Below are 64,078 nucleotides of genomic sequence, written 5' to 3'. Positions count from 1 at the left end.
GTTTGCCCCCTCCACTGAGTCCTTCCCAGCCAGGGACCAAGTCCTTGAACAGTGCCTCTATGATTACTACCGCGGATACTGGGTGTGAGGCCATGGTACGCGTGAACTCGAACCCCTACCGGGCACACGGCTGGGTGGGGGTCCAGAGACTGCCGTTGCCCTACTCCGCCTTCCCCAAGAACGATCCCTCCACCCCCCACGCCAAGGGCTGGAGAACGCAGTTGGGAGTCACGACTGCGATTGCGCAGGGCGGCGGAGGCGGAGCGAACGGTGGCGCCGAGGAGACGCGCCGGCGGAGAGGACCTACGTGCGCTGACGCGACGGGGACGGAAGGAACGCGCGGAACCTCTTCCGGGGCGCGGCGGGTTGTTGGGGGCAGAAGTGCGGGGTTGGGAGTGAACTCTTTACCGTTTTCCTTCGCGAGGTCAGGGAGCTGTCAGCAGCTTCTGCTCTTTTCCTTTCAGGAGAGGCTTGTGGCAACGATTGCGTTTAGCTCGCCCACACCAGGCAGCGGGGGGCCCTGTCTGCTGGGCCTTCACCCAAATTAGTCCAACTACTTTCTCTTCACGATCCCCTTACCATCTGGTCCCCGCTCGTAAGGAGCACATTTTGGTTGTTGAGGCGGGGAGAATGAGGATTAGGAATATCTCAAATAAACCCGAGTGGGCTGTAAGACTTGGGGCAGGGACAGTAGGGAGCGACTTCAGAGAGGGAATGGGGTTCTACTTTGGGTCTCTAAAAGGGTAGATGGGCAAAGGGCATGGAAATTTAGACTGAGAAGCGACGGTTGTGCAGACGGGGGAAAGACACGAGGTAGGATGTGGAGGCAGAGATGGCAGTGGCAGATGTCTAGTTGAATGGAAGGACTCTGCTGCGTTTGTAGTCTGGTTGGCAAAGTCGGTAACTTGATTTGCTTTGTGGCACCTGTCCCAGACTGCCAGGTGTTAAAGGGTGGGACATGGGCTTTCTGATAAATAAAAACGATAATGGTCTGCTATACTCTTAAAAGTGGTTTCATTTTCATTGATTTTCCAGTTGAGTTAGTTCAGCTTCTAGAGTTTGCTTTACTTTCATTGCACAGTATAATCAGTCTTTACGGGCGCCTGGGTGGCTCAGTTGGTTAAGCGACTGCCTTCGGCTGGGCTCATAATCCTGGAGTCCCGGGACCGAGTCCCGCATCTGGCTCCCTGCTCAGTGGGAGTCTGCTTCTCCCTCTGACCCTACCCCCTCTCGTGCTCTCTCTCTCTCTCTCTCTCTTCTCTCTCTCAAATAAATAAATAAAATCTTTAAAAAAAAGAATCAGTCTTTAAGAGCTGAGGAGAGCTTGGGTTTTCTGGTTTCAAGAATACTGGTCTTAAATTCGCCCACCCTTTTACTAGATCAGACTGTACAGTGGCCCCTCTGAGCTTCAGATAAGGAGTCAATTAGTTTTTTCCCCTGAGTTTGGTTGTCCTCCAAACCTTGAATTCAGACATGCCTGGACTTAATTTGTTACCCAGTAGCAAGGGTTAGGAGATTCCCCACGGGTCTCTCTTCAGTCGTTTGTAACTGATAATGGAGTGGTTTGGCCCATTAGGTGATGCTGTATGCTTAAGTCTATTATGAAATCTGTCTTCATGATTATCAGTTAAAAATATAATTGTGTATGGTGCTTGTGTAAGTATGTTAAGTACTGTTCACTGTTTTGGAGTCAGTTTGTACTGTTGAGGGATTTTATGCCGAAGAGTGGAAATGAATTTGCCTTGCCAATGTTTTTTGCTTTTGAGTTTCCTTTTCTGTTGCTGACCATCAAAAAGGCATTTGTCCTGAAGTGGATGCTAAGTATTTGATGAATGAACAGACAGCAGCAGTCAGGCTGCCCTGAAAACCATAAGGGTTTTCTGGGGAAGGGGGATAATAGTCTAAGCTTGATCCCATCCTCCATTCTGCTCATATGATGTCCCACTGTCTGGCAGCTGATATGTTTAGTTGACCCACTGCTCCTGAAATACACCAAAGTGGCTGACCAGTGAATTCCAGGGTATCTAAAAAACACAAAATAAGATATAATGGACCTGGGAGAAAAGCTACAAGAGGCAAGAATTCTAAGACATTACCTAGCACTTAATTGGCAGTTGTAATTATGGTTGGTATGTACATTTTTGTCCTTTCAAGTTTATTTTTTGAAATATCTAAAGTAGGACTTTAAAAGTTACAACCATTTACATTTTTCAAGGCCTTATTATCAGACTTAAGGCTTTTGCAGGTTCCCTGTAATTATCTTTGCTTTCCTTTTTTGCTTTGGCACTTTGGCGGCAGCATTAGAAGGCAACTTAGGTGTGTTTGTAGATCTAGCCAAAAATCTTGGGTGGGGGGAAGGGGCTGGCTGGTGGCAAATAGGATACAGAGAGGTGCTTTGGCTCTCTACACTCAATTCCTCTTACCTCATGACCATGAATATTTTTGAAAGGTGGTCTGTGTCTGCACCTGGTTGAAATTTCATAGGGTGCTAGAACATTTTTCCACTTGGGTGGAAAAAAAAACACAAGTTCTTAAGAAAAGTTCATGTTTGCAGAATATAAAACTCTTATTTCTTAGTAGGTTGTCTCTTGTCATTAGAAAATTAACAATTGGGTGAAAGTCATTACTTCTTAAAATCTAAAAATGCAAAAATTTGACCCTTGGCCAAATTCTTCCTCTGATTTATACTTTAGTGGGAATAAATAACCCTTATTTGGGCAGAGTCAACCAAAAAACACGTACATCCATAATACAATTTAGTAATCTGCCACAAAGACTTAAGGTGTTTTGTCAACATAAGGTACAGCCTGTGTCAGGAAACACTGTCTAAAGACACTTGACTTGATAACCATAGTGCCCAGGATAGCCTAGACACTAATAAACTCATGTGTTAACTGAATAAAACCTCCACATGACTTCTTGGGGGAAACCCAATGTTTAAAGATAACTGGTTTTTTAAAGGATGGATCATGTTACATTGCTGATAATTTGACCAGAAAAAATTTTCCTACTTGGCTGTTTTTTGGGTGCCCCCTCTTTTAACTGCCAAGAAAGGAACACCTTCACTGTTTAAAAAGTTTGATGTGGTTGTGGAAGATTTTACTATGGTGGTTTGTCATGACTGGACTGCACTTAGGGTTGCAATGAGGAGGACACCATCTATGATGAGTTTCTTGCCTCTGAAATTGTTTTTTGTGTAAGGGAAAGGAGGGGTCTGGTGTTTTGCTGATCAAGCAGCATCTCAAGATAGTTGAGGGGAGAGGGGGTTCTTCTTCCAGTACCCGTGAGAAAGTTGTTTATCTTATTTACTACAGAATTAGAATTCCAGGTCACTGGGGCATGTGACTGGAGTGCTTTGCCTATTAATGAAGCCTGACCATTTTCTACTTCTCTTAGGCTTAGAGACAGACTTGGCTAAGACAAATCAATTCTACTTGCCTTCTAGCCCTGAGAATACAAATTTTTGCCTTCAAAATAACTTAGGATCAAGACAATCCCCAGGACACTGAAACAGCAAAGAAAAGGTAGCAGGATATCTAGATAAGGTGGGCAAGAGAGGCATCTAGGGGCCCCTCGGTAGCTCAGTCCGTTGAGCGCTGACTCCTGGTTTTGGCTCAGGTTGTGATCTCATGCGAGTTCAGCAGGGAGTCTGCTGGAAGTTTCTCTCCCTCTGCCCCTCCCCCCACTTGTGCACACTCTAGAATAAATCTTTTTTTTTTTTTTTTTTAGTAGCACTCTAGAGCCTGTGATTCACGGGATATGAATCTACATTAAGGCACAGACACAGAGACAATGTTCCCGGCAACTAAGTTCTCTCGTATCTATAGGTACTACAGGGCATGGGGCTGAGAAATAGTCCTCATTAGGGCTGGCCCATGAGGCCTGCAGAGTGGTACAGGGAGAGAACTTAACCTTGAGCTCGTCAGGGTCTCACGAGTGAAGCCCAGCCCTCGTAAGAGGGCAAAGGGGCGCTGGGTGGCTCAGTCATTTGAGCGTCCGACTCTTGATTTTGGCTCAGGTCATGATCTCACGGTCCTGGGATGGAGCCCCACGTCGCAATGCCTGCTCAGTGGGGAGTCTGCTTATCTCCCTCTCCTTCGGCCCCTCCCCCTGCTCACCTGTGTGCTCTCTCTTAAATAAATAAATCTTAAAAAAAAAAAGGAACATTAACAAAACTGGGCTTTCTGCAATTATTACTTCTCTGCTGGTTGCCATGTTATTACCTAGAAGAGGCAGCGTGGCTTCACCTTTCTATCTGTGGCCAGCAGCACTGTATATCTATCTGTATAGATGTGTCTCAACTAAAACAATCATATTTGTAAAAGAAATCGAGTCAGACTTAGTTGAATGAGAAGCTAATTTTACAAGGGTGAGAGGCACCTGTCATCCACTGGCTTTTATGAATGCGTGTTTCAAACATCTTTGTGTGTTTAGAGTGAGACATGTACCTGTAGACACACTAGACTTGATTGCAGAAGCCAGGTCAGTAGAAACCATTGAAGTTTATTGGCGGTCACAATGCTTACACTGTATGCAGCAAACACCCTTACAAGTCTATCCGCAACCTGATCACGCAAGAAAGGATTCACCACACAGTCGCCAGAGGAGAAGGAAAAAAAAAAATTAACAGGCTTGTTTTTGGGGGCAGAGGAGAGAAATAAAGGTAAAACCTAATTGATGATGAGTGTCCCATGGGCAAGAGCTGAACTAGAGATGCGTACAACTAGCGGCAGCAATTGTGGAAAAAGTACAAGGCAAATAGCTTTCTCCATTAATTTTCTTCTGTAGGTTAATTTTTTTAATATTCAAAACATTTATTATGGTTTTCATTTTATAAAAATGTATATTTTTAAAGGGGTGGGAGACTGTTAAATACTTCATGCTAGGCAGACCTTGTTATTAAGAACCCCTCCACTGTAGTAACTTCCTCCAGTTCATACATTCACGAGTGCAGGGTACATATATAAATATCCACGCGCATACATCCACACACACTGCCTCAAGGGCTGGGGAAGACTCAGAGTTATTGGCCACGCACCTGGGCCTCTGGTGGACTCATCCAAGTCGCTCACCAGGAGAGCAGCTGGCTCAATTCCTTCTCTCTGGTCTCTACCTTTACAGAGACCAAGAACCCTAAATCATAGAGTTACATCTGACTTGTAAAAGCAAGAGGCATCTGTCTGAGGATGAGGATAAGCAAAGTGGGCAAAAGGATGAAGCTAGAACACCAAACACTTTTAGCTGCAGTTGTCTGTCACTGCAAGAGGCCGAGGGACCTAGGGCAGCATCTATGGTTGAAGGGGAAGGATGGTGCTCCACATGGCTTAGAGTTCCTAATAACAAGGGTAATACAGTAACAGGAAGTGATAATTTTGGGGGCAAGGAAAGGGCAATAAGAAAAAATATACATTTGGAATTTTTACTTTTTTTTTTTTTTTGCCTCTCTACACTGTGTCACTAAATATATCTCTGCACGTTCACACATCCTCGTCCAGTAAAGCTTCAGGCCACCAGAATACACATTTTTTTCCTCACTCGCATACACAACCCCTCACATCAGCATTGGTGCACTAGACTCTGTAAAAATTTTTCAGTCACACTTTTTGTTTTTAAACTTGAGTCAATATAAACCTTGTTCAAAATGTTATGAAAAAATGTACATGTTTATACAAGGCAGGTTGTGGCAGGACACTGGGGGTTCCCCCCCCACCCCCTGGGGTGGCCCCAGGAGGAGGGGCTGGAGTCTCACACATTTGTGTCTCTATCTCCTCCCACCACCCTTCCCACCCAACCCCCCAGGAACCAGCAGCGCCCTGCCCCCTAGTGAGTGCACTCACACCCCTATTCCCTGGGGAAGTAGCCAGGTGACTTTGCCATTTTCCCCACACCCCTGGAGGAAGGAGCCAGGGTCAGCCAGGCCCTCTCCCTTGTAATTGTTTGCCCCTCTGGGCCAGACCAAAGGGCGCTGCTCTGTACAGGTAGAGTCCAAGGAGGTGTCAGCTCATCATATCATTGCTATTCACGCCGTAAGTGGAATTCTTCATCGAGTCGTTGACTTCTCGACGGAATGCCGACAAGTTCTGGGTGAACCTGCAGAGGAGATACATGTAAGTTGGGGGAGGAGGGTGGAGGGGAAAGGTCTTGGACTAAAACATTTCTGGCAGAGAAGCGGCTACTGAGAGGCAGAATGTATGCATCTGTTTCTAAGGTCAGTTAACATCAGTCTTCAGACCTTAAGGGAAAGCTGGGCTAGTTTTGCAACCCTTTCAATCTTGACAGCCTTGCGGCAGACCTTGAGATCTGGTCAAATCTGGGGCGTTGAGGGCCACCTTGGGCTCATGGCAGCACAAAAGGAATCTGACAGAGGTGGGAAGTAACCCTCCCAAAGTGAAGGCATGAAGAGAATGAGGCTGTCTCACTCAATGTTTAATGCTGGAGACCTGTGCTAAGGCACTGTGCTGTCCAGTATGGTAGCCACTCGCCACATAGGGCTACTGAGCACTTGAAGTGTGCCCAGTTCAAATGAAGAACTGAAGCAAATTAGATGAAAGTTAAAATTCAGTTCCCTGATTGTACCTTAATTAATTTTAAGTTAAAATACCATTTTTCAAATTAATTAAAAAAAATAAAACTTAAGCATTAATTCAGAAAAGCCTGATGTTCAATTGACAACCAGACAACTTCTAAGTATGTCTGGTATACCTGAATATGGGAATCTACTTTGTCAACTGTAAATTTTATGAAATCTTAATACAAATCAAGTAATTCAAATGAATATTTAGCATCTGACTTGAGATGCCTGCTAAGTGTACAATACACAGGATCTTGAAGACTTAGTACAATAAAAAGAATGTTAAATTTAACATTAAATTTAAAATTAAAATTCTCAGTTTTTAAATATGGATTACACATTGACATGATAATCTGCATATGTTAAATGTATTAAAAGGAATTTTGTCTGTTTCTTTTTACCTTTTTTTTAATGTGGCTACTAAAAAGTTCAAAGTTACGTATGTGGCCTGCTTTTCTACTGAACAGCACTGCTTTAAGATGGTCTCTAAAAGACTCTTTAAGGAGTCTCCCCTGTTTCGATGACTTGAGAAACTGCCTAGGACTTCTCTGTAGGGCCCCCTACACTCACCTGTCTCTGTTTTTCGTAAGAAGATTTCGCTCGATGCCTTCCATCAGGTTTTCGAAACACAGATGCATAGCCTGCTGCTTCTCTGGTGGCTGGCTGTTCACGATACTGTTCCTTAGGTCAGAAAAATACTGTGGGGCAAGGAGTGAGACAGGGTAAGGAGAGGAGATAGGGATTAGCCCTCCCTCATCTGCAAGGTTGAAGGGATGTTCTCCAAAACACAGAATTATCTACCAAAATGGGGTACCTTTTTTGATTCAAGTAAGTATTTGCTCCAAGATAATGCATCTTTATCTTACTTAAAAATCAAAGAGTTTTAAATGTGTAAACACTCTAAGGGTCATCTGATCCAGGTTCTATTTTTTTTTTTTAAAGATTTTATTTATTTATTCATGAGAGACAGAGAGAGAGAGAGAGAGAGAGAGAGAGGCAGAGGGAGAAGCAGGCTCCCAAGGAGCAGGGAGCCCGATGCGGGACTCGATCCCAGGACCCTGGGATCATGACCTGGGCCGAAGGCAGACGCTTAACCATCTGAGCCACCCAGGCGCCCCCAGGTTCTATTTTTTTTAAAGGATTTTAAGTAATCTCTATACCCAGTGTGGGGCTTGAACCCACAACCCCGAGATCAAGAGTCACTTGCTCTACCAGCTGAGCCAGCCAGGTGCCCCTGATCCAGGTTCTTTTATAGGACTCTCTAGACTTCCTTATGTTTGTTCATGGTGGAGCTGGACCTAGAATTTAGGTCATCGGTGGTCTGCTCTCCAGGTATATTCTCTCCCAGTAATACTTCCTCATCCTTTGTCTGAATTGCCACACATGCTGACTTCTAACAGTTCAGTGATAATGTGCTGTTCAAAGCATGAACAGTACATGCTCAGAAAATGAGCTGTTCTCCCTCGGCTTCACCATTGTGGGGTGTTCCTGTAACCTTTCTCACAGTGCCCCGGAAAATGACAGCCAAACGTGTGTCTACCCGTGTTTCTGGCTCTGGGCACCAGGGAGATGGCTCTTTTACCTTTTCATTAAGTAGTATCAAGCCAAGTAGGGGCCGGGACATTGACCACTGGTTCCTACAGTCTTCAAAGATGATGATGTTCAGCACCGTTGACAGCATCTGGAAATGGAGCATCTGAGGCAGTGATCTAGTGTGTAGCTACCCAAGGCAAATCTTACTTCTGGAAAGATGCCTCATACAAATAAAGCGATGGCAAACATGGTTTGATCTGTGTGGTCAGTTACTTCCTTTTATCCCGTACTCTTGTGGCCACTCTGCAGATGCGAGTACAAGCCTTACAGCTAGCTGGCAACTGCTGACTCAGGCTCCGTTTATGGCAACGGGTGGCCACAGTCGTCGGTGTAGAAGGAGCACAGGTCCGAGGCATAGGGGCTGGTGTGATGCTCGGAAAAACAATTCAGAACCTGTTTTTCTTCCCAGATTTTTTAAATATCTGATGATTACTCAGCAAACTCAAGATCCACTGCAATTTTAAGGCATAAACTTCACTTCGGCAGCATGAGGCTGGTGAGATGCTAGCCTCCCCATTTTGCGTGGCCTCTCCTCTCTGAGAGGTTCTTCCACTGCCGGACACCCCACACTGCCTCCTAACGCTCACGTTCCTTACCTGCTGGATCATCTCTGGATGCTGCTGCATGATATGCAGAAAGCGGTCGCTCTCCTGGTTCAGGGGTGTCGTCCTCTTCTTGGTGCTCCGTGACAGTTGCTTAAAGAGGTATGTCACGATGTGGTCCAGGCAAGAGCAGCAGCCTGTGCATACCATGGTGTCTGGAAGAAAGAGGGAGGGGTGGATTAGAGCAGGGATATGGAGCTGCTGATGGAGATGTGGGCAGCCAAGGGGTTGCCCTTAGCTGAGATCCTGTAGAGGTAGAGGTACCCCAGCAGACTGGGACCTGTCCCCAGCTCAGTCAAGGCCTGTGTTTGGGTGCTTTCTGTTGACCTCTCACCCTCATCATATAGCAAGGCCCAATTTTAAGGTTGAAAGTGAGTGTATGGTAATAATGCTTATTATTATTATTACATATATTAATATATATAATATATTAATTAATAATATCAACATTACCGCTCAATGTGCTGCAGATGCATGTCTTCTGCTTCATAAAGAATAACGAATACTTTACATACAGCAAGTACTTCTACTGTGCCAGATATTATGCTGAGGATTTTATAGGTATTATTTCTAATTTATCCTCTTGAAAACTCTGGGAAGTAGTTGTTCCATTTTAACAAATAAACCAAAGTTTGAAGAGGTTATGTGACTTGCCTCTAGATCACACTGCTAGTAACTGGACAAGCTGTGATGAGAATCCAAGAAGTCTGAGTTACTGGGGGGAGGTCATTAAACCCAGCTTCATACAGTCTATTGACATTTAGAGTCTGTTAGAGGTACCGTATTCTTTATCTATGAAGCATTTGCGGGGAGCGTGGCGGGCAAGGGTGGAGGGGGGAGCTGCAGACTCATCTACGCATTTTACAAAGGGGATGCTGCGGCACGGCCTGCGGACAGAGCTCTGACGAGGTGAGGCACAGGCCAGAGGACTAAGGGATGAACCCTTAAAAGAGTCAACCCTTCTGTTTCTGTTTATGCAGAGGTCCCTCGATTTTCAAGAAGCTATAAAATAGCCTTCCAGAGCAGGGTCGGAGTCCTAGGTATGGCTCTGCACCCTGCTGGAAGTAAATGCCTATCGAAGAAGGGGCATGGAGGTGTAACTCACCACAGCAGGCAATCCAAAAGTCATTCTATGTGCACTTGCAATATATCGTGATTATCTTACAGCTGACTTAATCTTCCTATTTGTTTTGCTCAGCCTAATATAAAAAAAATGTATTTTATTCTCTGAATACATGCGTACTTACTGAGACTGCTCAATGGTAGCCTAGGAACAAAAGGGCTGACAGGAGCCAGGTGGAGGAGGATGAAAACCCGTGGAGCTGTCTGCGTGAGTGCCTTCCACAGCCTCCGCCATCCTCAGGTTAGAATCCGACACCCTGATGTGCATGAGGGCCCCTGCGTGGCCTCCGGCTTTGTCCCACCCACCTCTCTCAGGCTTCTCTGCACCAGTGTGCCAGGCATCTGGATTTCCTGACTCTCTCTTGCCTGCAGCTGCTGGTACTTGCTGTTCCTGCTGCTAGGAAGCCTCCCCACTAATCCGCTAACGCCTGTGCAGCTTTTTGGCCCATGGTTTTTTATCAGTGCTTTTGGCCAGCCTTGTCTGACCCCACTTCTCAACACCAGGAGTTCAGGTATTCTTCCCGCCAGCTCTCACAGCACTCCCTCCTCACCCCCACTGTGGTGCGGAAGTAGGTAAGTGCAGTAAATAGGCACTGGTCTACATGTCTGTTTCATCTACCGGACAAAAAGCTCCTAAAGGACAGGGACTGTGGTTATTAATAAGTACTGTACCCTTAGTCCCCAGCACAGTGCTTAGTCCTCAGGATAGGGTCGATAAGTATTTCTGGATGAGAATGTATCCATGAGTCATACATATACCCCAAAGCAGTAACCCTTTCAGATACCGGGGCAAAGTTCTCCCTTTCTGTTAAGTGGTAAAAACCAAACAATCCATGTGCTCACCAAGTGCAGTAAGTCCTTCAGAAATGGAAGAGAGAATATACATGATGACATGAGGTTCCAGGCTTGCAATAAAGTTCATGTGGTCCTGGGTCAGGACTTCCAGTAGTGAATAGTAAGACTGGCTGAGCTTGGGGTAGTCCTGTGGGAGAAGAGGACAGAAATCAACTTAGGCGTGGTGTACTTCAATAGGCAGGAAGCAAGACCTTTTTTTTTTTTTTTTTTCAAGATTTATTTATTTATTTGAGAGAGAGAGCATAAGCGGGAGGGACAGAGGGGGAGGGAGAGAGAATCTCAAGCAGACTCCCCGCTGAGCACAGAGCCCAACGTGGGGCTCAATCTCATGACCCTGAGATCAGGGCCTGAGCTGAAACCAACGGCGGGACGCTCAACCGACTGCACCACCCAGGCGCCCCAACAGGGAGTAAGATCTTAAATGAAACAGCTCATTTCCCTTCAGATGGGAAGACAAAAGAGCTAGTTGGAGTTAGCTTATAGTTCTCCAGAAAAAACATTCAATCACAGTGTCAGGCAAAATAACAAAAAACCCCAAACCCCAAAACCACCCAAAACACCTGAATATGATGAGGGGCTCGGATCCTGTCAACGAAGCTTAACACTTACCAGGAGGTCACTGTGGGGAATAGAGAGGAGCAGCTTGATGAAGGTCTGTAGAGCATTGTCCAGGGCATCATCTCCATAGAGACGGAAGACTCCAAAATTGACGTAGCTCCCACTGAGGGCTGCCTTCAGCATGGAGAAGCAGATGGAGATGCCCTTGAGCTTCAGTGCATAGACCTGATCCTTTGGGACCTCTCCTAGTGTCAGGATGCGATTGCCTGAGTAGACAGACATGTGATATATACATTTATTCAACCACATTATTACTGATAGTTTAGGTCACCAACTCAACCCTCCTATTCGAAAGGCCCTTGGTGCCAGGGGCCCTGTCATACTGTCCTGGCTGTTGCCAGGGCTAGTCTACACTGCATACAGTGTGGTGACTGAGCTGGAATTCACCCCTAAGGTTCTGCTCCTCTAAAACACATACCATACATTGTTATCATCTTGCTGGTTTCTCTGAAGAGTAAGATGCCATTGGGGGAAGAGACATCGAATTGCAGTCGCTGAGATCTGAGCAGAGAACACAGAGGCAGAGAAAGTCAGAGGTATGCTGCTGGAAGACTGGGGAACTTCAGGCTCTCATCTGAGTACCCTGGGTGATTCTTTTTGCACTAAGATGTGCAGATTACCTATCCTAATGTAGAGTAACCAAGTTAAAGATATTTAACCAGTGACAGAGCTTCTATCTTGAAGACTAACACGCTAGACTCAAGTTCTGCTTCTCAAATTGAAAACACTGAAAAGAAACAAAAGTGAGGCAGCAGATGAAACTATTTTCTTAAAATTCTCCATTTTGATTGAAGTATGGCTTCTATGAGTCATTTCTTAGAAGGACTAAATCATGACCCTTCAGACATTAACCTATGTTTACCTTTATAGCTTTGGCGGCAACTAAGGGAGGGTACAAACGTTGTTACCACTTGATAAGAAGAAAAGAGGTGAAGGGACTGGGACCGCTACTAGAGAAAAGTAGGGGAGGCAAGCATTTGAAACAACTTAAGTTCTGAGTTCCTGACTGTTCCCTGGACCAGAGCACCTCTTTGGTTTGCGCCACCTTTTGATGAGCTGCTAGTTGGTCTTTTTATTGACCCTGGTAGGTTAAAGCCTCAAACCCCCAAGGGTCCTTCTTGATTCTTCTTTCCTTCCCCCCACATTGGATCCATCAAGGTCTAGCTCTACAACATGCCCTGAATCTATCCACTTCCTGTCTGTTCTTCTGCTTCCACTCTTGCCCCTCTACAGTCCCCTTCTTCACATGGTAATAATGCCAACAAGGTCATTTTAATCCTGTGCTTCAAATAGTTCAGCAGCTTCCCACTGGCATGAGAGTGTGCGTACCTTCCTCACTCCTGCTGGACTAAGTCACTACAGGGCTGGGCCTTGGCCTGCCTGCCTGAGCCCTCCCCTCCCACGGCCTCCCTCATTCACCAAACTCCAGCCAGTGGTGTTTTTCTGTCTGCAGTCCCAGTGAGCTCATCCCATCTTAGGACTTTTGCAGTTTTCACAGTTTAGAACACTCTTTCCCCTTATTTCTGCAGGGCTACCAGAATCTCTCTTGTCATTCAGATCCCAGCTTAAACATCACCTTCTCTGAGAGGTCAGTTCTCCCTCCTCTCCTTTAATTCCGTTTTAGTAACTTTTTTCTTCACAGCACTTACTACTATTTGAAATGATTTTCCATGCTTGTTTTACTGTTTGTTCTCCCAGAATGTAACATCTAAGAGGGGAGAGGTTTTGTCTGGCACAATGGCTAGGAAAGTGGCTGGCAAAGAGTAGATGCTCTCAAATATCTATTCTGGAAATGATTAACTCTTGACCGTGAGGCTCTTGGGAGGCTATCGGCTCTTTGAGTATTACCTACCCCTCACTGAAGTAGTTTTTAAAAATTAATTCTCTTAGGAGAGCCATGAGAGGCAGATACATGGACCCAAAATTCTAGTGAAGTCAAGGGGGTGGATTTTTCTTTTCCTCCATCCCTAAATTCTTGGGCAAATTTAAAATTTGGTATTTTGGAAGTCTGTCTTACTTTCTTCTTAAGTAAATCTTTACCCATCCAGCTGCAATTTGCTGAACAGACACCTTTCTTAAAACAGGGTATTCTAAGGCGTCTGGCATTACTCTCAATTGTCTCTCTGAAATGTGGTGGACATGACACCATTACTAAATGTTAACTTTTATATGTGGGTGGGAAAGTCAGAATACTGGTTGCCAGATTCACCTCTCGTAAGAATTGGTTATCTTTTTTTTTAAAGATTTTATTTATTTCTAACAGAGAGAGAGGGGGAGAGAGAGAGAGAGCACAAGCAGGGGGAGCTACAGGCAGACGGGCAAGCAGGCTCCTCGCTGAGCAAGGAGCCTGATGCAGGACTCGATCCCAGGACCCTGGGACCATGACCTGAGGAGTGAAAGGCAGATGCCTAACCGACTGAGCCACCCAGACGTCCCAAGAATGGGTTATCTTGAGACTCTTTCCAAAGTGACTTATTTCCTGCAAGCAGCTATGACTTTGTGTGGCTGGGACACCCTTCTTCCAAACAAACCAAAACATATATATACACATTAAGTTTTAGAGACGTTTTTCAAATTCTGAAAGCAGTGAAATCTTATTATCTTCCACAATCTGACCAAACACGAGGTAAAATCTCTTGTCCCAGAATTCTGTCATAGAAAAGGGCAGTTATATCCTCTGAAAAATCTTCGTCTGGCTTACCTGTTATGAACTAACTCAGCCATCAGCTTGAGCACAGGAGTGGTACAAGCTGGATCATGGTACCAGAGCTCAACTGCCCGCTGGAGAATTGGCATGTAGGATGGATATCTGTACATGAAAAGCTAAGGAAGAATTCTAAATCCAGAAAGGTACAGAACTGACAGTAATCTCTCCGCACTGGCCAAGCACAAACTGTCAAATGAAAGTTCTCCAACTGCCTGTCTTCTGCTTGCTAATCTTGCAGTCTATTAACCCGAAGGTGCTAAGGTGACTGTGTGCTCCTGGAATTGTAATAAGCATACAATAATGCACTGTCATTTACATAATGACTTTGTTCTGAAGAGAATAATGTATCTCGTTGTTAATTTATCTTCTTTTCCCTTCTGTGACATGATAGGAAATAAGCTATTTCTGTTATATATAACTATTGGAGAAACAGAGGCACTCAGCTTTGAAAGGATTTGTTCAAGGTTATGAATTCAACAAGGTTAGACTTTCTCATTCCTAGGAAAGTTGTCTTTTTTTAGTAGATTGAAACGTCTCCTTTTTCTGACTGTAGCAAACTTCACGTGCAGCATTTCCAACAACTGTCTTCATTTCCCCGTCTCTCTGACCTGAGCAGGCAGCCCTCTGCCATTACGCCACCGTGGAACGGCAGCTTACAAGACACAGGGCAGGTCTTTGGGCACAACTCCTTGCCTTCGTTGCCTCCCTAATCCTCCCCCTCCCCCTTCCCTGATGCCTCCACCGCCCATCCACACTCCGGTTAAGGTTTTCAGTGGCAAGCCTTCCTGGTCTGTATTAGGATACATCCACTCAAACAGCATCATGAAGCTGGTCTTGGCATTGAAGGCGAAAGCTATCCCTCTCAGGTCTCTTACGAGGCCAACCAGAGTTCGCTGTAGTAGAAGGCAAAAATATATTAAAATAGAAGAAAAACCAAACGTATAACTACTTGACGGGGTGTCACAAATTCTTCCATCATTCAACAAATATTCCTTCCCAAACATTCTGAACTGATCTCTTCCATACTAGGATGGAATCTTTTTCACTTGGATAATTAGTTTTGGAAGCTTGTTATATACTAAGAAAAAGCAATGATTCCTGGTCCATCACAGCAAAACAAGAGGTTGATAAAGTTTTAAGACACTATGTAAAAAGCAGAAAAGCAAAAAAGCTTGATTCAAGAAGAGTTAGAAAAAAAAAAGGCCAAAAACATTTACACAAGAGGCAGAAGGACTATATATCCTAAAGGTCCAGTACCACAACTAATTACAAAGGCACCAGTGCCGCAGGAAATCAAATGCAGACCCTGCTGGGAGGAAGACACAGAAGCCTACAGGTTACCTGCCCCTCTGGCTGGGGTGCCTGGAAAAAAGACTGATGTGTCAAATTTTGGAGCTATGAAGTTATGCTTTTATAGAAGAGATCGCAGCCTAAGAGGTCAGATACCATGCCCAGAGTCACGCTTCTAAGTGGCCAGAGGGCCAGGCTTAAGACTCATACCATCAAGACTCCAAATCCACTGCGTTTTCTCAGTAGAACTTTTACTTGTCCTACAGGCCTTGAACAGCAATAAGACTGCTTTGAAAAGCTAACAGTCATCAACACGCTCAAGGACATGGCACATTTGGGTGTCCTGATTCATTTGTCAGAAATGATTGCACTTCTGCTAACGTAACAGCCTGCTTTAAGCAAAGTTCTATTCCTAAATTGATACATAAGCTGTTTCCAAGTCTAAGACATGGTCACTCTAAAAGACTTATTACATGAAGTGTAACAAAGACATGGATCATGCTTGTAGTTCATGGCCAAAATGTTCTTTTCATTAATTGTACTTGCTTTGTATGGAACTAAAGTGATGAAAAGGGTGGCTATTCGCTGATCTCCCTCAGTTATCCTTGGTATTGGCTGGTACTCTAGCTCAAGTTACTGCCATGCTCCACACTAACCTCAGCTTTGAATGGTATCTATCTCAAGACCCTGGTATAAAGAGGAGAGAGAGCGCTAGACAAAGTAGTGTTGCTCTCTGACTTCTCTGATGATTTGGAGACAGAAAACTAAGAGGCTTTCTAATGATGAAAACAGAATTTTAGGATATTAGGTAAAGCCTGGCATTTTGGGGGCAATACTCCTGGTATTTGGTGATTGTAATTCAGCTTCAGTGTCATTATAACACTGCAAAAAAGTCCTACAAATATTAATAGCCTAGTGTCTTCTGGTTTTGGTGCAGAGACCTATAGATAAGGAAAGCCGGTGTGTGTGCAGATGAAGAGAGCAAAAATCAAGAAATGATAATTCTGAGAGCCAGAAATCAGTAACTAAAAGTAACTTTAAAATTCCATATATATGGAAATTCACAAAGCCTTCTAAATGACTCCTGTCAAAGAAGGAATCTTAATGGAAATCAGATAATACAAAAAACTGAATGATAATGAAAACGTTACATATAAAAACTATAGACTCTGGAGACTTAGAGCATTAATAATGTTAATATACTTAATGCTATGCAACTGTACATCTAAAGATGGTCAAGCTGGTAAATTTTACGTGTTTTTTTTTTACAATTAAAAACAAAACAAAACAAAACACCCAAAACCAATGTGTGGAATAATATACCTAGAGGGACATTTATGGTTTTAAATGATTACATTAGGAAAGGAGGGCGGAAAAGAAGTTAGGACAATGGAGAAACCCCAAGGAAAATATATGAAAATAAAGAGTAAAAACAGAATAAAAGTACAGATAAAACAGTTTAAATAAGGAAAAAAAAACTTATTTTTATGAAGACTAATAAACACATCTCTGGCAGGACTGATCTAGATCAAAAGAGAGAGAACACTAATAAGCAGTATTAAAAATGAAAGGGGAACATAACTAAAGATACAACAGAGATTAAAAAGGTAATAGAAAAATATACAACTTTATGTTACCACATCTGAAAATGTAGACAAAAAATCCTAAGTGCTGCTTAAGAACACACTTCAGCATAAAAATAAGACTTTATAACTCTCTACTGGTTCTTCTATTTCAAAATCCCAGGAGTCCGAGAGATTAAATAAAAAGTGAAATCAGTGGAAAATGTACGGAGGAGCGCTGTTTTCTGCAGTGCTGGCTAATCTAGTCTCTGTCAGGGGTTGCCGGAAAGCAGAAGCTGGTCAATCAGTGGGTGAAGGACTCACCTTTGCCTCTTGCTCGTTGAAACTGTTAGTGCTAAACATCTGGGCCACGGCCTCAAACGCTGCTGTGAGCGGCAGCATGAACTGCTCATACTGATCTTCATCCTCTCCTGTAAGGGAAACCACCCAGGCTGTGACTCCAATATAAAAAATTCCCAAAGCTGTGTGTGCAAGGAAAATAAGATGGTTTGAAAGGTGAGCAGACCCAAGGATAATTCAAGTGGGCCCCTTTATAATCCCCACGGGTATTAGTAGTAATTTCAGAATGAAATGTAAATAGATCATTTTTAAACTAGAAGAGGCAGAAATCATCCAGTCCAGGGACGTCCACATTTTTTTCTGACACCGAGCCACAATACCAGAGGTTCATATGTGTACAAGATACTATGTTTTTATTTACTTCTTAAGTGAGAGCTAACAGTCAGCTGAGAAAGGCCTGAGTCTGGTGTATGAGAACCTGATGAGACTCATACTTGAATCAGGTGCTTGTGGAGGCTCTCTTCACAATTTTCTTTTCACTAATCTTCCATAGAGCTAGAAGGTTTTGTAATGTTATGTAGTAGGATTAAACTTAAATAGCTCAAAATGAGGATGACAGCACTGAGTTGCAGTCATTAGTTGACCCAAAACTGCTAATATCACAACAGAGCTAGAAAGGTTCTTCAGCCCTGCGGGTTCACATGTGCTAGCGAAGTGGGGCATGGAAGGTTCTGTTGACGGTGGGTTGCGCCTTCATTTGGGGTGGAGGGGTTATCTGGCCAACAAGATGCATTTAGGACTCTCAATTCTCTTAACTTTCAGAGGAGAAATATGAATAGGTTTTAAAACCACTGCACATCAGATGAAACTTCTGGCACCATACTGTTCTTCTCTTCCAGTTACAGGGACCATGACAGCATGATGTGTTCTTGGCGAAATCAGACTGTTATTTCAGACAGTTCTCTTACTGTTGAAACAACAAGAAAGACCTCCCCAACATCCAGTTTTCTATGCTCAAGTAAGAATTTAGCACAGTGCCAGACTACTGCACGAGCCTCTAGGATTTATTGCAGTACCTAAATCCACCATGAGGAGACGCCCAAGTGCTGTGTAGAAGGTAGTCCGACACCGCATGTCTGTCAGATTGGACTGATTGTTAATACCCAGAAATGAAAAGTGCTCGCTCTAATGAAAAAAAGAAGACAAGTTAAAAAGATAAAGACATGGGTCACAGGCAGAAGGCAAGCCAGGAATTTCAGAATTACGGAGCCTTTTCAAGCTAATGACTATATCGTCTTAAAAGTACGAGGGGGATTAAAAAATTTTTTTTTGGATTATTGTTGTTGTCTACAACTAATTTATCTTCATATGAATAACAGTAGACAGCATCATCACAACTCAGATCATCTGGCTCCTGAAGAGCGGCTCAGATGCCAGTTAAGTGTGATCTGGCAGCATGAAGGGAGTCAGGGAGCAGTCTCTGGCTTGGGGGGCACTAAGGACCTCAATTGAAAACATCCCCTTTATATGGCTGAGGAAGTGTGTGTGTGGCTGGCTGGAGAGGAGAACCAGGAAGAGGTGCTAAATCACTCACCGTGTGATTGTTCAGCATGAACTGTACCGCACTAAGCTTCACTAGTTTCCTTACACTACTGTATGTGAAGACAAAGAAAGAAGGTCAAGGAAAGTGTGTACAAATGAGGAATCTCTAATGCAGAATGCAGCTTTCTGGAAAAAGTTAAGTACAGTTTCTTTCCTGACTATGAGTTCCATACTCAGATTATCTTATTTTCCTTAAACACTTGAAAATGACACCTGCCAAATGGAAAAAAGACGTGTTCTCTACTAAGCAGTATTTAACTGATCAATGACAGAATACCCATACAAACTCATATCTGTAAGAGAAGAGATAAAACCCAGCAGTTTCCCCCAAGAATCATGAATATCCTAGGGTAGCTTTTCTCACTGGGGCTTCTAAGAGCTAATTAAGCCCTAAATCCCTGCCTGAGGCATCCATTGTGTGTGGTGAATTAAGTTCTCTCCTATGCATTTAGAATGGTACTAGCTATGTACAATCTTTGGGATAATTGAGAAAAAAGTCACTCATTTTTATAGGGTTTAGTCTCCTGCAGACCCCTGGTTGTGGAAGGCTGTCTCAGAGCAATTCAAACTTTATAGCAGACTTGGTCCAAGTCAAGTCAAGAGGGAGTATAGCTACTACTTTTACTGCAGAGCTTGTAATCAGGCTGCTTCTACCAAAAGGCTGACAGACAATCAAGATGGACTCTGTATCACTGAGGATGTAAAAATACTGGCTACAGAGTATATACTGATTGCACAGATCTGCTGGGCATTTCTGGATCTTAGATAACCAGGGATAAATCTGTAGAAACTGTTTGTGGGGTGGCTCATATTTGGAGTCTGCAATTATCCCTGGATTCTGTGTCGGTACTGCCTTTGGCTCCTAGGAGAACGGAGGATACTTGAGCACATATAAACTAAATGAAAGTGGAAACAGCAGGAGGCCATGATTTCTACGACCATGGCAAGCCACAGTTCCTGCTGTGCACAGAAGCTGACTTAGAAAAGGATATCCAATGGAGAGGTCATTGAGAAGCTGTAGTGTCTTGGAGGTGATCGGTTCACAGCGGCCCCAGTACTTCAGGTTGGTGATGCTGGAGGACAAAAAGAAAAAAAAAGCAGGAGACACTTTTGATTTGCCTGGTTTCCTTGAGGGCTGGGAGAAGAAGAAAATCATCCATCAAGAGTCACCACACATCTGCATCACCAATTCACAGACATCACAACCACAAAAAATGGGTATAAAATCTCCGTACTTACATTTGGTTGACTAGAAAAATTATCCTTCAGATAATCTTCACTACTTGGTTCCAAAGCTACACTGGCCCATACCCAGGCCCTTGGAATTCTGGGGCACTCCAGGGCTGATTTCTGCAGCAAGGGTAAGAGATTTCTGCGGCAGTGATAACATGCAGACGTATGCAATTCTGCACCTGCACCATCCACTGTCAGCTGCAGAATTCTAGTAGCCCTTGCTTCCGGGTTCTTGGCTGGCAGAGTCCTTTAGACCCCCTTTGTTTTTTGCATCTTAAATTATTAACCAGCTCATGGATACGAGTGTTTAGGATTGGGATGGCTGGAAGGGGGCAAAATGTCACTTTGCACACAGCCCTGGGTAAAATATTTGGCTCCTAGTGTGTGCTTTGAGATACTGAGCTCCTAAAAAGGGGAAAATGTGAACAAAGGGGCATAACTTAAAAAACAAAAACAAAAACAAACGAAAAAGGGCCAATTAGGAGCTCCAACTTTGAAGACAGTTCAAATAGCACTTGATTTTGCAGATTCAAGACTCTCAAAGGGTGTGGATGCTTCTTGAGAGGAAAAGCCTGTTTTAAAGTGGGGCTCTCCTCCTTGGCAGGGCACACCTAGTGGAAATCAGCACCAGAAAGTGAATGCCCACTCTGGGCATCCTTGGCAGCAGGGTGATTGGGTGAGAGGCTGAGAACCAATCACTGGGGCAGAGATGTCCATTTTGCTAATGCCATGACAGGGTTTCACCAGTGATTCCAGAAGCTAGAGATGAGGTTCCACATGAACAAATTAAATCCTTGCCTGTACAAGCCTGGAATGCTCTGGGGCCGGGCCATATCTCTAAGCACAGCTTGTCACACACTCAAATGCACAATTTTCTGACGCAAACGATCAATGCTGGAATACCAAGGCACTGGCAGCATAATGCCAAGATCACATTTTACAGTTGCAACAGGATTGCAAGGGACTCTTGCTGATGGCAAGCCAAACACTTACATTTTTCCTATGAAGACGCTTAGGACCATAGTCTCATCATTCAAGCCCAGAACTTCTGAGAGTCGGCGGTACAGCTGGTGTTGTGTTAAGGGAAGAGAAAGTAATTAGAAAAAAATGGATTAGAAAAATCACATCCCAACACTGTTTTTGTCCTTATTCAGGGGTAAGATGTGGAAGAAAATGGACAAAAGTGTAGGGGAGGTCTTTCTTGAAGGGATAAGCGAGTTTCTAAGTATTACTTGATACTGGAGAGATGCTGAGCTATCTTATCAGTCCCCTTCAACGCTGAGATTACAAAGACTGTCAAAATGTTCTGCTGTTCTGAACATCAACTCATGTACAGAGACTGAGAATTGCCAATGTTGAGACCAACAGATGTTCTGACTGGCCATCTGTTAAGCCCGTGGAACATTACAGAAATGGACCCAATTCTTTAATAGAATCTCTCAAAATTCTACAGATGAAGAAGAGACATTTGGACCATCCTAATACTAAAATCTGTGTCTGAACTGCTATCAGATGTTTCTTAGTCAGCAATTCCATAAGTGAGAACCAAGTGGAGCCAATTGACATCCTGTTACCTTAGAGGATTTTTGCACCTGGTCCCCAATGTAGATCTTACGAAACTGTTCAAAAAAGCTCAGCATGGCCAATTCTAGCTTCTCATTACCCGCTTGAGCCAGGCGAGAATCTGTTAGGTTCATCAGCTGGAGCACCCTAGAGGAAGAAAAGCAATGATTCTCTCAACAGCAGGATATCCTGGTCACTCTAGAAAATCCAACCTACCCTCAAATAGTCCTATGTATCTCCTCTCCTTACCCATCCTATCTGAAAGGCATTCTCTGCAGGCTCTATGCTCTGCTGAGAGAACAGAATTCTCCATTTCTGCCCCACAGGAACCACAACTGAAGAATGAATATGAATGACTGGTTGGATGTTTAAAAGTTCCAGTCCACCAAGACTATAGACTGAGGCAGAACTAGTAATTGGCTTAAAAATAGTGGGAAAACAAAGCAAAACACTGGCACTGGGGTAATGGTCTTCCTTGAAACTTATGTGAGACCATAAGTAAAGCAATTTATTTTCTAAGTCCCAGTTCCTCATCTGAAAAATGACTGGACTAAGCCCATGGTTCTCAAAGTTTTTTCCCACAGAGCCATGAAGGGAATTGACACATGAAGGGCAATGTCCACAGGCAGGTAAAAGTTCCAGAGACCAAGAGCAGATATGCTACCCGTGACTTCATCCCTTTACCTCTTCCCTGCACCAACCCCCCTGCAAAAGAAAGCATACTGGAATGAAGGTGTGTAAATACTGAATGAATAAAATGTTATTACAAGTGAGTCATTTGTCATTCTGATGATGTGAGAACAGGTAAACGTATCATTTTGACATATCATGAGTGAATCAGACTTAGGCATGATGTTGTAATGCTCAGTGTGAGAACCAGGATACAAGACATTCTCTAAATTCAGGTCACACACACAGTATCACACCAGGCTGCTGAAATCAGAAAGCTTATTAGCTTTCATTCTTATCAAATCTTTGCTCAACTCTTCAAAAAATGCCAGTGTGACATGCCATGGAGACTTTTGTCAGGATTAAGGCACCTAAGAGCAGATGGACATCTGATAAGAGAAAAATGGGGATTTTCAGAATAAGAATTATGGATTGAAATGTCTAGGAACCAATCTATTCTAAGGCATCATGTTAAAATGTGTTTATCTCTAAGGAGAGCATCTGAAAAGTTCAGAACCCTTCAGGGTGGCAGTTCCCCAAGGTTGCAGTCTGTTTGCACACAATCCTGAAACATGACCTGCCCTTCTACTTGCATTCTGACAGGAGGGTGCAGTGGGTTGTCCAGGGGCTACTGGACCTGTGACACCATGACAGACTGGATGCAGATGCGGATAAGAGAATCCAGCTGACTTCTGGGCCAGACATTAAAACAAAGCCACTTTCCTCATTAACTTTTTTGAAAAATATTTAAAAAAGCATTACTTATGCTGACATGTAATGGGGCTTATTGTTATTATTAAGGGAATAAATTTAAAGTTTCTCACAACCCCGAGATCAAGAGTTGCATGCTCCACTGGCTGAACCAGCCAGGAGTCCCAGTTTTATTTTTTAATACAATAAATATTGATAGCTAGTCTTATAAACAGAAACTCTTTGAGATCCTCAATACTTTTTAAGAGGGTGAATGGTCCTGATGAAAAGGTTTGAGAACCTCTGTGGCAGAGTATTAAAAAACCCTGCCTTTTTATTTTATTTTTTAAACGATTTTATTTATTTGCGAGAGAGAGAGAGAGAACACAAGTCGGGGGAAAGGGCAGAGGGAGAGGGAGAAGCAGACTCCCACTGAGCAGGGAGCCTGATGCAGAGCTGGACCCCAGAACCCCAAGATCATGACCTGAGCTGAAGGCAGACGTCCAACCGAGCCACCCAGGGACCCCCAAAATCCTGCCTTTTTATTTCTATGTTAGGTGAATTTTTAGAAATCGTTAAATGTTCATTTATAGGTTTTTAGATGGATGGATGAGAATTACATAGATAGAAAATAATAACTTGAAATCCTCTAGGTGGAAAAGTGTATGTCAAGAGATTTGAAAGGCTGTAGAAATTCTTCAATTTCATATTTGAGGATATCTGAAGAACCATATTTTCCTCTTAGTCTTACTCTGCTATGGCAAAAGCAGTCTACATTTCATTAACTCTGAGATACTGTCCTTAAAACTAAAAGCTACTCCCTACTCTGGTTTTCCTAATTCTGTATCCATCATTTCCTTGCTGAATTACTCCAAGTGTTTTCTCAGTAAACACTGTAGGTAAAATTTTTGCTGTATTTATAAAATGTCTGAAGTTGGACCTGTAACAGTCCTTCATTTTCATGGGCAATCAGCTTCATGAGATTATATTCTATAAACAGGGAGGAAAGCAGCATAGAAGCATGCCAAGTTCCTATGATGTTGGGATCCAAACAGGTGGCAGTCAGAGCAGTGAAATGGAAAGCCTCTGTGAGAGCACCTACCGACAGACGAGCTCGCCATCCATAGCATCTTGCTCATCAGTGCTGGCAAAAGAAACCCGGCCACCGATCACTGCGCCGATGATGTAAACCAGCCACGTCAGCCTTCCTGCAACAGGAAGAAGACCTATTAGTGTCCCCTCCAGTGGTCATTTCATTGAAGAAATTTCCTCACAGTGAGGTGTGTTTCTTACTAGGAGCTTCTGTCATCTTAAGAACACTGTGGTAGAGCCATAAGGTCAACTCTTCTTACCAAGTATAGCTATCACCCTGCTCTGGTAAGGGTGATGCCAAGGGGGAAATTCATTAGATAACCAATGGTCCCCTATCAGACAAGGTCATGAGTTTTAGAGTCCAGTACTTTCTTGAAGTTAAACACATCCATGTAGACAGGATTTCAGTTACTCTTCCCTAGCCCCGTGGCATTTACTCATAATATTCTTTTGTGTAGATGGAGGCGATGGATGATGGAAGAGTCCTTTTAGGGGGCAGGTAGGAAAGAGAGGTGGCAGTGAGTGAAAGGGTGCGGACAGCCCCGCCTTTCAGGCCTCAGTACCGTCCACTAACCTTCCTGCACTGCGATATCCATCGGGCTGGCGCTGGCACTCTGCAGCAGCTCCTGATAGGACTGGGCAGACTGGTCAAACAACTGCACGAGGAGTGCGCATGTCTTCTCGTACTCACAACGCCCGATGGTGGACAGCTGGTCCAGCTGCTGCTGCACCAGGCCGGTATCCTCCAGAGGGTCTTCCAGGCCATCCCTGCTCCCAAGGGAGGAAGGAAGGCGCTCTCTTAAAATATGCCATTGACTTCCCCACCACAACAGCTCTCGTTCTGCATTTAGCCACCGTTTCCAATGGCAGAGGCCCACAGCCTAACACTACCTTTTGCCAAGAAAGGAATATAAGAAGTGGGAAAATGGGGGTCTTCACCCTAACGTCCGTCTTCTTTAGATACACTCTGTGAGTTGGGTGTCCAGCCTTCTAATCTGAATTCCTGCTCCCTTAACATTAGTCTGCCTCGACCCTCTCAGTCCTATGCTTCTCACCCCAGGAGCTCCTGGTTCTTAGTCTCTTGCCGTTCTTGACTCTAATAAGGTTTGGGACTACACATATCCCGTCCTTGTGTGGGGCCATGGTGGCCAGATTTGTTTTGGAATTCAGAGATCTTCAGATTTTAAAGAGGCAACGTGATGCTTCTACCACGTGATATGAACCCTCAATGAACTCTCTGGTAAATCAACTTCAATATTCCTGTAGCAAAATATATAACCATCAGGAATGATCATACAAAGCAGAAGTTTTTAAAAAGGCTCTAAATGGTTTCATATTAGCACATGTCAAATTTTGCCACCAAATGAGTTTTGATTCCAAACTTAAGAGAAAATTTAGTTTTCACTTCTTGCATTTCAGACTCGCAGATGAGGCACCACGGATCTATACCAGGTCCTACCTTATCTATCGGCTACTAGAGCTAGGGGTGTGTCATACTCTGAGCTCTTCGTCTATTGCTATATCACAGTGTGACAACCCAACAGCTGCACCACCACGACCATTACAACTAGAGTTCACAGCTGTGTGTGTACTATGGTCCACATGCTGGACCAGAACATAGTAATTTAACCCTTTTAATAACCTTGCCCAAGAGCGCACAGCTATTAACCAGCTATCCGGGCCCAAAGCCCACACCTGTAACCACTCCTCAACAATGCCTCACTGAAACCAGCTGAATCCTTAAGAACAGAAACTATGTAGCAGATAGAATGCTTTCCAGTGGACTTCACAAATACTTGCATTTTGAAAGGATTCAAGTCATTAACAGTTGAGCCTATAACTCTTATGACAATTAAATGCCAATTAAGATCTGATTTAAAAAACAAAACAAAACCCAGACCTTCAGAATCCAAGTCAATTCCCCTAAAAGGCAGGTCCCTAAACAAAGAATAACTTCACTTTATATAGGTCATTTCTGAAAGGATCTAACATTTCTTTAGCTACAGATTTCTGGTCCAGTTCACAGTCAAGATAGAAACCATGCATTCCTGTAATGCGATCGGCAATCAGCTGCCCAGGATTCTACCTCTGCTAGTAAGCTCTGGACTGTGTCATCTTATTTATCCACTTCTTTTTCAGGAAACTAAACCACCTATAACTTACACATAATTCTTATCATCTATTGGTTATAAATGTTCCTGTCATGTTGAAAAGGAATCATCAGCAAGGACAAACAGAATACTGATATACCTTGATTTCAAAGAGATGGCTAAGGAGGGCAGAAAACGGGGACATGAATGAGGATGTTGCAGAGAAAGGCTGTTCGCTCAGATTTTATGCTCCACCTGCTATTCGGGGCTGACGTGAGGAAACGGCCGTTAACGGCATCAGCTCCAAGGAGGCCCAAGTCAAGTGCGCTTTTGCCAACTGGGTGTCTGAGCTCTGGCAAGTCTGACACCAGGCAGCTGTCCCAGTTTCCTTACCTCAGGATGATGTGCACAGATTCCAAACGGGATGTGATATAGGCTTTGGTGACCTCAGGAGTGTAAGTTTCCAGCATGTGGGGCTCTGTGGCTTTCACGTATGGCACAGAGGCTGCCAGCCGCTGCCATAGGCTCAGGAGATAGTGCACACTATTTGGGGCAAATTCCCAGTGCTAAGGAAAACCAAAAGAGCAGGAGGCACATTTCTCATTTTTTTGTACACTTCACACAAAGGAAAAAGGCTTAAAAAAAAAAAGGATAAATGTTTATGGGCTTTGTTCTGTGCATGACAACTCATCCATCCAATGTGCTTATTATTATTTCAGAGATTAAGCATCTAATAAAAAGAGCTGTTCTACGCTGGTTGTGTAAGCCTTCCCACAAGGAAAGCCTTGTGTAAATGGTTCTCAAACATTGGTACCCATGAGAATCACTTGGAGAACTTGCTGGACATAGAGACACCAAGGCTCCACCCTGGATCTAGTGAAGCAGAAATTATGGGGGTAAAACACAAGCACCTATATTTTTCAAACTCCCCAGATGATTTTGATGCCATAAAATTTGAGAACCACTGTTCTATATTACACGACTAAGAAAGAGAGGTCGCTAGCTCTCTCTCTTGACTCTTCTGTCTCACTCCATTCCAATCTTGCTTTTTTCAGAGTGATAATCTAAATATTATCCTTGCAATTCCCACGTGTTCCTCTAACCAAACTCCTTGCACTTATGTCAGGCAAATGAGCAGGCTGCAATAACTACTCTGCAGGGTTGCCCTATACTGATACCACTTTTGCCGGCGGGGTGAGGGCAGGTGGAGAAGGGAATACAGGTACACCTTGGAGATATTACTACGGGTTTGATTCCAGACCACTGCAATAAAGCGAGTCAAATGAGTGTTTTGGTTTCCCAGTGCACATAAGAAAGTTGTTTTACACTACACTATAGTAAGTGTGCAATAGCATTATGTCTCAAAAAACAATGTACATACCTTAACTAAAAAATACTTTAGTGCTAAAAGTGCTAACCATCACCTGAGCTTTCTGGGAGTCATATCACTGATCACAGATCACCATAACAAATATGAGAAAGTCTGAAATATTGCGAGAATTACCAAAATGCAACAGAGACAGGAAGTGAGCAAGTGCTGTTGGAAAAATGGCACCGATACACTTGCTCAATGCAGGGTTGCCATAAACATTCAACTTGTAAAAAATGCAGTATGTGTGAAGTGCATTAAAATGAGGTACGCCCGTATTCTTTTAACTTTAAAATCAATGAGCAAGAGAAGAGGTTCCAATGTGTAGGAAAGAGAAAGACAAGCAAAGACAAACCTGTAGGCTGGTCACTGTGAAGTTAGCTATCAATCGGATGACCTCAGGGTAGTTTTCCACCTTTACTAATTCTCCCAGTTGATAGTTACTCTTCAATCGGGCCAGTAGTCTGCAAAACTCATGGTAATTGTTTGGGTCTGATAAACTCTGGTGACAGCACAGGAGGAAAACAGAATGTAACATGTGATGCACTACTCTTCCAGAATGACATTGGGGATGGCATAAGGGGAGGGGAGAATCTACTGTAACTTCTCAGCTACAGGTCCTCACTTAGAATGATACATCTGCAGAATGTTTAAAAACAATTTTTTAAAAAGTCACTTTTAAAAGAGATGGTCACATCTATTATCTCATCTGTTCATAACAATCATCCTGTGAGATGAAATTATTAGCCTCAATTCAAAATCTGAAATGGAAGCTCAGAAGGATCACATTACTTGCCTAAAGTTGTAAAGCTTATTAATAACAGAAAAGGGGTACAATCGAAGATGTGGCTGGCCTGTTTGCTTCCCACTAATCAAAGATCATGAAATTTTCATTTTTACATCTGTCAAATTTATCATTAAATAAGACTATACTTCAGTGGCAAAGTTACACAAATGCTTATTTACATTATATCATCATTGCTATAACAATTTAATTCCTAGATTAGTAAGACAAGAAAGAGCAAGTGTTGGTGAGGATGTGGAGAAAAAGGAACCCTCGTGCACTGTTGGTAGGAATGCAAACTGGTGCAGCCACTGTGGACAACAGTGGAGGTTCCTCAAAAAATTAAAAAATAGAACTACCATATGATCCAGTAATTTCACTACTGGGTAACTACTCAAAGAAAACAAAAACACTAATCTGAAAAGACATATGCAACCCTATGTGTACTGTGGCATTATTTACAATAACCAAGATATGGAAGCAACCTAAGTGTCCACTGATAGATGAATGGATAAATGGATAAAGAAGTGGTCTATATATATATATATGTATGTTCCATATGTGTGTATACATAACACATATATATACATACAATGTATTATATTACTCCACCATAAAAATAACTAAGATATTGCCATTTGTGACAACGTGGATGAACCTAGGTGGTATTATACTAAGTGAACTAAATCAGACAAAGAAAGACAAATACCACAGGATTTCACTTATATGTGGAATCTAAAAAACAAATGAACAAACAAACAAAAAAAGCAGGGACAGACCCATAAATACAGAGAACTGAGGGTAGCCAGAGGGGAGGCAATGGGGGGATGGCCAAAAATGGACCAAGGGGAGTGGGAGGCAGAGGCTTCCAGTTATGGAGTGAAGACGTCGTGGGGATGAAAGGTACAGCACAGGGAATATAATAGCTGCTGTGTGGTGAGCATAACAATGTAGAGGGTTGTTTCACTATGTTGTGCATCTGAAACTAATGTACATTCCGAGTCAACTGTACTTTAGTTAAAAAAAATAATTATTAAAAAGAGGGACAGAACTGAGCATATATATATATATATATATATATATATTTAAAGATTTTACTTATTTATTTGACAGAGAGAGACACAGTGAGAGAAGGAACACAAGCAGGGGGAGAGGCACAGGGAGAAGCAGGTTTCCCACGGAGGAGGGAGCCTGATGCGGGGCTCAATCCCAATCATGACCTGAGCTGAAGGCAGATGCTTAACGACTAAGCCACCCAGGCACCCCCAGAACTGAGCATATTTAAAAATGAAATGCCTCTTTGGTACTTCCTAGTGTAGAGAAGTGGTACTCTAAAAAAAAAGTAGGTGTTGGCTGAATCTCTGAGACTGAAAAACACAAAAAGGGCAATCGAGTTATGGATTGAATACTAAATGGGCAATATCTCCCTTCCCACCTAAAAGCAGGCCTACATACTTGGGTAAATAATGTATATTAAAAAAAAAAAAAAAGGAAAACAGAAACAAAAACCAAATTCTAGATTCTTAATTTCTTGGGGGAAAAATGACTAGCGCTCTCTCATTTTCCTGTGTCAAAGGGATCCTTTCCCCTAACTCCTGCATTCCTGACGCTAGAGGATACAAACTCCTCATTTGGGTAAACCCTCAAGAATTTGCCTACAGGATGTCTGAGTGGCCCAGTCAGTTAAGCGTCTGCCTTCAGCTCAGGTCATGATCTCAGGGTCCTGGGACTGAGTCCGCATTGGGCTCCTTGCTCAGCAGGGAGCCTGCTTCTTCCTCTGCCTGCTGCTCCCCCTTGCTTGTGCTCTCTCTCTGACAAATAAATAAAATCTTAAAAAAAAAAAAAAGAATCTGCCTACAGATACAGACTCGCTTAAATCTTCTGAGAATGATACACTGAACTGTTCTCTAGGATTTCTGCTAAGTGTGGCCTCTAGATGGATTTCCTTCTGACTCAACAGAGGGGCACATACTAATATCACACACACACACACACACACACACACACATATATTTAAATATGTATTCAAACAATAAATTCTCAAAAATCTTACCTGTGGGTTTTCCAGTATTCGTTTAACACCGTCAACAAGATGTGAGAGAAACTTGGCCCTCTCTGCATTGTTAAACAGGGATCTTCTTACTGAGGCAATCTGTACTAAACAGGATAATACCTAAAAGCAGGCACAACCAAACACAACCGATTAAGAAGATGATATGGCTCCTCCATACTATCTTTTCCCTCCTTCCCCTCCTAAGATATTCTTCTTTACATATGCTGTTAACTCTGTTCTATCAACTTCTGCTACTATTATCACGATATAGAAAGATCAAGGAGAGTGCAGCTGAGGATACTGGAAAACGGTTTTATTAAAAGAAAAAAAAAAGATCATTAAATCCAAGTTACCATAACAACTAGTTAAATTCACAACGTGGAAATTCATTTAGGTATTATTCTTTGACCACCAATGGCTTCTTTGGTTCTTGTTAAAATATATACTTAAGGCTTGGAAATACCATATAATTCGTAGGTTAAGTAAAGCTTTAGATTTAGTTTTCTCTGTTTCATTAAGACTTTTGGCTAATCACAGGCACCTGGGTGGCTCAGTCATTAAGCGTCTGCCTTCGGCTCAGGTCATGATCCCAGGGTCCTGGGATCGAGCCCCACATTGGGCTCCCTGCTCCACGGGAAGCCTGCTTCTCCCTCTCCCACTCCCCCTGCTTGTGTTTCCTCTCTCGCTGTCTTTCTCTGTCAAATAAATAAATAAATAGAAGACTTTTGGCTAATCAGGCTTTGCCATAATGAAATAACCAAGTTAGATCTGTGTCCTGAAAAGAACAGGCTTTACACTGAAAACATTTTACCCGTCCCCCACTGTGCTAGATATTTATATTGCTTGCCCCTCCAGATCTGTCTTCTATCCTTCTCCACATGCTCTGTTCCCTGGGAGACTGACTTCTGTCCACCAACAGCCAGAGCTCCACTGCCCTCTTGCCTCTAGTTGCCTTCAACCACTGGATAGGACTAGGAGATTGAGGGCAGGAAGAAAAGAGGCACCCCCCCTCGACCCCTGCCTGGGCCATGACTGGCAGTGTCCCTCTCCCTATGCTGCCCAGCCTTCCCCTAAGACACAGTTTTAGCTCTTTCCAGGGTTTCCCCCATACCCCCTGGGGCTTCCCACTATTGCCCCCCCTAGAGGGTGTACCTCACCTCACCTCACCTTGTTGGATTCCCTTAGTGTTGTCCACATCTTTACTAATAGTCCTTTTATGAACTACCTCTCTTGAGTGAGCTACCTTTTCCTGAAGTAAACTTAATGATACAACACTGAATTCATGTTTCTACTAAAGCTAAGGTCTACATTTGGAAAAGTACCATAATAATCAGGAAAACAGCCTACTGTAGAAACACTATGTAAAACACCCATTACTTTACTGTCTTATCTGTGTGTTTTGTATGTTAGCATTTTACACCAAACAATCTGAAATACTAGGCCAATGTCTTTCAGGACCTGGATGAATTTTGAGATTTGAGGAGGGTAATTACTGCTTTAAAGGAGAAATGCATCATTTCCACGAGTTCTCTAGTATTATCCAGGATAGTACACAAATTTGCCTTCCTCTTACAGCTTCCATTTATCACTTATGTAACATGTGCCTGAAGGATTTTTCTAAAATTTTCTTGGGCAGGATAATCTTCAATTAGACAATACAAGCTGAATCCCCGCCCCCCCCCCCACTCTAGCCTGTGGCTGTTTGAGGTACAGTACAAAGTCAGATTCAAGATGAGACCAGAAGAGCTTGACATTTGCAGGAATTTGTCATTAGAGAGGAATAATTTAAAGAGAATTAAGTTAAGACTTTATTGCGAGAACGTTTAGGCCACACGTCTTACCACGAAAGGCTAGATAACTAACCCTAGCATTTCTATGCTTTACTTGCATGATTTGGTACAACAAAATGAACGAGCATAAGGCTCATTCACCATTGCTACTTTCTAGATGTAGGTTAGGCTTTAGAAACTGTGGTCCTGACTCACCAGAGGCGAAAATGAAGGAGGGATGGAATGATACAGGTCAAAAAACAGCTGCAGAGTTGAAGAATCTAAGAACGCTGAAAAAAGACAGAGGAGCCGTTACTGAGTACGTTGCTCGTTCCTAGTGGCACACCTACAGCACTATATATTAGGGGGCACATCCTCTGTTTTTTCTTCTCACAGGGTTACTTCCTTTCAAGTGATAAGCTAAGAGGGGCTTTTGGTTTTCCCTGTTTTTTAAAGCACTAGGTTTTAGCTCCTCTAAGGAACAGATTCATTCTTGTGATTCTCATAGAAATGACCTCAAATGAGTAAGACCACAGGAGTCTCTAGGTGATGCATGCGAGAAGGTCACACTCACATCCATCAGTAACCCAGTACTTAAAAAAGTTCTCCCAGGCTGAGGGATCTGTAAGGTTCCTCCAACACCCTCTTCCTCACTGTATTAAGACAGATGCTGAGTTTCTAAGTTTTCTCTAACAGCAAGCAAGAGCTAGCCAGGTCCTTAGACCATCCCGCAGACATGGTGTGGGGCTGAGCAGCAGTCTGTTCCTGCTGGTGCAGAGCTCCTACCTGATCTCCAGCTGGTGGGAATCTGTACTGTGCACAGGTCATCTGAGGACTCATCAGTAGAAGTGCCGATGAAATCAAAGTTTAGGCAGTTATGAGTGAGTTTGAGCAGTTGCATGAGCAAGCCATGCTGACTTTCATCATTCAAGTTTAGATTCTTTCCTGAAGCCTGTAAAAACCACCACATAATGAGCCCAAACAATCACTCCCCTCTTCCAAGCTTGGTGCCAGACTCCTGAGAAGGCTGTTAAGCCAGAAAAGGAGGGCAGTATTTCAACTCAATAAAGTGGTGTTTTCCCTGCAAAAGAGGCTGCACTTCTGTCACCTTAATGTCACTATGAAAATCCTAGCTCATTTACTATAAAAACATGAAAGTGGTATTTAAAGAAATCCCCCTTTTGACATGTATTCTTTACATGTTGTAGACATACTGACCACAGTGGATTCTGAAGCGATATGGGAGGGGTGGTCACTCCATTTGCTATGAGATCCTAGGTATTTCTAGATGGGGCTGGTGACCTCAGTGACAAGTTGGCTAATTGTTTTTGATGGTATCAGCCAGGAGGAGTCAATCCTCAGTTTTCGCAAAAGCTTTCCCCGCTCAGGGGGTATAACAGCTTTTGCTAGGTAGCTTGCCCGACCCGAGGACTGTTTGGGAGTTCTGAGATAGAACTAGGTAATTGAGGAAAAAGATAAGTATCATTAACTGGGACAACACAAAGAATCCAAACTTGCTTCTAAAACTCATGACATAATGGAAAATGAGACTAAGAACAGAAAACCCCACAAAAACCCCAAACAACCAACCAACCCAAAATGAACAGCCAGAGGCTAACCCCATTTAGCTTTCTATGGGGAGGTCCCTATAGATTGTTATAAATGGGTAGGACTCACAGGTGAGCATTTCTTTCCTAGTTCAACTCATCCCTAAATGAACTTCAAGACCCATTTTCTGTTTTAAAACAGGTAATTTCCTTATGTGATAACTGTCTACCCCTTCAGGTTATGAAATCTAAATGGATGTTAAAAATTCAAAATCTACTTTTCCTTACAGATGTTGCTTGGTTATGTGTCGCCTGTAACTCAGCAGGGGGCAGGGGAGCCGGCCTGTTTCAGTATGCTAACAATGCAATCGGAACCTGCTTTTAGAGCGCAAAGAATCCAAACACCATAAAGCTAACATGCGTTTATTCCATACAGGAAGATTTTATGTGGGTATATAAAAAGCAAACAAAATCCCAAACTTCGTGGTGAACTAGATTCTTTGAGATACGTGTTCACTTACTGCGCTTTGCTTAAGGGAACGGCTCTGAAATGAGGCAATTCTAATCCCCTCTCTAAAATCAGTGGTCAGTGTGGCACTTTCTTCCACATCTTGGAGACCAGCATCAGGTGAGAGATGGTGATGGTTAGAGCTGCACCAACTCTCAAGGAGTCAGCATGGAACTGACCTCTAACAGATCCCCACTCATTCTCATTCTTTCAAAGGGCACTGGGAAGGAGGACCCAATCTACAATCTCACCTGTTTTAGTAAATTGCAGGAAAGTGTGAAGATATCAAATAATGATGAGTCTCGGAAAGAAGAGGCTATTTTTCTGTGCTTGGTTAAAGGATGCGTGGTGTCGGCCTGTGCAAAAAGAGAAACCAATCCAAGTTTTAGAATTAAATGCAAAGAAAAAAAATTTTCATATAGACTTTAAATAAACTAGGATTTCCAATAAAACCAACTTATATAAAAATACATTCTTAATGTTTAAATCACTGTTAACTCACGTGTAATGAGAGGATGCAAAGGACAATAAGCTGCTAACAGTTAGCAGGATAGGTCTACAGCTTACAGATGGAAGACAGAAAGAGGGATGAGCATCTCCACTGTAAAGTTTTAATTTCCTCTGCATTTAGGGAGGTAAAATTTAACCAACTGCTGGGAGATACTGCTAATAATTACTAGCATGTTGTATTGTGGCTCAGTCTCAGAAACACAGTGGCAAAGCTTGGTAAACAATCCACTCAAGACTAAAGTTGCCACAGAATTTCCAAAGCAGTTATTAACTGACAGCCATGAACTTAGGATAACTGACAACCAGCCCGTAACACCCTCTGCCTTCTCTAACCTATTTCAACACGTAGTCTCTATCCCAGAAGTGAGCATTTATTTGAAGGGCAGCATCAGTCTCTCACTTTTTCCTCTGTTCCTCTCTTTTCAACCAAACTTTAAAGGTTTTTACGGTTAAGAACTCTGTCTTTTACTTCTTTAGTACGCCCTCTATTCCTGACACACAGGCACTTCAGTAAGTGGAATAAAGGGATTTCAAGGTTACCAAGGGAATTTTTAGTCCAACCACCTACTGAAAGCTTAAATCTCTTCTATACACCAATCAATTCATCCAAGAGGGGGCACATTTGCTGTTGGCACATTAAAGAATGCAGCAAGATTTCATCAAGTTATGGACTCCCCTTGATTTTCTTTTTTAAAGCTTTATTTAAGTAATCTCTACACCCAACGTGGGGCTCAAACTAACAACCCCAAGATCAAGAGTCACATGCTCCTTTGACTGAGCCAGCCAGGCACCCCTCCCCTTGATTTTATTTCTAAGTTCAGACAGGGTCGGTAACAGAAATAAGCTTTCTGATTTAAATCTGACAACCAAAAAAACAACAGAAAACTAAGTTTTGCAGAGGTTCAAAGTATCCCCCAATTCTAGCTTCAGTGTCACTGTGTTATCATAAATGTCTTGGATAATATGGCACTGCCAGATTATATACCATATTCCACATATAATCGGTTATGCTGATCATAATACAGAGAATAACTGCACACATTAAGTACATTACACACATTTCTACTGTTCCATTAAGAAAGACAAATAAAATTTTGGAGTTTTAAAAAATATCAACATTGGTGTATTTCGTGGGGCCAAACTTCGAAGAGGAGAACATTAAGCCCACAATCTCTGTTCTCAGTTAATGCGTGCTCTCGTATTACAAAGGTATAGTGGTTCAGTAATAAGTTATTTGTTAAGAGCACAGGCTCTGGAATAAGACTCTGCAGGTTCAAATTCAGATACTGTTGCTTGCTAACTGGGATACCTTAGGCAAATTATTGACCTTTATGTGCTGCAGGTTCCTCATCTAGAAAATGGGACAGCCATGGAACCTACCTCCCAGGACTACAGTGAGAATAAAATTAGCTGCTATCAGTAAAGCACTCAGAACGGCGTCTGCTGCACAGTAGTCACTCGAAAGTACAAGCTATTATTATTTTGATAATTACTGACCATAGTGGGGATTGCATGTGACAGAGAACACAGTATGGACTCCAGAGTTTAAATGGCTAGAAGCTGATGCATTTAAGACAGTACTACCTCACAGTTAAAATTCTCAGGGTTAATAAAAAGGTCTGCATAAATATGTGCAATAGCAACAGTGATGCCAATGTAATTTACAGCTGGCAACTGAAGGGTGAGATGTCACAACTAGTATTAATACTGGCCTGTTCAATAATTACAAAACTTTAGCTGGATACAAAAGTAAATGACTAAAAAAAGTAATAGCCAGAGCAAAAGAAAGCCACTGGCGTTTTCCTCTGTAGTAACCTGTGACAAGAAGGACTACTCAAAAAATTATTTGGTATTTAGCAGAATGTTTTATGCATTCTAAAAAGACCACCAGAGAAGTCTTTAATAGCAGCACATGAAATTAAGTTTTAAAGGGTTATAAATACATATTAACGTATTTAGCAGAAGTGGCACACAAACAGTCTGGTTCCACTTTTGTGATCCCCTTTTTGGACACATTCTCTTTTATTAGCAGAGCAGTGATTTATTATGGCTTTGACTTAGGCCTGTTGCTCTCATCTCGCACAATGAACATTAATATCAGCAAGGAGAGCTGTTCTGGAGACAGAAGAGGACCAGGATGTTAAGAACGACGTAGGCTGCATGGACAGAGGAAAATCCAATGGCACTATTGTTTCAAAGGGCATTAATCACTTACCGCAAAAGCACACAACTGCCAAAAAAGATCATCTCACACATAGCAGAAAACACCAATACTAAGAAAAAATATGGCACTTACTTCAATGAGGAAGGCTGTAGCACTTACTTGATTAATTTCATTGGTTAGCTGAGATAAAATAGTGACGCCAATGACGCAGTATTCCACACTGTCCTGGTAAAAACAACGTGAGGCACGAGTTGGTGTGTGCAGTGCAACTTCAGCAATGGCAGCACAGCTGCGCTTTGGATGTGGCAGAGTCCTGTGTAGCTATTAAAACTGCCCAGATAAGGCAGCGAGGAACTGTAGTTTAAAACTGTTGCTTTGCAGGACATAAAATATAACTGCCACAGGGCGCCTGGGTGGCTCAGTTGGTTAAGCGACTGCCTTTGGCTCAGGTCATGATCCTGGAGTCCCGCGTCGGGCTCCTTGCTCAGCGGGGAGTCTGCTTCTCCCTCTGACCCTCTTCCCTCTCATGCTCTTTTATCTCTCATTCTCTCTCTCTCTCAAATAAATAAATAAAATCTTTAAAAAAAAATATAACTGCCACAGAGGAAGACTGCTAAATCTGACTTCATCAAGACTGAAACCTTTTGTATTTCAAAAATAGTCATAAGCATTATACTGTACCCGTTATACAAAGAGAAACTGGCAAAATACATTTAAGGTAAGTGACAAATGGATGTGTGACATAATTCACAACGAGACCACATACAACAATAAGAAAAAGACAAAGAACTCCAGATTTTAAGATATAAATCGGAAGTTCTACAGAAAAAAAAAATCAAGTAGTAAATTAACATATGAAAATTTGTTCTGTCTCATTCATAACTCAAATGCGGAGATACTAATTCTTTTTACCTATTAAATTGGAAAAATAAAAAAGCTGAGCTCCCGGGCTGGTGGTATAGAGACAGGCACTCTTTTAACTGTTGTAGGGAACAACCTTTTTTGAGGATAATCTGGAAATATCTTTGAAAGCCAAAAATACACATATCCCTTTGACGGTGTAATTCCAAGGCTAGGAATTCACCCCACAAACACACTTATTCCAAGTATGACAGGTGTGTATATATTTTAGGATATTCACTGAAGTGTTTACTTAACAGTCAAAGCATGGAACCAAACTAAATGCCCACCTATAAGACATTAGTTATTACGTGATGGTATTGTCAGATTGGAATAGTATACAGGCATTAGAAAAACCAGAGTTTGTCTGTGCTGACATGTAAGCATGTAAAGGCAAAAAAGACACAGAAGAAAATGTACAAAATAATGCCATTTTGTGTAATTTTTAAAAAAAAGTAGATCATAAAAAGTAGATATAAACATATACATGTTGCTTCTCACATTCCTACTACATCACATCACATATATACATCATACCTGTAAGAACCTTGTGACATCTGTGATTGCATTTCTGAAGACATAGTCATCCTTCTGACAGTCAAACCAGCCCAGTTTTGTGATTCTGGCATATAACTGAATAAGTGCTTGTGTCACAAAAGTAGCCAACTTTGGCCGGGTGGCAAGGTAGTTGAGCACATAGTTCCCTACAAAACAAAAAACTCTGCGTAACAGAAAGCTCTGCCAGGAAAGGTCACACATCTTTAAATGTATTAAACATTCAAGAAATGGGAAATTTAGCCTATTTCCCCTAAACTCCCTTAATTCTTGTTTCTGTTGTATTCCCTTAATTCTAAATGCGACTGAAAAATGGGACTTTGAATTTAAGATTAGTAGGCTTTCCAATTCAGGATTTTACGCTTGTCACAATGACAAGTGAGTACGGCAGCCTTGAATCTACTGCTAGATAGTTAAATGCCATGCCTGCACAGAATTCAAAATCCTTAACAACATTTTTCTTAGTTATTAGTGGCAGTAAAGACTGAACGAAAGAAACCTCTTGTCGAAAAAAGGGATGACTTAAGGCTTTATCTAGAAATAATTATATAAGATCCTCTTCACTTTCAAAAGCCCCAAATTCTAGGGGTGAAAAAAAACTGGATTCTACATATTTTGTATGCTTACCAATTCCAGAACACTATCAAACAAGCAACATAAATTTAACTATTGCTAAGCACATCACTAAACAGACCAATTTCTTGAAAACAGATCAATTCTCTACTTACGAATATCTATGCGTTGCTCCAATGGTAGAGGGTTGTTTGTGCGTGATACAAGCTTTGTAAGGCATGTAGCTGCCAGTAACTGGGAGTAAGAGGACTGTGGAAAGACGGGGAAAAGGACTCAGAATTCAATTCTATTAAGTTAGTCAGTCGTGAGGTTTTTTTATTTGGAGATCTATGCTGAGATTCAAGAAATATTAATCAGTTTTGCAACAGTCGATCCTCCACATTTTAGAGGGTCTAAGAAAAAAGGAGTCCCACACAGAGTCTATGTTCAGTGAGCGGATTTCAGTTATGAACAAGGTGCAGTATGCAGTGAATGGCCTGACTGAACTGAATCCAGGGCAGATTCTGCATCACTTAGAGGGGGCCCGTGCTAGAGAGGACCATTTCAGGAAGATATTAAGAAGACAAATCTTTAGAAGATGGATCTCTTCTTTCATTTAAACCAAGAAATCTTCTGTCAAAAGCCTTGTTATAGTGATGCTTCAAAAAGTTTCAACTCAAAATATTGCTATAGTATACCTTTAGAAAGTTGGTTTGTTTGTTTTTCTTTTTAAAGCAGCATTAGAGGGAGCCATTACATTATGCCGTATAGGTAATTCCTAACCTGTACCTTTACACCAGCACGGCTATCAATCGGATACAGCTTTGGGGGATGTATATGCTAGTTTTAAAGTAAATGGATACCAATTACTTATCAGAAAGAAAAATTATGCCCTATGCAAGGGAACAGCATTATCATATTCTCACAGTGGATTTTATGAATTCTGACCTTATGGAGAATAAAATATTCTGGCATTCTAACAGATGATAATGCATAAAAAAGAGCCATGTGCAAATTCTTCCATGTGGCTCTATTATGATAAAGTCCTATAACAGGGACAGACTCAGCACTATTAAAATAATTTAATTAAGGGTCAAGGATAATTTCCTATAACACTAAGAATCCTTAAGACAGCAGGCTATCCACAGGCACTGCATACTGCCACCAGTTATAAAAAAGTTTATGCTTAAGAAAAAAAACCTATAAAGTGACTTTGACATGTGATTTTTATTCAACACCCCTGAACATGGTTTAAACTGATTAGAGCAGGTGTGTCAGATCACTAATAATGCAAGAGAGGCTACTCTAACTGTAGAATACAGCATACAACTGTAACTAGACATTATGCAACATCTAAATGGTTTTTATACACAATTCCAATAAACCTGCTACGTCACTAAGAAGTCAATAAAGATTAAAAGGAAGATTCCACTATGATTGTTTTTAGTACTGCACCAATCCTGTTTTACTGCAGCTTGTTTTATTTATTGACTGTCAACATGAGGATCTGGAGTACAACAGGGTCAGAGATGATATGATGATACTGTGGGGCTCCAGTGGGAGTCACCTGGAAGAGCTGGTTGTACACCTCCCGGAGCACAAAATATACGAATATAAGTGGGTCAATCCTAAGACTAAGGGACTGGAGAGACATTTACAACATGCTACATGCGAAAACAGAACAGAGCACTATATAGTCTCTGACCAGGGCTCTGTAACCTTCCGATGCTTGGAAAAACAGCTCTCTTAGCTACTAAAGGATAATTTTTAGCCAACTGAACAAATACTGTTACACTGTCAATGAAAATTCAAACATGAAGTCATCCAGAATTTTACCTTCAAAACAAATTAACTGCTTTTGTTCTTTCCACATGTCCTTCCAGTCTGAAGTAAGAGTGCTAGCTGCTGGTCTAGTTGGGATTCTGACTCTCTCGGGCCCTTTCAAGAATCCACCCTGGCTGGATTCTTAGCCTTCCTAAGACCGCCATCTTGCCCCAAATACTAATTTAACCAAACCAGGTCTTACTGACAGCATTATATTGACCACTGCACTGCCATTTTTAAGCTCCAAGAGGCTCTGATTGCATTTTAAAAACTCGAACCTCTGGTGGTTTTCGTTGTGGAACTTCCCCCCCACCCATGCCTCCAAGGCAATAAGCAGCAGCTGTGGTACAGAGGACACAGCAGAGCGACCACTGGGGAGCTTGCACGGTGACATGGGCTCTGTGGGTAAGAAGGCTCATTCATATACAGCTCTGTCTTCTTTGTAAAGGATCCGAGGTGGTACTTAAGTGTGAAAAACAGAAAGAAAGTCCCAGAAATGTGATTCAAGATGAAAAATGACAGAACAAAGTATACGTTCAATGAGATTTTCCTGAGGAGGAGGCTGTGTGTCCTTTCACTGTCAACCTGGCAGCTAGCGATGGTGCTTTTTAAAGGTGAAATTAAGAAGGCAGAGAGGCACCTAGAAGGATTAAGGAACACAAGCCATCCCAATCCGCCCTTAAACTTTGAATATATGTTCCTGAACCTCTCTCCTCCTTCAGGAGTTTTCAAATCTTACGCACACTTCCTCTCTCGAGGAGCAGCTGGCACTTGCTCAGGCAATCAGGGCTGTTGGTGAATTCGACCAAGGCTTTCTCTGCCTGGAGTCGAGTGGTTGTGTCTGTTGTCTCATAAAGCTGTTTGCACAGATTCTCTAGTTGGGCCAGGCTCTGGAAAAGATCAGTCAGGAAAGAAATCAGTCCGGCCTACTATATATACACCACGTACTGTGCACAAAACCACTAGACGAAGGTAAGTACTAATCAATGGAGAGAGACTTGTTTCTCAACTCTGAGGAGAATCTGGGTGACCTTTAACTAATAATAACCATTTATAGCTTTTTAAATTTTATATTTTAGAAGACAAAATGATAAAACACCTAAAATACCTATATATTTTTAGTCATTCTGTTGGAGGTCAATCACAAATTCATTTTTCCTTGCAAATACCCATCCTCCCAGGCTTTTCCAGAAGGCTTTCAAATAAAAATTCAGAATTTACTTGTTCTGCCATCAATTTCAAAACAATACTGGAGGCACTGCGGTAAAATTAAGCACATAAACACACAATGTAAGTGTCACATAGATCTTTTTGTAATTTTAAATATTTTCCCTTTTCCTAGTAGTTACTGGCTCACAACTATGTGTACGAATAAAGATGGCCGACCTCTATGAGAAAGCTTCAGAATGCATGTACGCACCTTCCTCCCTGGGTCCCTCATGTTTAAAGTTCAGCAGACTCTCTTCTCCTGTCGTACTTTAAACTCTTGCTTCGGTTCCAAATTTAAAGTGCAAGGGTCAAAATAAATGCAACCCTCACATATGCTCAGACGGAGATAAGACCAGGGAAACGCCCCCAAACAAACCCTTCTCTCCAAATCTTGAACCAGTTCCAAGGAGGCAGGAAGGGGATGGGTGTGTGCTTCAGTCAAAAACCCAAAGGGATGGCAGAAAGGGATGCAAATCTACTTCCACTGACTGTGGTGTTGAAAAGCAAAGCGGAAAGAAACCAGTAAGTTCATTTAACTGTCACCTTTCACGGACTGAGGCGGGAAAACATCTGTTAGTCTTCAAAGGAATGGTTTGGACTTTAAGAAGAAATCTGAGGCTATTTTCTAGAGTAGCAAGCAAGATTTGGTGTAAACAGTATGTGGGATGACGGATCCTACTATTAGACAGGACAATTCCGACAGGAACAGAAATAATAATAACATAATAACAATAATTAAACAAACTGACCTGGGTAAATAGCCTAAAATTTCTTACACTACCTGTCTGCCCAAGGCTTTTCAGGATCACTTTATTTCCTTATGGTGTTACTTTATAAATCACAGCTTTTCCACGAAGTAGGAAAGCCCTTAGGGCAGGATACCTATTTTACTCAACCTGATTAATAAATTTCAAACATTAACCCAAAGGAAACAAGAAAGACAAATACTGACACTCTAGGCTCAGCAGTTCTCACTTCAGAGCTCCCCAACAACAGACACAACAACCCCTACTTCCAAAACAAAACAACCACCCACCCTTTAAAACATCTTGGGACTCTGATTAGCCTTATGTTTAATTTGTTCCTCTCTGAATTCCAGGAGTCCCACTTAATACCTTCTTGAATTTAAAAGCACAGAGGAGGGTCACCTGGGTGGCTCAGTCGTTAAGCGTCTGCCTTAGGCTCAGGTCATGATCCCAGGGTCCTAGGATCGAGCCCCGCATAGGGCTCCCTGATCAGCGGGAAGCCTGCTTCTCCCTCTCCCACTCCCCCTGCTTGTGCTCCTTCTCTCGCTGTGTCTCTCTCTGTCAAATAAATAAATAAAATCTTTAAAAAAATAAATAAAAGCACAGAGTAAACTGCACTTACAAAAAAGTTAGATCTCAGTGAAGTCCCATAAGTAGTATCTGATTTTTTTAAAAGCTTATGAACACAAGGAATAGAGGATAAGGCAAACTAATTACATATATTCCATAAACACAAGTGAAAGTGATAAGCTTACAATACTGGCCCAAGATCTTACTGACAAATGAAATCGGTTTAATTTTAAATCCCCACGTTCCTAAGCAAGGGATTAAATCTCCTTCACAGGGTTTTGTTTCAACCTAGCAGGCTGGGTCTCCCCACCCCCATAAAATGATTAAAAAAAAAAAAGGGAAAAAACTATTTTAAAAATAGGTTAACAGGGGTGCCTGGCTGGCATAGTTGGTAGGGCATGCGACTCTTGATCCCAGGGGTTGTGAGTTTGAGCTCCATGTTGGGTGTAGAGATTACTTTAAAAAAAAAAAAAGGTAACACAGAAGTCATGAGCAGAAAGTCACCCTAACTAAAACTGAAAATAGCTATAAAATCTGGTATTAGGTGTTAGGGAGCAGCAGCTGCCTCATAACCCTACAGCCACCACACACTTGGAGCTTTCCAATATCCTGAACAGATACTCCCTACACAGTCATGCTGCTTAAGGTATAATGACTCTCCTTAAAGTCTGATCAATCAGTTCTGGTAGCACCCCCAGTGCATCTCTTGTTTATGTTTATTACAACAAAGTTGTTCACATGACAATGGCTAGGCATCTGTCACCAGTACTTCCTTACTGCTAAAACCCTACATGCAGGTTATGGTGGGCTTTCTCGGTGGTAGTTTTGTTTTGATCTGCTTTAATTCAGCAGACAAAAACATACTGCAGGGTAAGTCTGTTAATGAGTTCTCAGCTCAGGAAACAAATCTGTTTAAAAAACAAAAAAGCAATTTGACCATTTACACAAACAGTTTGAAGAACTATAGCCCTGTTTCTGTGTTTCCAGAACGAATGGGAAACAATTTTGTTTTCCCAAATTAGTGAAAACATCTAACCACAGGGTTAATAGTCATTTTATTTGGGAATATTACGCATATTATCCAAGGAAGGAGAGGAGAATGACACATTTATCTTTATGCCCTTCTGGATCCTCATGTTTCTAAAGCAAATCTAACAGATTATTCTGAATCACCTTTTTTGGGACCCTGATAAAACAATTTATCCTCCAATTATTTGATTAGCTATTAAAAGTGGTACTTCACATTTAGGATAGCAACAACACATCACAGCATTTCCCCCCTTTGCACAGTAACACCTGTATTAAACCTTCTCCCATCCACCCATCTTATTGAGGACAACTATTATGTGATGCCAGTTCCGTCACAGAAAAGCCTCTAGAGAAGAATGTCTATTTTCTATTCCTGAGACTGCCAAATGTATAATCCACAAAGAAACATCCATCTGGTCTCATTGAACAGAAAAGCACATTTGGGTGAAATACTTCACAAAACTGGAAAGCGATCTTTCACTAGCAAAGTATGGCTTTAGTACAAGAAATGTAAGACAAACCCCCAAACCTTGACCACGCTGATTTCAGCAGTGATAGTTAAGGTGAAGGTACTGAAAGAAAAGTGGCTTCACTAATATTTAGCAACAATATTATTTTGTACAGTCTTTAAACTTGAACAGAGAAAATGCAACTCGTTTACTCTCATTTCAATATAAGGTGCAACCAATTGAGACTATAGACCTTAGAATATAAGGGAGAATACTCTGAAGAGTTTCCTTTCGAGGAAAATGAAGATTGTTCCTGGATTAGATGCTATACTACTCCACAAAGCAGAGTACTTTGGGAACTTATTTTAATTTGTAAAATACTGCTTTTTAAAAAGCCTACCAGTATATATTTTTAAATTAGCTTCACTGCTTAAAAAAAAAAATTCACTTGGAGATTTCCAATCAGAGACTAGGCTACACAATTTTAGGAAGGATCTGATAACAGTCCCATAATGCTGAGTACTGAACAGAAAACAAACATAACCCTTGGATGACTAGTCAGATCTACAGGTTCTCTGTAGAACACATCTTTAATCTGACAGCCAACAGCACCCCCTGAAATGATCAGAAACCACCATCCTATTACAAAGGGTGAAGTGCAGGCTCCATTTGGAGAATTTCTCATAAAAAATGTAGAGTAGATTTACCAATTCTGTATCTGAATTTTCATGATTAGGATGGCTTAAGTATACAAAAAAAAATTGCTGAAAAAAAATAAACCGACTTTCAACTTGCTCATAAACTACATTAATTTACATCTTCTTTAGTTGGAACTTTTTGGTATACTAAGAAAGCACTGTGTTAATTAAAGATGCATACTGAGGGGGCGCCTGGGTGGCTCAATTGGTTAAGCGACTGCCTTCCGCTCAGGTCATGATCCTGGAGTCCCGGGATCGAGTCCCACATTGGGCTCCCTGCTCAGCAGGGAGTCTGCTTCTCCCTCTGACCCTCTTCCCTTTCCTGCTCTCTCTCATTCTCTCTCTCTCAAACAAATAAATAAAAACTTAAAAAAAAAAAAGAAAAAAAATAAAGATGCATACTGAAACTGCCAGGTGAACCATTTTGAAGCTCTATCAGTAAGGTTAATAAAATTAATATACTAATTACATTTTATTATTTATCTATTCAATAAGGCATTCTTATCGTCAATAATGAGTACCCAATTATCACAGATAATATCTTTTAAAACTCCTAAAGATCCAGTAACAACTGTTAATTGTTAGGTTAAAAAAGTAAGTGGTAAAGCTGTATGTAGTGTGTATCATTTGTGATGTATGTTAGCAAATTCAAAGAAGAAAATCTGGAGGAATACAAACCAACCAATCATCTCTGGGAGGTAAGATTATGGGAAACTGTCAACTTCTATGTTATGTACTTCTGTAACTTTTGAATTTTTGATGACCATATATTACTTATAAGCAGGAAAACCCCCTAACAACTATACAGGTATTTCGAGGACAGATTTGAGTTACATTCTCCTTCTAAATAAACTTTTCTAATTATTAACATATTACAGCTGATTCTGTTTGCAATCAGAATTCATAAAACCAGTTCAAAAAACCAAAAAAGGCAAAAGGCTATTCTAAAAATGAAATTTTTAGAAACTATGTCTCTATTTATTACTTTTATTTTGTTCTTACCAACTGTAAATGCTGATAATTTAAATGGCCTAAAAAGAACATTCCACAAAAGATTCCTCTTGTTTATGTTGTCTAGAAGGCAATCCTATGGGCCAAAGCCATTATGGTTTTATACATATATCAGCAGATCTCTAAGATGTTATTTGTTGCAGTGGAGTCAAGGGGGGGGGAGTAGCTAGCCCTCCCATGAGAATGTTTATAAATGCAAACTACTTATTTTTTAAAAAGTTAAAAAATTTACAAAGCCAGCGCACTTTACAAGATATACAAATGGCCAAGAAGCAAATGACAAGGTGCTCAATCACAACAATTGTCAGGAAATGTAAATTCAAACCACATGAGACATCTATTAGAACGATTAAAATGAAAAAGCCAAGATCTAGTGTTGCTTTGGATGTGAAAACAAGAACTCATACCCTGCTAGTGGAGTCTGAACTGGTTCAAACACACTGGAAAATTGGCCCCCATCTATTAAAGCTCAAAATATGGATACCCTATGACCTAGCTATTCCACTCCTGTATAAATAACCAACAGAGATTTGTGCTAAATCCACCAACCCCCCCCCCCCACAAAACGTACAAGAATGTTCAAGGCAGCACCAAATGTAATCGTTCCCAAATGGAAAGCCAAATGTCCATCAACAGTAGTATGGATAAATAGCTCATTTCTTGATCTGGGTGCTGGTTACACAGGAACGTTCATTTTGAGAAAATCCACTGAACTGTTTAATTTGTATATGTTTCTGTATGTTATACTTCAATGAGAAGCTTTAAAAAAAGATGGTTGAATGCCACAGTTCTCCAGGTATTCATTCTCACACATTTCCTTCTGATATTCATGGAAAAGAAGTTCATCATAATCAACAGGTACACTCTAGATTTAGAATGCTGTACTTTTATATCAATTCACACTTTCAGAACCATAACTTCCATTATTTTCTTAATAAATAAATGAATAAATAAATAAGGTAAGGCTTCTGGATGCTTCTGGGGGACATTCTATGTCTGAGAGTACTAAGAGGCTGAGTAAAACTTTTTGGTTGCAGATGCTGTGTAATGTCTACTGCCGTAAAACAAGATAAAATAGGTATTTCCAGCAAGTGATAATACTATGCCAGACCTTTGCACCCATTAGATAAGGACAGCAAGTCTGCTAACATATGAGACTGCAGAATTCTACATTTAGCCTCCAAATACGAATCAATTCGAACTTGTAATAAACATGTAAGATCTTTGCATTGTGGGTAACTGGCAGCCAAAATACATGTAAACAACCTATTTCAAGAAGTAAACAGACAGATTAACTGTGCCTGGTCACTTAATGGCTTATTGACTTATAAACTTCACTCAAGTGTTTTCATTTAGCATGTCACTAAGCCCTGGTTTTGGTTCCTTCTTGTCGTTACTCAGGAGCAAGGAATGAAAGTTGCAGCATCAGCTGAATCCTCTAAAGTACGGTAGCCTCAAACTGGCCCACAGACATTGCTGTTTTTTGTCTTACAGCGTGGTTTTAAAGTTAGACATAGTTGCCAGTATTTCATAATAATATCTGGTTTTACAGCTTCCCAAGAAAAATTCAAGGATTTGATAATACTGGACCTGCATTTTCAAGTGTTGCTAATCAGATGACACGCCTCAGGCAGGTTCTCATAGTTCACCACAGTTCCTGCATGCCTTTGAGTGCCTTCTCTCTGGGCTCTAATGTAGTTTTGTCTGCTATCAGGGGCTCACTCTAGGATCTCAAGGGTAAAAACTAGTGAGCATACCATAGATTTTAGCTAATAACTTTGGGTACTAACTCTTTGCTGGATCTGTTTAAAACTTAGGCAGAGAGGAGAAAGATTGAGAGTTAAAGCAATTTGGACACTAGTCTTAGTAATTAACTGCTGTGACTTGGGGTAAGTTAATTTCCTGAAGTTTCTGTCTGCTCATGTGTAAAATAAGTGGATTTTATTATATTATTTTAAAAAGACACTCCCAGCTCTAAAAGTCTGTGATTGTAATATACTATTCTTTCTCTTTCAGTTAAATAAGGAAATCAGATTTAAAAGTAAGCAAATATTAAAATTAAGATAATCACAAAAGCCACAGTCAGGACAAATTTTCTTAAAGAGAGAATTATACTTAAAAAATAAATTTGGTAACACTCTCACACATCCCTCTCACAATAGCATGGGAGCTTTACTCACAACTTCAGTGACCTAGCAGAACAGGGATCCTTTTGGAGGGGAGGTTGAGTAGTGTAATGACTAAGACCTTAGCTGTTAGACAAATCCCCACTCCTCTATTTACTAGCAGCGGGAGTATGAATAAGTTACTCAAATCTTTCAAACTAGTTTTTATTTCTTTTAAACAGAAATACTTCACGAGGCTGTAAAAGTCAGTAAGATATTGTTATGTAGACTGTTAATGACTGAGTTCATTACTGGCTATTATCAATTACACTGGCTATTAAAACTGTGGGGGCACCTGGCTGGCTCAGTTGGTAGAGAGCATGCGGCTCTTGATTTCCGGGTTGTAAGTTCGAGACCCCTGTTGGATGTAGAGATTACTGAAAAATAAAATCTTTAAAAAATAAAACAACATTTTAGAAGCACATGGATAAATGCATATAAAAACTGCACTGCTGGGGCACCTGGGTGGCTCAGTCGGTTAAGCATCTGCCTTCGGCTCAGGTCAGGGTCCTAAGGTTCTGGCTGGGATAGAGCCCTGCATCAGGCTCCCTGCTCAGTGGAGCGCCTACTTCTTTCTCCCTCTGAGCTCCCCCTGCTTGTGCTCTCTGTCAAATAAATAAATAAAATCTTAAAAAAACAACAACCAAAACTGCCCTGTTTCTTCTAGAGGGGTTATAAATGACTTTCCTATAAGGGTGGGGTAGCTAGGGGAACTGGGGCTAAGATATACAAGTGATCTTCATTATCTGTGGATTCCATACTTGTGAATTTATCTACTTGCTAAAATTTATTTGTAACCCCAAAATCAATACTTGCAGCAATCTGGTGGTCATTCACAGACATAGAATGGTGAAAAATTTAAGTCACTCGACATATTCCATCTGAGGTGCAACATTCAGCTCTCATACAGTGAACAAATGTAAGCATCCTTTTTGTGGTTTATTTAGTGCCATGCTTTTCAGTTTTGTGCTTTCTGCTGTTTATTTTTCTTTTGAGAAAAGTATTTTATTATTTTAAAATTTTTAATTAAGTATAGCCAACATATTTGAGTTTATTGTTTACAAGGTTCAAGCACAGGGCTGAAGTACTACTGTCCAGTGTTCCAAAGCCAAGAAGGCTGTCTGAAAATACAGGTGTAAAGCTTCACTCAGACACGTTAAATATGGTGTCTTTAAACAGAAGCAGAAAAAGACCAAGGTTACAGGTTGACTGGTTGATGAAAATATTGTGACCAGAGGTCTGCAGGAACCTAACCCTGTATATATCCTCTAGGAGCAATGTTCTAGTATTTCCTAATTCTTTGTTCTTGGTGACTCACACAACAGAACCACCATGAATAATGAGGTCTGACCGTATTTCTGGCATCATTAGGTGGTATTCAGTACACATTTCCTCACAGAAAGTGGACTACGTTGCCACTGTTAAGGGCATTTATCTCAAAATAGAGGTATTTATTAACTTTTATAACTTCCTACTAGAATTCTTGCACAAATGACCCAAATGTTTGCTGAAACTGCATTTATATTATTTATGTATTGTGATTTTAGCTAATGAGCAGTAATGAACACACTAGATGGAAAAGACAAAAGTGTGTGTAAGTGTCTGGCACATAATAGGAGCTTCATAAAAATGTCTTGTATAAATGGTTAAGTCTAACTATTAAAAGCTTCTAAAGGGACTCTGGATTAAAATGGCAGATTGACCACACATCTAATTTTGTTCCTTCCCAAAGCTCAACTAAAACAACACTACTGGGATTTTTAAAAGTCATAATCCCACATGGATGGGGAAGACAGGAGAGGAGACAAATAGCAAGAAAATTTTGGAATCCAGAAAAATCAGTGGTAACTGACTTAACTAACTCAAGAAAGCCAAATCCCTTGCCACTGAGAAGATTTGAAAACCAACATGACTGGTACTCCCTGCTCAGATGTTAAGGTGAAGTAGGGTGGCCAAAGCAAGGAAGAGCAGGATGAAAATATTTTTGAGAAGTTGATTCCAGATTTTCCCTCACTCCATGCCCCTCTTTCTCTGGAATGGAAGACACCAAGCCATTCAAAAGCACATCTGAGGATATGGGCACCACAAAGGTAACAGGTCAATTACAAGGACATTGAATGGTATGCAGTCTTCCCCTACTTGATTCCTTCTACCCAGAAATGCCAGCGTCCAGACAGTACTCTCTAGGCAGGACTTTGGAAGATAGTCCCCTGAGAAAGGCAATACTTAAAGATGACTGATACAGGGGTTACCCAACAAATGGTACAGTCAGATTATCCTACTGTGATGCTTCAAGCAAAGGAGCCTTACCTGCACACTCAGAGTTTTCCAGTCAGTTTTGTAGTCTCTTAATCTTGATTATGAGCAAATAATCAAGGATTACTAGAAATCTAAAGAAGGCCTTTAACATGGAAGACAGTGTTTAAAAACAAAACAACAGGCCCAAAATGGAGTTGTTTATGCTAAGCCCCATGTCACCAAACTGAGACTTAATTACAGGTTTGGCTCTCCCAGGAACGGAATCTTAAACCATTTGAATCAGGAATCACCTGATCAGCACCAGTTAGGTAATCTGCCTGACAGACCCCTGCCATCCCCTAAAGGAAAGTATCTTTGCAATAACCAACCCTTTTTTTTTTTTTTTTGCCTAGTAGGACTTCCTTGTTTCCACTTCCTTCTTGCTTATAAGTGTTTCATTTTGTGCAGTAACTTGAGCTCCTTTCTGTCTCCTAGATTGGATGCTGCTTGCTAATTTTTGCCCGAATAAACTCTCGCAAGTTTTAATATACCTCAGTTTATCTTTTAGCAATTGCAATCTAAATAAGCACACAAAAAGCAACCGGGAACAAATGGAAGTTGTGCAGGGAGAAGGAAACATGAAGAAAAAGAAAAAAAAGGGATAAAGGCGGGGGGGAGAAAAAAATATTAAGCTCACCAAAGAGATAGGAAAATATACTGCAACTGTGGAGTAAGAATAGGATGCTCTAAGAAAAGACATTCAAAGAACATAAAAAGAGATCTTAGAAATTAAAAATATGATAGCAGAGATAAAATGTTTTATCAGAAGGTTGGAAAATTAAGTTAAAGTCTCTCAGAAAGTAGAGTAAAAGGACAAGAGACGGAGAATGAGAGAGCACAGATAAAATCAGAGACCAGGTTCTGGAGGTTCAATATCCAAGTAACAGGAGTTCCAGAAAGAGAAAACAGAGAAGAGTAAAGGAGAGGAAATTATCAACAAAATAATTCAAGTTAACTTCCTAGAACTGAAGAACATTAGCTATACCAGAAGGAAAGCGGGGGGGGGGGGGGGATGCCTGGGTGGCTCAGTAGGTTAAGCGTCTGCCTTCGGCTCAGGTCATGATCCCAGGGTCCTGGGATCAAGTCCCTCATCAGGCTCCCTGCTCAGTGGCGACCCTGCTTCTCCCTCTGCCTGCTGCTCCCCCTGCTTATGCTTACGTGCTAATAAAATTAAAAAAAAAAAAGGAAGGAAACGGTTTACTGAATGCCCAGCATCATAGGTGAAAATCAAGCCAAGGAACACTGAAGTAAAACTTCTGAGACCTGAGGACAAAAAGATTCTACAAGCTGCCCTGAGGGTGGGAGGATGGGAATTGGGGTCAAAAAATAAAAACAAAACCCAAGCGAGGTCACATACAAATGATCAGGAATCAGATGGCTCTGGACATCACAAAAGGAACACTGGAAACAAGCCAACAGAACAATATCTGCAAGATTCTGAAGGGAAATGACAATATAGGATACTATACCTACCCCAGACAAACAAGTAATCAAGTGTGAGGGTAGAACAAAGCTATTTCTAGCCTGTAAAGCCATAACAATCTATCACCCGTGCTCGTATGGAAAGAAAGTGCTTCACATCAAAATAAGAGTAATCCCATATATAAAGGTGAGCATGGAATGCAGAAAATCAGAGCTGCCAACACTGGAGAGACATCAAAGAAATCCCTAGGGCAGGTGGTGGCGGTGGAGGGAGATCCTACAATGATAACTGTGCTATCCACCCAAGCAACCAGCCTTATTTAAGCAAAGTGGCTCAAGAAGTCATCACTAAGATCCCTCCTGCCATGGAGAATACCTGGGTGAGGATTCTTACGTTAAGACTTCCCGTTAATCCATATTGAAGTAGGAAAGCCCTCAATTGACAAAGTAACCACTCTCTCTTAAACTTTGGAAGGCTTTTCTATAGAACTGTGTAATCATTTTAAGCTAACATTCCAAGAACAAAGGCAGTTGTGCAACATTGAAGGGTGGCTTTGAAATTAATACTGCATCGTATGGTACTTCGTATGGTACTTCACAGTATTTTAGAAATCGGTGGCAGGCTTTAAGCATAAACATTTTGCACCCTGTGATTTATAAATGGAGTTCCAATAAGAAAAAAAAGGAACAATATACTTGGTTTTTGCCACCTTCAATTCCTTTATAAATAAGGTTGTTTGTCTCTCAAATGCCTTTCATGGAACTTAATTCTGTCATGCTGACAGTAGTGAAAGACCAAAACAATGTACTCTGCTATGAAAATGGCTGAGTAAGAGAATAGACTATGTAGGCCAAGCATATCGCCTTACAAAAGGAAGCCAACACCCAGGCATGTGGGAACCCAAATTTGCAGTACAAAACAACACACCTGTAAATTAGCTTTTTTGCTATATTAACCATTTCCCTAAGACCTCTTATTTTAGTAGGCTCTACACCCGACGTGGGGCCTGAACTCACAACCCCTAGATCAAGAGTCGCAAGCCAGCCTGAAACCTGTTTTTAAAAGCAGATCTATAGGGAGAACAATCCTTTAATAGTTCAATACTCCTGTTCAGAGTGTCAAACCAGATCTCTAACAATTTTAGCTGTAATGATACTGCCTCCTGATATCATCAGATTTTTTCTTTACAAATTTATTAATGATTTTTACCATATAGCAAGCATGGCCAAACATGCTTCTAAAGGTCAGACAGTAATAGCCTGTTGGTTAAAGAAGCCAAACTATGTGAGTTGTACAGACTCTCTTCATTTAGTCCTGGTTTCCAAGAGCAATTTGTTTTTGAGTTATTAATCTAGGTTACACTGTAGAGGCATAGTGTTGGGCCGGGGTGCATTTATTATTTTAGTTTTGTGTTCTTAATATCAATTTGGTACAAGATTCAAACTTTAGAGTTTTGGGTGTATTTTGTATACAATCATTTAAATATATTAAAAGTGGGGCGGCTGGCTAGCTCAGTCGGTAGACCATGCGACTCTGATCTCGGGGATGTGAGTTTAAGCCCCATGTTGGACGTAGAGCCTACTGAAAAATAAAAAATAAAAAAATAAAAAAACCGAAGATTAAAAGTGCCATTTAAACACTTAATTGTATATAACAAAGCAAAGAAAGGTATCAAACGCAGAATTATCAATTATCTTTGGCCACCAACCACCAAACTTGATTATTATGTTTTACATTGATTAAATAAAAAAGGATTCAGATTAAAGCATTTATATTTAGTTTTACTAACAGGCTATCCAAATAAATGTGACTGGCCTGGTGAATATGCAGGGAACTTCAGGAGTCTCAGGGTTTTCCCCCTTTTTATGTTGCTAGTTCTTACAATTTCCATGGCTGATAGAAATTGCATTTACAAACAGAATCTAATTTACTTAAGAGAATGAAAAGACCAGCCACAGACTGGGAAATATCTTTGCAAAACACATATCTGAGAAAAGACTGGTATCCAAAATATACAAAGAACTCTTAAAACTCGACAATAACAACCCAATTAAAAATTTGGAAAAAGACTTGAACACAGACACCCCACCAAACAAGATATACAGATGGCAAATAAGCATATGAAATGATGCTCCACATTGTATGTTATCAGGGAGATGCAAATTAAAACAACAGTGACAAACTACCACACAGCTATTAGAATGGCTAAAATCCAAAACACTGAAAACCCCAAATGCTGGCAAGGATGTGGAGCAATAGGAATCCACAATTCATTGCTGGTGAGAATGCAAAACGGTACAGCTACTCTGGAAGGGAGTTTGAAGGTTTCTTACAAAACTAAACATACTCTTACCATACGATCCAGCAGTCGCACTCCTGGTATTTACCCAAATGAGTTGAAAACTTATGTCTACACAAAAATTTGTACAGGAGTGTTTATAGCAGGTTAATCAGAACTGCCAATACTTGGAAGCAACTGAGAAGTCCTTCAATAGGTGAATGGATAAACAACCTATGGTATATCTAGACAACAGAACATTATTCATAGATAAAAAGAAATGAGCTTTCAAGCCACAAAAAGACATGGAAGAACCTTAAATACGTATTACCATGTGAAAGAAGCCAATCAGAAAAGGCTATTATCTATGTCATTCCAACCATATGACATTCAGGAAAAGGCAAAACTACAGAACAGTAAAAAGAGCAGTTGCTGCCAAGAGTTGGGGGGGGTACAGGGATGAAGAATAGTAGGGCCCAGGGAATGTTAGCACACAAAACTATCCTGTACGATACAGTAATGATGGATGCATGCTGTTATACATTTGTCAGAACCTACAAAATGTACAACACAGTGGACTTTAATAATTATGTATTAATATTGGCTCATCGACTGTAATGAAAGATGTTTATAAGAGGAGAAACTGTAGAAAAGGATAAGGAGGTATGTGGGAACTTTCTGTACTTTCTGCTCAATTTTTCTGTAAACCTAGAAATACTCTTTTAGTACATTAAAATATAAAGTCTATCAAAAACAAATTTGACAGTTTAAAAGTGCTACTTTCGCTCCTCAAATTTTATTTTAATACTGTCTGGTTTACTAGCCAATGTTCTATAATAAAACATGACATTTTATATCCTACCTTTCACCCTGCTGGTTCAACTGACAAAGCAATAAAATGGTTAAAATTCTCTAGTTTAATACACAGGCATTAAACACCGCTATTCATAAAGACGATGTAACTGACAGTGATTCTCTGCAGATCTAAATTAATTTTTTTGAATTAAAAGAATTTTTTTAAAGTAAGCTCTATATCCAATGTGGGGCTCGGACTCAACAACCCCTAGATCAACAGTCGCATGCTCTACTAACTGAGCCAGCCAGGCACCCTTCTGCATATCTAAATTAGAATCCATGTTGTACCTATCTGATAAAAAATATTCTTCTGCTAGAGGATCTATGTAGGAAAAATCTGTAAAAGATTTATAAGGTCATATTAAACAAATGTTTATTTTAAATAACTTAATGTTACTTTTTTAAAAAAGATTTATTTATTTGAGAGAGGGAACATGAGCATGTGTGCGGGGGGGGGGTGGTGGGGGTGGGGGTGGGGGGAGGGACAAAGGGAGAGGGAAAGAATCTCAAGCAGATTCCCCCGGAGAGCAAAGAGCCCAACTCACCACCCCGAGACCTAACCTGAGCCAAAATAAAGAGTTGGACACTTAACCGAAGGGGCCGCCCAGGTACCCCCGTTACTTTTATTACCTCTTGCCACCGAAATATTACTTACATATAGAAAATCAGCAAAATATATCTCGGTTTGCCTTATGGGCCTTCTATTTTATATAGCATGTTCTGTCCTTTCAAAATTCCGAATACAATTCTGGCACATTTTGACAACTGAAAATATTTTCTCTGTAACTTGCTGCAGCTTAATCATACATTTGTCTCGGTTTAAAAAAACCCCAAACAATACTCATTTCACCTGAAGAACCACGGGTATCGTAAATTTTAGAAGATCTGTCGTTACATATAAATAACAAAATGTACAACTAAAAAAAATGTAGTGTGTACAACATATCAATATTATTTTTGGACAGTCCTAATGTTTTCATTCACAAACTTATTGCAGGAAATGACTACTTGGTATTTTGCCACCTCTGACATCCTAAGTTGATACATGTTTTCTGAGCTAAATTCTCAAAAGAAATAGACAGGCCAAAGGATTTTGATATCCTAGAAAAGAAGACAAGTGACATCTGCTAAATGGGTCACTAATACCAAGAAGGAACTCTCTAACAATGGGGGTGGGAGGATGATACTGAACAATTTTTATTTAAATTTGTTGAGATTGGGTTGGGTTATCACCAGTCACTCCTATTTTGCTTCTGTTGTATCTCCGTCACCATCAAGGATTCTCACTGTTCAAGCAGCACTGGGATCTTCTCTTTCATACGCAACACACAAGTCACACTAACTGCAACTTTATACACTCATAATTAACATAAGATCTTAATGTAAGTTCCATAAATACTCTTCAAAAGTAGTTTTCCAGAAATACTGGGAACGGAACACGAGGCTCTGAAAAAAACATTAGCAGTAGTTGAGACCAAAACAAAACAGTTGATAACATATCTATATGGCTCCTGGCTTCTCCAAGTGTGATCAAATGCTGGAGGGCTGCATCAATATTTTGACTACAGGGGCAGAATGGCAGACTAAAGAAAAGAACAGTGAATTTTAAAGTCAGGAAAGGAGAGTTTTAACTAGAGGTTTCATGGGCAGCTCTGCTTTAGACTCTTTATGTGACTCTGGAAGTTCCCCAACTTGGTACCTCTATTCTATCACATAGATAACAGGACTCATTCATTCAATGACAAATATGTGAGTGCCTACCATGTGCCAAGCACCGTTCTAAATGCTTGAGATACATCAGTGAACAAAACAAAGACCCCTGCCCTCTTGGAGGTGACACTATAGTGAGGAAAGACAAATCATAATAAACACAGTACATTAACTTTAGGGTATATTGGAAGGCAATAAATACTATGGAAACAAAGGGAGCAAGGAAAGGAGGATAAAGTGAGTGTATGTATGTGGGATGGAGGAAGAAGAGCTGCAGGTTATAGTATTCTAGGGTAATTAAGGTAGGCTTCATAGAGAGGTGAAAAAATGAGCCAAATGTTTAGAAAGTGAGGGAGTTAACCAAAGAGGGCATATCTACTTAGGACTCCTAACAAGGATTCCCTAGAGATTAAGACAACACACATGAGGTCCTCAAAAGGGAAAGACTATCACTTAGCTGGGTAGCTACCAACTATGTGTTAATCCCTGTGATACGTACTTATATATGTCTCATTTCCTATACAAATTTAAGACAGGATATTAAAATCCTATTGGTAGGGACGCCTGGGTGGCTCAGTCGGTTAAGCGTCTGCCTTCGGCTCAGGTCATGATCCTAGGGTCCTGGGATCGAGTCCTGCATCGGGCTCCCTGCTCGGCGGGGAGCCTGCTTCTCCCTCTGCCTCTGCCTCTCTCTGTCTCTCATGAATAAATGAATAAAATCTTAAAAAAAAATAAAAAATAAAATCCTATTGGTAGTTATTCTTCTTTTTTAAAAAGTAAAAGGCAAATAAAACTTTACATGAGTTAATTTAAAGGTTACAAAAAAAGAAATAGGAATATATGTGTAAATACATATAAAATTCATCCAACTAATGCTGTTTCTTTCTTTCTTTCTTTTTTTTTAATTAACAATGGCCTATTGCAAGATACTTCCAAAGAAAGTCCATGTGACATCTGCAGGCTGGTAAAGAGAACCTGAAATTGACAATCTAGCTGTTGAAATGAAAACAACAGTAATAATCACAGAAACAGACATGATGTGACCTAAACCTCTCCACATAACCTCACCAACAAATCTTACTTATTTGATGGGCAGAACAATTTACTCTTCCTTTTAGGGGACAAAAACCAACTCCTGTAGTTTAGGAACATGAAATATTCCTTCATCGAATGGTACAAATGCTAATTAAATCTCCAGACAAGTGTTTCTTTGAAAATGTCCATAAGAGCCTGTGAGACAAATGAGATTAAAGAAACTACTTCTAAGGAAATGAAATGACTTTAGATCCATTTAGCCCCACTAGAAACAAATATTTTAGGATATGGCTGTGAGTTAAGCAAAAGACAAACCCAACTAATATGTATGCTTCTTTTTTTAACCCCAAACCAAACCAAACCAAAACCAGATCCCAGTAAGAATGATTGTAAAATTACCTTCTGGGACTTAAACCTGTTCCTAGTTTGGTAATTAGGTTTAAAGCAAAGTGCTCCTAACCATACATTTTCAGAAAGTTAAAAGACTTCCCAAACTGTAATAAAGGAAAGTTCTGTCTGCATTTTCCTACCAAAAATAATCAACAGTGCTCAGTAAAGTTTAGAACTAAACAATAAATGACAATGAGACTCAAAGACTGAGGTGGACAGCTTTTTAAGAACCTTGCCCTTGGCATGAAGAAGCTTTACCTGACTCCTGGCAGAGTTAAGAGCAGTCGCTGAGAAGCCTTAGTTGTCACAGGGGGAAAGGAAGTCCTGAAGCACTTAGCCTTTAAAGCCACAGTTAGCACTACTTTTTACACCACACTGCTTTCCTCCCAAACACATTGCTTTTAATAAATTAATTCTCAAACGCTAAACCTGTCTGTAACTACTCTGGCACAATGAATGCACAAATGTACTTTCATTTGAGTAGGGATGATGGCAGAAGTACTGCATACAGCAAGAAACCCAGCTGTTTGTTAGTTTCATGTTATTTAATATGTAGGCTTTGGAGAAAGGCGGCTATGCTAGCAATTGCCTCTGGCCGGGCAATGCACTAAGGATGACTTCTGTTGTCAGCCTTTTATAGTTAATGGAGCAACAACTGAATCCGAAAGAACAAAAGTTGGTTAAACCAGGAAGATTTGCGTTACACAAAGAAGAAAAGTCACTTAATTATAAATGTGGAAATTAAGTTTCACAGTGTGAGAAAAAATAAACTCATTTTGCCTAGAATGTTAATATCTGGAACTAGTGTGTCGATGTATGTAATTTTCTGAAAAGTATAATTCAACAGTTCAACAGAAACCGGAAACAGAGGACATCTCGAGTTTTGAACGCAGAGATTAGCAAAACGAGTTGTGGGAACTTTCAGGACCCCGTTCCTATCTCAGGACCCTTTATTTGCTATTGCTGCCAGAAGTCCCCAGGCCCAGGGGCGGTGTTTCTTCGTGATGACTCAAACAACTACGTATGAGACCACACATTCAGTATCAAGACTGTCTAGGGTACTGGCTCTTTAAGAATCCTTGGAGGAGTCAAGATGGTTTCTTTGAAATAATCCCACCATATCCTTCCAGTCTGAGAATGTCATTACCAAAGCCTGAGACATCTTCTGAAGTATAAAACATTAAACAAATTCATGAAGATTTTGGCACGGATACTTTGATAGGATGTTGAATTCTGCTTACTAATACTCACTTTTTTCTGGAAGAGATGAATTAAAAAAAAAAAACACCAAAAACAAACCCAGAAAAGTCATTTCCTCACCTTGTATTAGCTTGAGCTATATGAAAATGCCAAATATCCAAACACTCTTGATCTATAAAAGTGGCAATTTTATGTGGTTGAACCTAATATATAAAAAATAACACTTTAAAATGTCTTCAAAAAAAGAAACAAAAAAGCCTTCAAAGTACTTTGAAATTTATGTTCAGCTTCTAATTAAGGGCTGGACTTCAATTTTAAAGAGCATTTCTTTCGTAAGATTTTATTTTTAAGTAATCTCTACACCCAATGTGGAGCTCGAGCTCACAACCCTGAGATCAAAAGTTACATGCTCCACAGATTGAGCCATCCAGGAACCCCTTGATTTTTAATTTTAGATCAATATATTAGGGTGAGTGTTATTTCAAATTTGGTAAGCAATCTGACTTGAAATCTATCCATTCTAAATCTACTTTCCACTCACAATACAAACCCTCTGGTCTCTTTGGTTTTCAAATCCATCATCCTCATTCTTCTTGGCTTACAGGGCCTACTTACCACTGCAGTTTTCTGACTCTTGTTCATTTCTTTCTTTTTTTAAAAAATAGTTTTTAAAAGATTTTTATTTATTTGACAGAGAAAGCGCAAGCAGAGGGAGAGGGAGAAGCAGGCTCCCCGCGGAGCATGAAGCCTGATGCGGGGCTCTATCCTAGGACCCTAGGATCATGACCTGAGCCGAAGGCAGAAGCCCAACCAACTGAGCCACCCAGGCGCCCCTTTAAAGATTTTTATTTTTAAGTAATCCCTACACCCAATGTGGGGCTCAAACTCATGACTCCAAGATCAAGAGTCCCATGCTCTACAGACTGAGCCAGCCAGGTGCCCTGACTCTTGTTCATTTCTGCAGCTATTCCATGTGTGCTTAAAGACCATGTTTGTGTACCTCCATCAAATCCAACCTGTTAACTTGTGTTCAAATCTTTTGTAGCTTTATTCTTTTTGGCTCCTTGCCCTATCAATGACTCAGTGACTTTTTTTTACTATGATAATAGATTTCTAGTTTTGCTCTATACTTTTATTAGTTTTTATTTTATATATTCTGAAGCTATTTCATGAGGTACATACAAGTACAAGAGCTGAATCTTTTGTTATTTAGTGACTTTTTGATCTCTAAAGGCTTTTTTAAACCGGGTACTATTACCAAGCTCTCCGCTACTTTATAGATTGTTTTTTCTACTGTTGATGGTGTCTCTGAGGAAGAGAAGTTCTTAATTTTAATAGTTCAATTTATCATTATTTTCCTGATTAGTATGATTAGTATTTTGCTTGCCCTGTTTAACAAATCTTTTCCTAGCCTAAGATCACAAAACTATTCGTCTATTTTTTTAAAGTTTTGTTTCTTTTATGTTCACCTTTAGATCTAAAAGCCATTGGAAGTTACCATGTTGTGGGGGTGGTGGTTAAGTTTACTTCTTTTATATTATTATTTTTAGTCCACTCAAATTGGATTTTAACTCTGAGATTACTTAATATTTGTGATTTCTAATGTATCCTGGACTCATCCTTCCTTCTTCCTTTCTGCTATATTTGTCCTAGTTCTCTCTTTCTTTCCATTTTTTGGATTTAAAAAGTTTTTTGTTTGCTAGTTTTTGAATTCTATTTTTCTCCTCAATACTAGTTATCACACACTCTCAAAAAAGTTCAGAGTTAGGCAATACTTTATCCCTCCTCCTGAATAACACAATGGCCTTAGAACGTGAACTATGATCAGTTCTCTCCTGTGTTACATTTGTTATTGTCCGTTATTTTGGTTTTGTCTTTTTAGTCCTAAAAATTAGACATTACTATTATTTCATAAGTTTGTTTAGATTTGCTTATATTTACCAATTTCTTTGCTCACCTTTACTTCTCACACAACCAAACCCTTCAAGGATATTTTCCTTCTTAAGAATCCCTTATAGAAGTTTTTAAAGATTTAATGATGGTACATTCAGTTTCTGTTTATCTAAAAATGACTGATAATGCCTTCATTCTTGAAAGATTCTTTTCTTGGGCATACAAGTCTAAGTTGACATTTATTTTTCTCTGTACTACCTTTTGGCTTCCAGGCTGCTGTTGAGATGTCTCTCCTCCATGCTCTCCTTCTAGGTATGTTAGATACTCTGTCCTCCATGTCCCTTAACCATTCGTATTTTTCCTGTGCTTGTCTCCCTGTGCTGTATTCTGAATAATAACTTCCGATCTTCTAGCTCTCTCTCTTCCTTGCTATGTCATACATACTAACCTATTCACTGGGCTAAAAATTTCAATGGTTATGTTTTTAAACTTATATTCTACTTGATTTTTTATCAAATGTGCCTTGTCATTTTTGATCACTCTTTCCTTGATTTTTCTTTTAAAAATTCATTACTTTGTTAAGCATTTCAAACACAGTTTAAGTCTCTAATGATTTGCAGTATCTGGGGTGGGGGGGAGGATAGGGTAATCTAAAAATGTTGCTTCTAGTTTCTGCCAAAACTCATTTACAGGGACCTTTTCTGTGTGTGGGATAATATAAACTCCTAATTGCTCAAAATAAGTCTGTAGAAATCCTGAGTACCTATGTTTTCTTAATCTGCTAGTGGCCACGGAGAGCTAACAACTCTGTTCTCTAGGGTTCTGGATTAACACAGAAATTTCAGCGTTATCCTCTTCACTTTGCAGTAGGAACAAGTGTTTAGTTTTGGCATTTGACCCTAGAGCGATGTTCACTTCAACACTCACTCCCCATACTCCAGTTTGGGTGGGTTCACTGAAATTATTTAACAGGGCTGGGGGACTTGGAGATTCCCTTTTTCTTGCAAGCCTGTCAATGTTTGTTCAAATTCTAACAGATCTACTTATATTACAGTGACAGGGTACTTCAGAAAAATTGGTTTGCCATACAATAGGAAAGGGAACTCTATCTTCCTACTAATTCTTGCTCCCAAGGGACTTTCCTTACTTTTTTTGGGAAAGGTTGACTATGTATTTAAAAGGAATTATTTTAATATTTGACTAAGCATTTTTGAGTGTTGTACAGAAGAATTTTAAGTAATGTACTCTGCCATTCTACTAGGAATTTCGGAAGTCCTGTTTTTTCCCCAAAATGCTGTTACACTAGATCGCTCCCATTTTATACCCATGTACAGGCACGATGTTGCATTTATTTGTGTAACATTTTATCTTGTCAGATTTGGAGAATTTTTCTAGCCAATATATTGAGATCTTTCTAGTTCCCATTATCAAACAATCCACCCCTTTACCCTGTGTATGAACAGTGTGTTATACTTATATTCCAGCAGTTATTTGTTTATCTGATTTCCTTTATTACCCTGAGATTAAAAAATAGGAAATATCTTAATTACTTTTGTCATGTTGGAGTATATAAATCACAGGGGGTATTCAATAAATGCATATTGAATGATTGTCCTTAACTAAGTTACTGCTAAAAATATTAAACAGGATAAGCCCATGGTCAGACCCCTGGGTCATAAGAGGGACTTGGTTTCTAGCTGTCAATGATCCATTAATAGCATTCTTTGTTATGGTCATTAAACTAGTTATTCAATTCAGTGATTCAACAAATACCTAAGACCAAGAACAAATACCTAAGAAATTTTACATTTCAGCCAATTATCTAATGTCTAAGACAGTATTCTGAGAGATTTTATCAATTGCTTTCCTGAAATCCAGATATATTCTGTCTACATTTCCCTTTTCTACTAGCCTTACTGACTCATCTTAAATCCTTCATGAAGGCTTTTTGAATATTCAGATAGAGCAACACACATTTTTACACTTTAACTACATGCTGCTTTACTGTTTTGTTTTGTTTTTTTTTGCTTTACCGACTAGTGAGTTTATAAATTATATTCCCATGACATTTATTTATTTAAAGACTTTATTTATTTATTTATTTATTTGTCAGAGAGCTAGAGAGCACAAGCGGGGGGGGGGGGGTGGCAGGGAGAGGGAGAAGCAGGCTCCCTGCTGGGACTCGATCCCAGGACCCTGGGATCATGACCTGAGCCAAAGGCAGTCACTTAACCGACTGAGCCACCCAGGTGCCTGACATTTATTTTTTTGTCATTTAAAAACTAATTTATTTTAAAATAATTATATGCACATGACTAAAAATTCATATAGTAAAAAAAGATTTTTTAAAAGATTTTATTTATTTTTACCTTCCCTCCACCCTAATCCTTTGTTTCATCTTCTAGAGTCAACCACTGTAAAAGTT

General features: G+C 40.7%; 1 protein-coding gene across 2 annotated transcripts; it reads right to left on the bottom strand.

Annotated features, from left to right (window-relative positions):
• Positions 1–4,483: 4,483 nt before the first annotated feature.
• Positions 4,484–42,214, bottom strand: XPO7 (exportin 7). Of its 2 annotated transcripts, none has more exons than XM_028114293.2 (28): positions 42,115–42,214; positions 41,438–41,584; positions 39,047–39,140; positions 38,301–38,467; positions 36,996–37,088; positions 34,441–34,545; positions 32,921–33,086; positions 32,351–32,424; positions 30,366–30,485; positions 27,884–28,030; positions 26,553–26,725; positions 24,644–24,837; positions 24,080–24,185; positions 21,630–21,765; positions 21,049–21,122; positions 19,815–19,895; positions 18,815–18,878; positions 18,297–18,405; positions 17,245–17,351; positions 14,873–14,961; positions 14,063–14,170; positions 11,780–11,862; positions 11,353–11,567; positions 10,732–10,870; positions 8,761–8,921; positions 8,154–8,252; positions 7,142–7,269; positions 4,484–6,090 (listed from the first exon to the last, which is right to left on the bottom strand). In XM_028114293.2, the coding sequence occupies exons 1-28, from the start codon at positions 42,133–42,135 to the stop codon at positions 5,997–5,999; spliced, it is 3,294 nt and encodes a 1,097-aa protein (XP_027970094.1). In that variant the 5' UTR covers positions 42,136–42,214; the 3' UTR covers positions 4,484–5,996. The 2 variants fall into 2 exon arrangements, with proteins under 2 accessions (XP_027970094.1, XP_027970095.1); XM_028114294.2 differs by having other exon boundaries at positions 37,023–37,088.
• Positions 42,215–64,078: the final 21,864 nt, after the last annotated feature.

The sequence above is a fragment of the Eumetopias jubatus genome, unplaced genomic scaffold (genome assembly GCF_037043125.1).
Source record: "Eumetopias jubatus isolate StellerSeaLion01/CBP00866 unplaced genomic scaffold, mEumJub1_p1.0 scaffold_2, whole genome shotgun sequence".
Taxonomy (NCBI): domain Eukaryota; kingdom Metazoa; phylum Chordata; class Mammalia; order Carnivora; family Otariidae; genus Eumetopias; species Eumetopias jubatus.
This window is presented reverse-complemented; position numbering and strand designations above follow the sequence as displayed.

Excerpts from the sequence above, each read along its gene's own strand:
- XPO7 (XM_028114293.2), bottom strand. The coding sequence starts at position 42,135 with ATGAGGGACCCAGGGAGGAAG. Across the intron at positions 32,425-32,920 it reads TCCCACCAGCTGGAGATCAG|CGTTCTTAGATTCTTCAACT; the intron begins GTAGGAGCTCTG and ends GTCTTTTTTCAG. Across the intron at positions 8,922-10,731 it reads TGAAGGACTTACTGCACTTG|ACACCATGGTATGCACAGGC; the intron begins GTGAGCACATGG and ends TCTTTCTTCCAG.